The following is a 70,917-nucleotide window of genomic DNA, read 5'->3' as shown; positions in this document are numbered from 1 at the left end:
AAGTAAAAACAGACTAAAGAAGTGAAGTTAGAGCAGTCCAACGAAAGAGGCTTTTAGTTAAAACAAAAACCAACGATTTCTCATTGTAAATAAAACATAAATTATTAATCTGCAAACCAATAATTTTTGCGGCGTCCGGTATATCTCTTATGATTTCGGAGAATTGCCTGTTCAGCTAAAATGAAAATTTAATTTTCTTCTTAAATGCCCTCTATTTGTACATGTCGTATCTCCATTACATGCGCGCGATCTGATTTAACAGAGAACAAAACGAAATCGACCGATCGGTCGAGCCAAGTTGTTGGTCGGCACAGCTTCCCTAAGTACAATTACATTACACAAATCTGATTTGGATGCGATCAACAAATCGTTGAATCAAAACAATTGATAATAGCAATGTCTAATTGAAGTTTCGGGTTCTGTTTGACTCTGAAGGACCTATTTGCCGATCATAGGATATGAGAAACGGCGATGGCTGGTGAACCAATTTGGGGTCAAATTCTTTAGTACACTTGATCAACGTGGAATCTGTTATTTCTGTTATGATACTATCAAACTAGGCTTGCGGTCCGTGAGGGCAAACGGCAAGCTCACCCAGTGCACAAATTGTGATCAATTGTGAAAGACATTGCTGCTGATGCTGCTGTGACTGCGCTTCTGACTTACCACTAGCGGTGACTATCAATGATTATTTGATGAAAGGATTCACCAGTTGGGTGGTATCGTGGTGATGATATGGATTCCAGGTATTGGTAGTCGCCGGGGCGGACTGAGCCTGCTGTGCCGTTGGTTGCTGTTGTGGTTGGGACTGCTGTTGTTGCTGCTGCTGTGGCGCCTGTTGCTGCTGCTGCTGAGTAGTTGGAGGTTGAGGTTGTTGCTGCTGTTGGCCGGACAACTGTGACGTTGGTGGTTTCTGATCAACCATTTCTCCCTCACCTCCGCTGTTGGTGTTGATCGAGTGTATCGAAGCGTAATGCCTTTTCAGATAAAGTTCCGAGTTGAAGTGCTTCTGACAGATGGGACAGCAAACAGCGGTAGGATTGTGAATCAAGCGCATGTGCTGCCTCAAATTGGACACATTGGAGTAGAGCCTGGAGCAGACTGGACAGCAACGGGGCGTTAGACAGTTTGTTTTGTCATCGGTTGAACGATTCGAGCGGCTACTGCCGGATTTACCACCCTTATATTTCACATTCTGCTGATCCGAATTTACGGAAATGTTGTCCAACGATTTATCCATCCAACTACTATCCTCCTCGGATTTGTACTCATGTTGGACATGTTGTTGTTGTTGCTGCTGCTGCTGTTGCTGTTGCTGTGGATGACCAGAACTGCTCGGTTGTGTGGGGGTTTGCGCGAATCCAGCTGAAAAGCAGTTTCTCTAAAACCTACAAAGATAAAATCATTTTTGGCTTCCCACCTGCATTCAGTTGGTTCATGTGTGTCATATTGTTCCGCGAGCTGGTCTTCTCCGTAAAGTTGTCCATACTGCAATAAGTGGGTGACTGATGATTGGTTCCTTCGGCATCCAGGTATTCTACCATTTCCACCTTTGGCTCGACGTTGGATACTGAAAAAAAAGATCCCGGTAATGGTTTTGCTTGCTCAACGCAAGGACCATACATACCGTTGTTATCCTGTCCACCGACCGAGGGAATTTGAGTATCCACTGTTTTGACACGTTTTATATTGAGCCCCACCGTAGGCTGATTGAGATCAACTGGTTCCGAACGCTTGCGACAGAACTCATCCAGGAGATGTACATTCTCCGCCACCGAAGAGTGATCCTTGTCCTCTTTACGCATCGACATTTGACTGGATGGTGGCATCACAACGTCGCCCTGTGTGTTGGATAATGCCTAGTATCGATAAGAATGGAATATGTTCATTTAAGTTTTCGACATTGGAGAATTGACCATCTGTTAGTTACCACCATTACCGTCGTTAATAGCCGCTAAATGTAAAATCTAAACTACACTATCAAAACTGCTTTTAGATATATTATTTTTTGCCACATATCATCCCAAAAGCACTCACATTATTTTCCTTGCTCAGTCCACGGATTTGCAAACCTTCCGCTGTTTTGATGAAGTCCTTCAAATTCTCATTGGTAATATGCACCTCTCCCAGATACATGTATTCCAGAATCGCCTTCAACACCTCGTACTTTACATCGTTCATGAAGAACACCGGATGTGGCGATGGATTTTTCTACAACAAAAAAGCAAGCAACGAAATAAGCCACTCAGATACAGCCAAACGCAATCAGCATCAGCTACCTTCAACAACTCCTTAAAGAACGGACTGCATGCGAACAGTACCAGCTTATGGGCGGTCAGCTTCTTCCCCTCGCAGGCAAACGTGATATCAACAAGATCATCCTCCTCGCGCAGCTTCTCGAACTGGGTGCTCACGTTCTTCTGAAAGTTGTTCCATTTGAGATAGAACAGCTCATCGTTGCTGGCGAACGACTTATCCACCAAGCCAGTCGACATTATTTTTTTTTCTTTTTCACTTGACTCGGTTGTTTCTGTGCAACCGTGTTTTGGCGAGAAAAATTCGTTTCCGTCCCCTTTAGACGATTAGTTTACCCAGCGATTGGGCCAGCTACACTCACTGGTGCGAAATTTTCGGGACACCACAACCACAAACTTGACCGCGATCGATTTTTAGCACGAAAATTATGCTGGAGCCGCTGATAGAACGAACATTTTCCTCAAGGATTGCGGACCATTAAAAGTGTAATTATATATTTTTAGGGAAAAAATGACAATAACTATTATGGCCAGCTCTTGGTGAGGTAAGCATTGAACGTACTCTTAATGACGACAGTTGTCATTAGCAGTACGTTCACTGCCGGACTCTCGAATAGAAGACCGTTCAAATTCTCAGCTAGTGAGGGGTCGATGAATTGGTACATATTTTGTGCTTTATATATATACACTGAACCATTATGCGTAAAAAATTTTCGCAGTCGCGATCAAACACATAATACAGCGAGTTACATTTAATGCGACATTTAGCTAATTGGACGGATTTGTAATGCGACACGTTTAATTGAACATCTTTAACTCTAATTGGACATTTCTGTAAAGATCAACTTCAACAACTCACATCGCCAATGCCAATTACAGGTCTGAATCTAGGTAGTGCGGACCAAGATGCTGAAATGATAGGCGTTTCGTTCTTGACACTTTTATGACAAGACGTGAGACGAGTAGCGAGACGTAGCTTTCAGATTTATTTACTTTTTGTTCGGTTGTGTGGTTATGGTTTCATATCAACTCGCTGAGGAAAATAACTGAAGGAAAAAAGCAAATATATATTTGTAAAAAATAGTGCACTCTCTTAATAAACTTTATATCTCAAATATCAGCAGTATTGCCACGGTGTTTACAAAACAAAAAACACAAAATTCAAGGCTCAGGATTTCCCTTGATTACTTTCCTGTGGCTAATTAGCAACACAAAAGACAACTAATTTGAAGAGTAAACACGAACCTGTTGCAATCATTGTAAATCTCCTTTTGCTCTAGCCTTTATGCAAAACCAATTACTTGTAAGATCCCTTCCCGGATCTTCTGGATCTGGTAATCCCCTTCCCGGTATATGCACAGCATTCTCCTGCTCCTGAGCGAAAGTGCCACAATGGAGCCACAATCAACGTTATTTCTTGTCACCATCGCCGTAAGCAGATAGTACTATTTTCCCCGCCGATGGGAGCCAAACAGAAGTAAATATTGCTAGGAATAAAAGCATTAAGTGCGCGGCTAGAAGCGAAAAGATATACTAAAAACATCCTGTCACCAAAAGATACGATTTGTTTTGTAAACAGATTTGTTTTTCCACGAGCAATGACCGAACAGCAGTTTTGACATTGCGGTCCACCTATAGTACAACGACTTGGTGCGAACTGAATCAAAACGGCTGTCAATTGAAATGTCAAAAGAGATCCAACGATCAGGAGTGTTATTTTTCATATGATAATCAACACTATAAAAAGGGTATTGGGTATAAGGGCAAAAATAATTAAAATTATAAAATGTAAGAACCACATTTTTCCGTCAATTGTTTAATGGACCATTGCATCTCTGAAAAAGCATCTCAGCCTTTCACTGAGCAACGCATTTTTATGTACATTTCTTTGACATCACGTTTTTTCCGAACGGAATAAAAACAGACGAAGTCAGAGTCACGTAAATGTTCACTCCTGCGATTTGAAAATATTCTGTAAAAGTCTGTAAAAACATGTGAATGTTTGTTAAAAATGTGGAAAAGTCAGTAAAAGTGTGCAGATCTATAGAAATGTCTTTTAACGTTAATTTTCACATATTCATTAATACTTTGTACATCGCTATGCACGTAAGATTGTATTTTGTATATACATACAGTAATTTTGTTCTTTATCGCAAATATTAAGGCGCGTCCACATAATGCCGAATGATGCCGATCTGCCTGTTCCAGGCGGCATATTCGGTTCGTTATGTAATGTGGACGCCACATCGGGTGCACGAAGCCGAAGTCCCATCGGATGCACGAAGCCGTCACGAACACACAAAGCACTATGTCGTCAACGCTAATTTACTTCGTTTTGTTTTGGTTCGACTTTCTCGAACCGGACCCACCTGTTTCGGGTTGGGTTCGGTTTGATTCGAGTCGGTTTTCGGCACGTCGGCAAGCCCGTGCGGTACGTCCACATTTAGCCGGCTTTACCGGGCGGCCAAGGCCGATTGGCGTAATGTGGACGCGTCTTTAGACCCGTTTTTTTTTTCATTAGGGAGTCCATTTCCTTTTTAGGGTGGTCCAAAAAATCAAAAAAAAACATCATAAAGGTGTGCTCATACACTATTTGACCGAAATTTGAAAAAAAATATTTGACTTTAATTAAATATTTGATAAAATTTGATCAACGTGTACTGATCAAATATATTCGACACAAAATACGAAAATTTTCTTATCGGTAAAAAATAAATTTTGTATCTGAAAACCATTTCCATCTCAACGACTTAAGTGCGCTACACATACAACATCCCGTCACCGTCCCGTCAACTATTCTCTTGGACTTATTTTGCCGACGTCGAAGTTGCCGTTGCTGGTGTATGTGAATGTGACCGTACGATTTCCATGGGAGAATATTTGACTTTTCATTCGTTTATGTTGACTTCATGGTGACGGCACGTTATATGTGTAGCGCACTCTATCTGGCAGAGAATAATGGAAAGATGTCCTGCTTCCTTCGTCACTTCCAGTTCTGCTATTGACGAATTTACGTTGGATTTACAACCAGATGGCGCAGCGAGTAAAATGAGGATGTTTTTTTTTGGTATGAAATTCGTTCAAATTTTCTAGACAAATCAGAATTTATCTTCAAATTTCCCGGTTTCATTTATCCTTTCCATTTTACAATGTGCTATGGAATGGCTTATTATAAGTATTGTAACTTTATTTTTTTTCAACTAAGTAAACGATGAATAGGATGTTTTGCGATAAAAATACTGCAAATCCTTCTTGTATCGACCCCTACATAATCAATCATATCAGCCAATTTTATATGATATCGATTTCATCGCAATTATCCATAGTATCAATAACCGGTATGCATTATCAAACTTAAAATTTTCGAAGATTATCTATGACTTTGGTCAAATCGCGTGTTGAAACCATCGTAAATATACAAAACTCCAACTTTCTTACCATATACTGACGACATTCAATGGCTGAAATGAATCTAAATTGAAATAAAATGAATAATCACCACCGAATCTTGCTTTTCAGTGCGTAAAATAAACAAACACCCTCACTTTTGTGGTTCTTAGTTCTAATGTAGATGTCGCATGAGCTGATTCAGCTTTGCGTAAATTCGTCAATTGTTGCGGCATCGCGGGACGTTGTACCTCGACATTTTGTGAAGTAAACGAAATGGAATCACAATAAAAATGAGGAAAACCACATAAAGCCTTACTTTCTACGGAAATTCGAAACACTATCGTATCTGTCATCGGATAGGCTTCAAGGGTGGTTACTCTTCCTTAGTCTTTATAAAAGTAATAGCGCACAATATTTAAAAAAAAAACTTCACGGCGTCGAACAAATCGAAAATTTTTCAAAAATAATTTCTTTTTTAACACAGGCGATGTAATATACCTGTTATTTTATTTTCGTTGGTCATGGTTCGATTTTTGTTTACAAAACAGACCAACTTTTTAGTTTGTAGGTATGACGATACTCATACTTGCTATGAATGCCCACTCAGTATATGTATTTGTTTCCGCATTTCTGTGCATAGCACGTTTATGACAAGGTAATAGAGTTCTTGCTACACTTGACAAGGTAATAGAGTTCTTGCTTGCTGTTTGTTTACGTTCGTAGTTTTTATGCAGTAGAAGCGGATTTATTATCAATCGGCGTTCTTGTAGATGATTTAAATATAGTTGCGGTCTTTCTACTAGCACGAAATTTTTCATAGAACTAACATGAACTTTGTGAAACAGTTAGGCAAGTTATTTTATAAACAAGAATTTTTATGTGACGCATTTTTTTATTTACTAGCACCTATTTCGCAATGTTCATTGAGTGACTTTCCCACTAGATTTGAATTGAAAAATTGGCAGAAAAGGATTTTCAATAATTTCGCACATAGATCAACATCATAAAGGCTCGAGCTCCATTACAAATGCTTCCTTGTATTTTCCATGAATTGACAAATCGATGGATTTTCTTAGTTTTCGATCAATTTTCTTATAAACATATTTAACTTCTCCACAGAGCATTCAAGTACCCGGAAATCACATCTGAGGGTTGATTGATCTTTCTGGCTGAACATGTCCTTAATTTAATCATAATCAACTGCTTTTTTTGGTGGAACCAATCGCCAATTGAGGATATCTGCACACTAATGTTCATTATAGCCTACTTCTTCACGAGATAATGGGAACACACTTCACCTAAAACGGCTATACAATCGCAATGCGCAGTTTTCACTGCTTCTGTGAAACTTTCTGAATAATCATTCTGCTTCTATTGATATGGATCATCGCCATTACAGAAATTTCAAAATTTCTCCGTGTATATAGTGTTCATGGTATGGCTTTGACGCTGAAAGTGAATATTTTTATGTGAAGACACGTATGTTCGCATGTTCTTCATACAGAGTAGCGCATAATGTTTGTAACTATTTCGCTAAAATAATTATTTATACAAAGCTCAATCTTGTCGATCCACATAAATCCTATGCAGCGATCTCTTTTGCCTGATCAACAGATCACTAATACATATGCACGCTGCCCTATCTGGACTCGAAGTGTGTCCGACACGATTCACTTATACACTCTCAACTATGATATCTTAGCTTTGATGGAAAGCAGCGATCGCAAAGCAATTCATAACAAGTGTTTTGACGTAGGATTACGTCTTTCGGGAACATATTGGGGTACAAATTGAAAATCGAAAATCGAGCGCACCGTGAAAATTGTCCAATTTCAAATGCTTATTGCTCAGTCATTTTATGATGGATTGATGAGATTTTTGCGTCATTCAATTCCGGCACTCTATAACAATTTTTTACATTGACTAAAATAATATATGTCATGAAACTAACTATCGAACAATTAAAAAATCTCAACCCCCATCCTAACGGAAATACCCACTTCTGATAGGTCAAAATTGAAGACACATGCGGCGGGTCCCTAACAGAGACATCTAAACCAAGCTGCCTGGGGGAAATCGGCATTGCAGATACATAAAAGTAGGGGGAGCTTTTATTCTCACCGACATGTATTCCCTAACAGAGATTTCTAATCCAAGGTGTCTGGGGGAAATCAGCATGTAAATACCCTCGTGGTCGATAGTTTAACTAACGACGCGCACAAATGGATAGTGCTCATTGTAACTAGCGTGGGCATTGCTGATTGCATACGTGCTGGCGGATAAGTGACTTTCCCACTAGATTTGAATTGAAAAATTGGCAGAAAAGGATTTTCAATAATTTCGCACATAGATCAACATCATAAAGGCTCGAGCTCAAGTACAAATGCTTCCTTGTATTTTCCATGAATTGACAAATCAATGGATTTTCTTAGTTTTCGATCAATTTTCTTATAAACAGTGATGAAAGAGTTTTTTTTTTGTTATTTTCGTTCCAATAAGAATCTATCGATAGGTAGATTGAAGAATGATGTTTCAATGAGCTGAATAGAACTTATGCTAGATGGAATATAAATAAAATTAAAATTTGGAACTTTGATGTTGGTTGCTTCGTGAAATTTCATATCAATGACCGATCATGTATTTTGAAACTTTTAGCAGAACTGTAAGCGTAAAATTGTATATGGTAGCTATTGTGTTAAAATGACTTGAAATATGAAACAATTTTTTTTTCTCCCAACGAAAGTTCATGCGACAAGCAAAATTGGAAAAATTAAGGAGTATTCGAAAAAGTGATTCCACATATGCTCTATATATCGTATTGGGTGCTGTTCGCTCAATTGAAATTCGCCTTGAGGCATGTAGGATCGTGTTCCGTTGGATTTAAAGCGAAAAGGAAATGGGTTGAATAAACACTCAGAAAAAAAAATTATAAATGAAATTACCTTTTCCATTTCAAATATATTTTCTCTATACTAAAGTAACACTTTTTTTCTGGTGATAAAATTTGTGTTCGATGATGATTGATGAGCTTTTTTTCTTTATTTCATCCATACATTACACAGGAGCCATCTCGTCCAGGAATACAGAGGGCGGCTTTGGTACGTGATACGCACTATCTAATGACTAATCACCATCCTTCTATCATTACCACTCGGTTATGGACACTGGTGGAGTGAACAAACATTTCCTAACAACCAGACAAAATTGACCCAAACCATCGAACGTAGATTGAAGAATGATGTTTCAATGAGCTGAATAGAACTTATGCTAGATGGAATATAAGTAAAATCGAAGAGTTTTGCAATTTATCCAAAATCAGCATGCAGCAGATAGCCTAACGGAATCCTACGTCAACTATGCGGTCGTGTCTTGGATACAACCCTCCTGTGACTTTTTGTTTTTTTGTTGTGAATATTGCGTGTTTTGCTACTTTTTTTTGTAAATACGTCCATGATACGTGAAATAGAGGAGTAAGTGAACCATTAAAGTTAAAATAACGGAACTAGTACCCAGGATGTGTTGTTTCTGTGCTGCTTTTTGAAACTGGTCGGGCAGAACCTAAACAGCAATATTAAAAACATGTACATGTGCTCGCTTCACTTCACTCCAGATTGTTTCATGCATATCGATGGCTTGGATGTACAATATCGTCGAAAACTGATACGAAAAGGTAAATTGAAACAAATGCAGATCATACAATTAGTACACAAAATAGTATATTTTCAACTGTTCCACTGTCAGAAAGGCCAACGATTCTCATGCTTCGGGAATTCAAAACCGTAAGGCTCGCCGAAAGGTCTTGATTGACATAAAGCTAGAGTTGAATCCATTAGAAACATCCGTAACATCCGCAAAGTTGGTCCAGTTTTCTAATGGGAGGAAACATGACTATCCCGAGAGGGATATTCCGTCAAAGGAAATCGGACGCAGTACCATCAACATCTCTAATGAGCAGACTTCCTGTGCGCGCGTTTTATTTTCGATTTTCTCTTCCTCACAACCCTTCCATGTGCAAGCGATGAGACCGGGCTTTAGCACACGGGCTTGGGATTGGCTCTTTCTCTTTTTTTTTCGTAAAATATTGAGATGTGTTCAGACTTCCTGTGCGCGCGCGTCTAAATTTCGAGAGACGAGTATTGATTTTCTTCTCCCCATAACCCCTTCATGTGCAAGCGATGAGACCGGGCTCTAGCACACGAGCCTGGGTTCGGCTCCTTCTCTTCTCTTTCATAAAATATTCAGATACGCTCAAGAATACTTTGTTGCACCTCAACATGAGCGATACACACGGCTTACAGAGACAAGGCTAGCTACTCCGGATCAGTCATTTTTTAGTGACGTCATCTGAGTCGTTGAAGTAAACAATGTGTTCTTATTTTTTATTTTTCGTGCTTTGTAAGTTTGTGCGTTGATAATATAGTTGATTATATTTAACACCATGAATAATTTGATAAAACATTTATCCACAAAGAACATAATTCTCGGTTTTTCGGAAAGCGAAAGAATCTCTTTTTTGGCCCGATAATGTCATTTTCATAATTTATACACCCGCTCACAGCGCAATGAACCATTTTCGATTTTTCATTTCAGGAACATTTACGCGTAAGTCGGAAAACAAAATACAACTGGCGACTGTTTACACTGACAATTCGGATGACGTTATCAAAAAAAATGTTTACTCGCTAAAGAACTAGCCTTGTCTCTGTAAACCGTGAGCGATACACATGTGTTGGTGCTCGCGAGACTTTCTCGTGTATCTGCCTCAAAGTGACATTTGGTGCTGTCGGGGTTGTGCTTCTGGTGTTTTTTTTTTAATCTTCGTAAAATGGCACGTAGAACTATCAGTAACGAAGAACTGTTTCACATAAATATCGCGTGCTGTCGAGATCTCAGAAGGCCTACGTGCTGTGCGAGATCTCAGAAGGCCTAACCGAATGTCACTTTGGGGCAGTTAAGGTGGAGACAGAATGCCGCGTTGTGCGTTGCTTCTCATCAGTTGTCATTGCTTGCGTTTTGTACTAAAACATTTGCCCGACGCAGTCTGTTGATTTGCAGTCACAATCTAGCATTCGCGTCACCACTTTACATGTAAACAAAAACAAAATAAAATTCATATGAAAATCTTGTTCTTGTTGTGTCCACGAATCAGTTGAATGTTTTTAAAAACAACACATTGACATATCCGCGCTGGCGGCATTGAGCTTCGTTTACTAGTTTAGGGGAGCGTGAAAGAATAGCTGAGTTTCAGTCGGAATGAATACATTTTCAAAATTAAAATTATGAATGAAAATTAGCTTTTCCTTATCAAACCGGTATTCTATTTAAATGAAAAACATTTTTGTTTGCAGGTGGTGAAAAAGTCTCATAGGAAAATTGTTTATGAAGACAACTCTATATTATGATGAAAAAAATCAGCAACAATGTTGAAATTGTTTAGCCATATGGTTGAGTGAAAGTCAGAAATACGTGTTTCTAGTAATCAAATAACATGATGAAAATTTTCATTCAAATTTTAGAATTTAAAAACCGGCTTCGTGTCTTCTAATCTGATAGAGATTACACTAACGAGTTTGGGACCCAAATTATGGCCCTAATTTGAAGTTGCCACCAGACGTCGACACCATGCCACTTTCATCGCGAATTCGGCGCAAGCAGTTTAGAACAAATTTTAGCGTTTGGTACAACGATGTTAATGATGCAACGCATTATTGTGTTCGACTAAATGGAAACACACATATTTAAAATGAAGTGTCAAAGCACAATTGTCGCAACGCGACTCATAGCGCGGCATTCTGGTCCCACCTTTACACGAGAAAGTCTCGCGAGCACTAATGCACGAGCATCTCATCGTGTACACAACACATGTGCATCGTTCGCATCGAAACGCGTCGAGACATTACTGAAAGCATCACAAAATTTTACGTAAGGCTAAGGTTACTTTGGATAGGAATACGCACGAAAATTCGATTGTACGAAGAGAAACAAACAATTTTGTTCGATAGAAGCAGACGAATTCAAACGAAGCAAAGTAACCACACCAATACAACTCAATGTGGTTGTTTACTTTCACTATTCCATACAATTCGTACGACCACTTTTCTGCATCCAGTGTAACCGCCGCCTAAGAGAAGAGAAAGAGCCAACCCCAAGCTCGCGCGCTGAAGCCCGGTCTCATCGCTTGCACATGGAAGAGTTGTGAGGAAGAAAAAACTCGCCTCTCGAAATTTAAGCGCGCACAGAGGTCTACTCGCTGGGCTGCCACGCTCATTTGTTGCAGACAGCTCCCAATAACTTTGTGAGATGCGAGACTGGATAAAGCAAAGCACACTATCTCTTTTGCGTGCTGTGCGAGATCTCGGAAAGTCTACTAATGAGAAACATTGCGATTTGGCCGATTCTGATAGCTTAATTCAAGCACTGCGGCAAGAGGTATCGGAGAGCTACAGAAAGCTTCAGGAAGCGAAATCCGATAAACTGCCGATCCACAATTTCCCCTAGGTTTTGATTAGATAGAAAACCTAATTGTATTATGTTTACGCTGCAATGAATAAATATTTACATTAAGCTAAAATACAATAGAAATAAACTTAGACAACAAATTTATAATACCGTCCCATGATACTTGCAAAGCTAACACGTCACACTCTCACTACTATTGATGCACTATTCAGTCCAGACTACCTTGTCATAAAGGTACCCTGACTGTTATGGTTCTTTTTTGATGGCGCAAAACAAAGTACGTAGAATAGAAGGTAAGGGATATCTCCTGTGTATACACACGGAGAGCGCATGTGTTACACACACAACGAAGTTAGTAATAACAAATCCTCAATTAGTTCGAAGTACTGAAGTTTTTTCAATATTTCTCGATTTTAAAAGTTCCAAAAATCCTGAAAAGAGACAAAATCGCAAGTCGTGCCGACGGTAAACACGATAATATACCGCTTTTTCAGTGCAAGTAAGTTTTCATGTGGTTTTTTATCGATTTCATACTGAACAGGTTTTGTTTACTTCAGCGAAATGTTGAAGTACCCAGGGGTACGACTAAAACGTCAAATCCCTCATATTGCCAGTGTACCCAATATTGCTGCGGTTCACTGACATTTTGGTTCTATCAATTACTGTTGTTTACATCTCGGTCCGGTTATATAGTCGAATAGTGGCTAACTTTAAACTCCATGTTAAATGTGAACACCTCCATGTGAAACCGAAATATAAGAATCGCTCATGCAGTTAGAATAAAGCAGCGCATTTTTCGATTTCAATCCTCGTAAATGATATGTTGATAAACAAATGACGCCATATTGATTTTGATTTTGGGTAGCCTATATTCAATTGATGTCTAACCCCTGGAAGTACCACGTCCCGCGATGCCGGAACAGAATAATTTCGAATGAGATAAACTAATCGGAGATATTTTCAGCTATCCCATGCATTCGCTCCATGGATCGGGAACGGGAACGACACTGCTTCGATATAACCTCTCAACACATTTGTTTATCGGATTGCATTATTTTTATAGTACAGGTGCGATAATTTTACAGTTTTAAATTTTAAAATAATTAAGTAAACTGCTATTTCATCATTTCGAAACATTTTTGGAGACAGTTCTTGTATTATAATTTGAAAAATTAAAAAATGTTCAAATTTATTTGGATTCGATCGATGGTTTATTACTATTTCTTGCTTTTTTCCTTTGCCTACCACACTTGAACAAAGCAGGGAGTAGACTACCTTCTTATTCCACGTACTTTGGGCGCAAAATAAAAAAATAAAACAACAATGACTTCATAGTGATATGAGCAGCCAAATAATACAACGATATGTCCATACATGTACACTTGCCGAACTTACATTTGAGAGCATTGGAGACTGCAGAAATATAGAGTGTGAATGTTTTTAAACGCGATCGAATAGTAGTTATAAAATGAAAGGTATTAAAAAAATATTCTGGGCTATATGGTTTCATTATCATCGCACGTTATAGGATACTTATTTTTGATCGTGGCATCGATTCTTACCGCATACCCTTTACGAGCAACCGCGGTCAGCGATGACGAAATAATCGATCCAAGTTGGGAGAAACCAGATGCTTGGTCTCAATATGAACGCCAGCAACGATTACAGCTAGCTGCGAAAGCAGAAGAATGCAACTGTCCGCCGATAGTGAAGTGCGAACCGGTGAAGCCATGTCCCGTTCAACCTAAAGCGGAGCTCTCCCCTACCGACGAGAATAACAGGCTAGGAGCTGTATTCTATAAGAAATTTGTTACCCGTCTTTTCGCTAGAAACCAGCTTGAGAATGACAAGGAATCCGGTTTCCTGCTGAGAAACGTGCAGTTTAAAATCACTCCCCTGCAGATGAATCAACTGACTCAGGCAAGCTCAGCCCATGAGATAGATGGCATAGTTTCAAGCATAATGGAGCAATCGCATCATGGCATTTATCAAACAACCGCCGAAAACGTTTTTTGGGGTTTGAGGGCGATGTATTCAAGTATACGCAACAGTGTTTTTTTTTTTTTCCTTTTTGTTCCAACGGTGGGATTATTAACGGGTTTCTTTGTTGTGAAGATTATGTCCCGAGTTATGCACGTACATCCGCTGCTTGTAGTATTCCTAATGTTCATCGGCGTAAGCTATGCAATATCTTTAAATGATTGTAACCAGAAGTTGGAGATGGAATCGCTAGCGAAAATGATGAACCCTTGTCAGCAGCGACATGCATCGGGAGGTGGATTTCTAGGATGGATGCAACGGTTTTTCGGCGAAGACACCGAAGCAAAGTGTCGCGAACATTTACGAGAAACAATGGGAGCATCGACGAGAACCTGTGATCCGTCGGAAGTGTTTGTTGAAATGGTAGCGAAGCTGCACTTAAAATATCTGGAAACGTTTGTGTACAAAATGATTAGTATTTTCAATGAAGCTAGTGCCACTTCCGGAATGTTCGGAAAAATTCTTATCGGATTGTTTTTGCTTGTTTTGGTGTACATTCTAATAACACATGGGCTGAAATATGGAATCTACGGGTTTTCTAGTTTTCTTGCTACTTACATAACTGCTCCCGGGAGAACACCAGCGGTTGGTTTAGGTGGACAACAAGCATATGCTGCACTCCCAGTTGGCGAACAACAACAGCTGTCGGCGTCTACATCCCAGCCACCATCGGTCAATTTCCATATTAATGTAGGCCGAAAGTCTAAAAAATTTCCTCGCTTGGAACCCAGTAGAATAGAGGATATCGCCAACGGCAACGATCAACCGATGGCTGCGCTGAAAATTACTGGTGAAGGCGCACCAAAAAAAGTCGAAAATGGCTCTGGAGACGGCCAAAAGGAGCAAACCGACAGTGAGCATACGAGTGAACTCGAGTCGGGCGACGAAACCGTTGAATTTAAATGTAAAATTGCAACGATTGGAGGACCACCGATAGAGTCACATTTATAGAACCCCAGCAGATCGCTAGCAACCAATGATACATTAATGTCCTTATCGATCAAAACGACAATTTTTTAAACGTACAGTATTTGTTGTTGGATGAAAATAAAGGCATTTAATTTTATGTATTTCCTTTGCGTTTTAAAGTAATTTGAATTTAATCAAGAATTCGTCGGCAGTTGTAGTTCATTGAAAAATCTCAAAAAGAGTTTATCTAATCTTATCGATACTGTTCGATGTACATTGCATAGCATTTTAGGAGGCACCACTTGAAAACGAAAAGCAACAATCGCGCTGGAAATATAACACTTGAAACTGACGTTTCAGGGTTTCGGCAGTATATCAGACTTAGCCGAGAAGCATTTAAAAATATTTCGGATACAACCGTGTTCCAAACAACTTTCAGAAACACAGCTGCTCCTGCAGCTTTGAAATTAGCGGCCGTTTTGAATCTTCTGGCTTCTAGTCGTACCAATTCAATGTAATGAAGGAGAAAACTCTTTATTTAGTATGACTCAACCAACAGTATCATCAGTGTTCAGTGAAATGATGCGACTTCTGGAAAGAAGCTTATGCGATTATGCGAAATGGATCGAAATGGATACAACATCGTTTAATGGAAATGAAAGCAATATTTTATCGACAAATTCAAGATACCCGGTGTATTGATGGTACTCATATACCCATCTTAGGCCTACGAAAAATGAACAAATGTACTGCAAATGTAACACTTATTGTATTTCTTTGTGATTCCATAGTGCTGAAATAAAAGTATTGTATTTATGCTTACATACTTGTACAAATAGACGTCAAAACCAAAGGAAATGCAATTGAAATTTTCTTTGATGTAAGGTTTAGTATTAAAATCAACGTTTCACTAGCATTTTCCCATACGACGATCTACCATTTCTTGTCGAGACATTTGTTCTCGTTTCGAGTTAGAAAATGCCCGAACACAATGTTACGTAATGTCAAACTTTGCTCGAAACTCTACTACTGTCTTATTAATTTCGCTCTTCTCGAGCTCGCTTCGAGATTCATAATGGCAAAAGTGGTCGAAACGAACAAAAATCATTCGTTTCGAAATGCCCCTTATGTAATCTCGAAAAAAAAAAATTTTCGCCGACCTTCTGAGCCTGCATTTAAAGAATCTTGAAAGATTTTCGAGAATCAAAAAATCTAAATTTGAGCGCCTTGAGGCACTCCTAAATCATTTCCGATTGAGCTAAAACTTTGCACAGGTATTTTTTTTGGGGTCAATAACCAAAATGTACATGGTCGGTTTTTGAAATTTTACATGACCATTTTCGCTGCACCCTAATACACACACACACACACACTCCATTCTCATAAATTAAAGCTGTTTGATTTTCTATGTGTTGGTTGACAAAAAATTGTGTTAGTCTACAAAAAGTTTGGTTCATTACAACACTCCGATGTATGAAAGTGGAAGCTTTAAAATGATGTGTATGCCATCTTCGTGCATTGATTTTTTCACGAAGATACAGCATTTAAAAAACGCCTACTAATTTCGACTTCGCACTCTGTTTTTTTTTTTTTTTTTGTCGAGTGTAGTTTTTTTTAATTTAATTTCAGTTGGTCGCAACCAAGATGGTGGAGTTAACAGGTGGCTCGTAATTTACACTATTTAGAAAAGACGTATGAGGAATGGCAAGACGAAAAGTTTGGATTTGTTTATGTTATTACTTACGTTGGTATGGTTACACTTGATTTCGTCGAAGGTATTTGAAGCAGTATAATAAATAAACAGTTGTCGTTGAAAATAGTAACCTAGTAACCTTTATGCATATGCTTCCGCCAGCTGGCTCGGCTAATGTGATTCAGGGAGTGCTTTGATCGTGGAACCGCCACTGGCGCATAATTTGCAGCTTTGTTTTTTGTGCTGGTTCATAACGACAATCAACCGTGCCGGCGAAACTGTAGTCAATGTTTAGTGTTGTTTGGATACCATCTATGTAAATAAGTTCAAACTTACGGGATACGTCCGAACGGCAATTCTGACATTACGTTTTACCTTCCACTTCACTTTCCTTGGTCGCAACGTACGCCGGATACAGCAAACCGTTCATGAACTGTTCAAATAACTAGTTCACCAAAAAAGAGTGAACGAACGGTCGTTCTTTTTCACTGGGCAACAGTTCACATGAATTGCTTACCCAATTCAGTTCAGAACAAACTGTGTACGATGACCGCTGGCGGAACTGTGTATACAGTTCAGAACGAATTGACCGCTGGCTGAACTGCGCATACACTGACCCAAAAAATTGGTATATATGACGATTTTTTTGGTAAATATTACCAATGATTAGTAATTTTTTGCAATACGAACTATTCGTACATATTACACAAAAACAATGGTAAACAAATGACAAATCTGCCAGTATGACCCACTATAAGCGGTCGGTTCAACGTTGGTTTAACATATACCCTAAACACATATGTAATTTGTTCAACACGGGGTCATTTGTCAGTCCAAAGTCGGTTCAATTGTATTTTGATCGGGTATAGAATCGTAATATCTTCTTTTCAATTGTAGTGAAAACAAATATTTTTTTAAAATTTATTGTAATCAATAAAAATTATAAATAATTATTTCTATATTGTTTAAAAAAATGGAACTCGAGGAAGAATCGGTCGATTTGATCCGTCAGGTCAGCTGGTGTGTTTGCATCACCAACTGCTCGTATCAACACTGTACCCCCGATTTTCAGCAGCCACTGTTCCGTTACTACTATTGCTACCGGCATTATTATACACCCTAACCAAGAGCGCTTGTACCACAGATGCCGGGGCTGTGATCGCAGGTTTTTTGAAGTAGCCTATGCTGCTGGTAAAACAGTGGATGAACCGGGTATTTGTTGCTTCTGTAACACAACCGTACATCGGGAGATTTTCCGTGGTGGTACCGCAGGAGCAGACAGAAGTTCTGGTAGTTTTTTTGTTCCAGTCCAGCTTATAGAGCAGGAGTTCCATTATTCGCAAGTTGTTTTCCATGTTATACACGACTTGACTGGAAAAAATAAACAAACGCCTTAACATGTGTCAGTCAGGCAATGCTGGCACGTATGCTTACTTAATTTTAATTTTAATTTTTTTAATTTTCTCTCAAGGAGGACGCATTGGAATATGGCACCACACTTGTATCAGTATTATCGGCTCCTCTTTCAGTCCCGCTGATACTGCATTTGGAATATTCGTATCAGATGGATCATGATGTACTTGAGCGTCATGTTGTGGTAAATTGGCGAATCCTGGAAATGCAAAGCCACTGCTACCGCATCATCGGTAATTTCTGTGTGGACAGATACATGGATAGTTAGTAAAAAGTTATATAAAACAAGTAACGAATATCCTACTTGAGGCTACGACGAGTTTGTCGTAAAACATAACTGGAATGATCGGATCGAGCAGCTCCCGTAAGAACTTCTTTAGCACCGTGGCTACACACTCCGGTGAGTAGCAGCTCATATCGGTGTTGATTAGTTTTTCGTTGAGTGAGTCACGCAGTTCGGTCGTACGCTCGTCGTAGTTCGGCGGCGTCGTTCGATACAGCTTGTACAGATCCAGGTTCAAGTAACACATCGCTTTCTGTTCGATCTCGTTGCAAAGTATTATGACAATCTGCGGCGCCGGCAACATGGCCACGTTAAACTGCTGGCGAAGACCAAGCCCAAAGACCTGCTAACTACGGTTGGTCAACTTTACCGTCCGACTGATGTATCAGCCCCCGTAAGTACTGCTAACACTTATCACATTTAACCAGCTTGGAAAAAGAATAGTCCACTAAATCATGCGGGTGTTCATCGACCAAGTTATCACCATCTTCGCCGGTTAATCATAGCACGATACTTCCACCCCCACTAGTGGTTCGCAAAGTACCACCACTGTGAATTGGTTTCTCTGCGCTATGCGCGATTAGGTGGACCATATGTGAAAACCTACAATACAGCAACGAAATAAAATAACAAACGTTGATATGCAATGTTTAAAAATTATTCAAAAGAACTTACCTTTATTGTTGTTATCAGAACGGAAAAATTGAATTGATGACAGGTAGTTTTTCGCGGTTGCCAGGGATCACAATTGTCAAAGCTACCTATAACGCACAGTAAAATATACCAATCGTTGGTAGGGATGTGTATTGCATCTGACATTTATTTTACTAACGGTCGGTAATATTTACAGAAAATTTGTACATTCTACTAATGTTTGGCTTACCAAAGATTTGGTAGCTTATTTTAGTAATCTGTTTTCTGGGTGTACAGTTCAGAACGAACTGTGTATGGTGATCGGTGTATAGGAGGAAGGCGAGCGAACGAGTGATAGATTAATGCTACTGCAAGGTAAATAGTCCTCAAATTAACGAATGGAAACAAACAAAAATAAGATGTTGATATTTTCGTCGTCTTAAATTGGATTGTTCGATTATTTAACAAACAAAGTTTCAATTTCATATTTTTAAGTTGAGGGTAAATATTTCAAGATTTAAAAAAGTTAAAAGCGAAACGATTCAGTCTTTTTCTACTGCAAATCAAAATTTGTGTCGCTGATATGAAATGTTCTTATATTATATCATATTGTGCTCGATAATTTCTAGAAAGTCGTTCGCGTTTTGGTACAGTTTTGCTATAGCAGTCATTGCAAAACATCGTAAGAAAAGCAGCGCAACGCTAGTTTGTGCTGAAAAGAATGAATCACGGCTCAAACTAAATCAAAATTCCAAAATCATAATGTGAGGTATTGTGACATACCTGGTAATATGTACACACCTTGGTCCACTCGTGTTGTTATGACAGTAGTATTCGGACCTATGTCTATTCGCTATTTTTGTTGATCGAGTGTTCAGCTTGTGTTCGTGTTTTGTCACGGTTGCACGCAGTGATCCCCGATTTTTGAAATTAATCGTTCATCCACTAATCGAATACTTTTCAGCAGTTTGTTATTCGATACGATTAATCGCCCCAAATAATCGATTAATCGTCATACTGAGAGAAATAATTAGTTAGACTAATATCTCTCTTTTGTTAGAAAGCCATCTGGAAACAAAAAAAGTGTTCATTTCGCCTGAAAATCAATTATTATCTTTTACGTTCCCCTAAACTCGTAAAGGAAGCTCAATTCGCGTTGACGGCAATGAGCTTCGTTTACGAGTTTAGGGGAGCGCCAATGACAATGATTGATTTTCAGGATAAAATTGCAGTGATCGTACTTTTTTTTGCTCTGGGCTTGGATCGATTAATCGACGTAAATTGTTCGTTCGCTTCGATTATTGGTTGTTCAGTATTCATTCGATTAATAATCGATTTCTGTAGGAAGTATTCAATTAATCGATTAATCGAACGATTATCGGAGATCACTAGTTGCACTCTCTCTTCTTTCTCAAGACATCCTACAGTTTCCTCCACAAAACATGCTTCACCTAGTTTGATTTTCTATTCTGCTAAGATATTTTTAACAAAATTTGGACATATAATTATTTGTTAACAGCATTTTATGAATGAACAGAACAGTCCTACATAACATCTCACACTTTTTTATACTTGCTTTGGCATATCACTCTAATGTACGAAAGAGTGAGTGATCTGCTCAAAAGAACTAGTTCACTTAAGTGAACGGTTCATTCAAGTGAACGGTTTTGCCCATCTCTAGTTCAAAATAATCGTGTTTTTTGGTAAACAAACTTTCGACTGTTGTTTGTGTTTGTGTGAGTGACAGAAGAACTGGGCTGACATACCCACACCGACACAGATTGTGCAAATCACAAACAATTACCGGTCTCCCTTCAGCTGCTAGCAATAATTGAGTGACACTTCCGTCCTCGGGAGTGCAAATTGTCAGACCATAAGTGATTTATACTTTGATTCTTTTTTTTCGACACAATTCAACGGTTCCCTCGTCTGGGCGTCAATCTTTCTGGCACGGTCCTGATTGTCTAGATTTCAACAATTCGGTTACGGTTTCATAAATTACGAAATAGTGTAGAAAAATGCCTCCGATGGTGGCGAAAGTGGCGCCCGAGGCGAACAAGCATCTGAGCGATATCACGGCTATTGTGTACTGCCAGGATCATATTTTCACTTCCGGCGGTGATGGCAAGATTAAGGTGAGTTAAATGGATATCATTTCTCAACATTCCAATAGCAGAAAACATCAGCGAAGTGGATTGGTTTTATTTGCAGTCAAAGCCGTTACATATTTGGGTATAAATTCGTCACTGAAATAGATGTGTAAATATTTTGATGGCGATTCATTTACTTTTTCGAGAGGTGCGCATGCGTTCAAGTACGAACATTATATAGCGTCCGATATTTACCCTCGAGAATTTTCCGATCGGATATTGTACCATTGTGTTTTGGGATTTATATATCCCACGAGCAGGATGAGCCATTGGTACAACCGCATTCCAACGTTCGCATTTATGTTCAATGAACAATATGAATAGAACTCGCAACTCTAAGTAGTAAGTAGGCGTGATGACGGAATGCTGACGACTAATTTACAGGAGAGCGGGATCAAATATTACAGGCTTACGTAAAGTTTCCAATGCAATGTATTTCTCCTCTGAAATATCAACAAATTTAAGGAACCCGTAAAATACTTTAAACATTTTAACTATCGACCATACCAAGAAGGCTTTCTTTCCTTTTCGAAACAAGTGAAACCAACATTACTTACCTCATCTAAGATAATGTTTTCTTGCGCTTTTTGAGACACTCTCTGTTGATGCGATTCATTTTATCGTCAAAGTATTCTGGTTTCTTCATTTTCACCCCTCGACATTTGCTCAGACAGAGATCCTGTGAAGAAAAGCCTCATCAGTTCCCAAATCTTTAATACAAGGCCAACAAAAAACCCACCTCCAAGTAGCGGCAATTTTCAACAAAACAATAAACCGCCCGATCAGTCAGGGCGCCGTTTTTGAACAAGTTCAATATTTCCATCTCTTTAAGCATTGTTGCTACTATTCTCGCTGATTCGTCGTCAAAGTGACGACACTGGGATGCATTCAACCAGGTCAGATTCGGACACTTACTACACAGCAGCTCCCAACCCACGTTTGTGATTTTGTTGCACATCGAAACACTGATACTCTTCAATGCGGGATTATCGAAGCTGGTCAGGGCAAGATCGGTGAGACCGTCGCATTTCTCCAGCACGAGGTCTTTTAGTTTTTTAAGATTGCTGATATGCGTAGTTCCAAGAAAAGCCCGCTCGGTGACCTGTTTGCATTTGCTCAGATCCAAACTTTCCAATGCGGGTAGCGACAGGAATATCAACTGAACCGTCGCATCGGTAACACCCCTCTCGCACTCACTGAGGTTCAGCGCCATGAGATTAGGAAAACTCACTGGGATTTGCTGAACTGCTGCCAGCGGCAGTTCCTTGTAGTAAATCCCGAGCGATTTGAGGTTGGGTATGTAGATATGGTTGAAGCAATGCTGGGTGAGACCCATCGTGTTTCTATTTTTTGTAAGTACTAGATTTTTCAACTTGCCCAGCTTTTGCAAGTGTTCTAGTCCGCTATCCGAATTGCGTGACATATCGTAATAAAATTGCTCCAACAGTTGCAGTTTCTCGCAGATAATTTTCAGGTATTGATCGTTGTTTGCTTCTAGCGATGCCTCGATTGCTATTTCGAGCTTCTTAATCTTTGTTTGCTGCGCTAGGAAGTCGTAAAATACTTGATCGTTTTTATGTAGTTTCAATTCACCGATCACGACCTTTTCCAGCTGCAGTTCGTTATCATCGAATACAAGTTTCTTCAATGTGGGATCATTGAAACTGTCTACCTTGAAGGATTTCATCGTCTTCTTGTGCTGTTGCACAAGTTTAGCTACAGCGCTCACCTGATCCCATAAATCACTGTCCGTGTCTCCGTACATTTCGTTTACAAACAGTTGTATCTTGAGCTTGCCCAAGCAGCATTTGTTGTTCGACAGGCTGCTGTAAATGTTGCCGGATTCGAAGCGTTGTATTTCGTCTTCTGGATATTTGAAGTTGAATTGTTTCAGCTTTGGTAATTGTAACATGAAATCGGTGTCTTCGCCAGCAAAAGTACACTCTTCAACTTCCAGTAGCCTCAGGTCCGGTAGCATTTGCACAAACTCGAAAAATCTTCGTCGCTCTAGCTGACACTTGCAGAAGGAAATCATTTGGATTGAGCCCCTGAGCATTACCAGCAACCGGCGTAGAAGGTTGATGAAGCGCTCATCCTCGTGTATGATATCCTTCCGACAGAGACTTCGTTTCGATTTAGCAACATCATAGAACGGTATCGATGTGAATCGGAGGTTTTGATATATACATTGACTGTTTATGAACAGCTGCATTGTTTTGTAAGAGAGCTCTTTTTTGAAGTGAAGCACCATTTTGGACATGAATGCCGACCGCTGATAGACATGGTACCAGAGACGACAAACTACGGACGCCTGCTTCAAGTCACTGTAGCGAAGATTTTTGAAGATTTTCTCCAGGATCTGTGAAATTCATCGAATCAAAGTTAAAACCACTAGAGAATTATATTCTTCATTGTTCAATTTACCTCAACGGGTAACGATTCCATATTGTCTGATTTCAGGTTTGGACCAAAGATTTAACTCTGAAGAAAGAGATAGATGTGCACGAGGCCTGGATTTACGCCATGGCGGCTGACTCGCGGGGCCGGATATATACCAGCAGCTGTGATGGGACGATTCGTTGTCTGGAAAATCCTCTGCAGTCAGACGCAGTGAAAGAACTGCTGAAGTGTAGTGATGAAATTGAATCTCTGTTTGTAGATAGCAGGGATAATCTTTATAGTGGAGACGATAAGGGGATTATCACTATGTGGGTGGAGCACAGGATCAAGTTCAAATTCAACCTAGTAGAGCAGGTGCGATCGATGGCCATCCAGAATAACTTCATCTATTCGATTCGGGACAATGATCTCACTATAACGGAATTACTCGAAGGTTCTTCCACCGGTAGGTATATAACGAAAGCGAGCATCCCAGGAAAATGTCCCGTTGTGTTATGTGGAACCCGTTCAAACGGGGCCTACAGCAATGTAGCTATTGTAACGCGAGATGGTTTAGGTGTCACGTTTATCAAAAACAATAACAAAGAACAATTTCCAGTGCTGTGGACCAAAGAGGTAACTTGTTGAATAAACTACTTTTGCTTGCAACGATTGAACAGCATTATCCCACAGAATGCTCACAACATGATCATCAATTGCTTGCTGGGAGCGGATGAGCTGTTGTATACCGCAGGTTACGATGACTCCGTGAAACAGTGGACCAGTTTGGAGAAAGAACCAAAAATCGTCGCTCAAGTGAACGCTGGTAGTGGGTGCATCAATGCTATCTGTCTGGGACCGGATAAGTCGACCGTCTACGTCGGCGGAAGCGATGGTATTTTGAAGGTGGTCAAATTTTCCTAATATCCGATCTACGCTAGCAGCGACAGCAGAAGGCTGGAGAGCAGCTGGAAGTTTCGTCAAAAAGTGCCATCAATCAAAGATTAACCAAAGGTGGAGAATTTAGCGTGAAGTTTTTTAATCACTGGCAAGCTACCTGATACTTGTCGATGAATTTGTTTGTGTTGTTGACTCGATTGAGATTATGATTGGGAATAAAATCAGTTTTTCACCCGGTATTGTAAGTAGTTGACTCTAGATGAATTGAAAGAGTAATAAAAATGCCGGAGTTCGCACTTTTATCGAATATTTTTGTGTGACAGGAAAGAAGCAATTTGAATGAGTGTCATCCAGAGCTGTTTAGATTATTAGAACAAAGTTATGCATAAAGTTATTCCGACGGGAGATTAAGGCGCATAATTGGCCGTCGTTTCTCTTTACCCAGAACTAAAACGAGACTGGAGCTTTCTTTTTCATTGAACCAAATTGAAGTCGGTGACCACCCGTTTTAAATTTGATATTCTCACATACTCCGTAACTAGGGATACGATCCGTACTCTTTTTAGAGTACATGTACTCTTTTCCAATAAAAAAATGAGTACTCTTCTTTTTGCAAAATAAGCCCAAATGTACTCTTTTTGACTGTCAAGTTTCAAAACTAAACAAAAATTGTTATAAACGAATTGTTTTTGAATTGAACTGTACATATACATTTTGCAGTAGTACATTTCATTCCAAAACAAACATTCACTTGCCCTTCCCCCCGAACGTGTAATAAAAACCATTCTCGCACCCACAGTCTGACAGTTCATGATTGCGCTTCTTCGGAATGTTGTTTTAATGTTTATTGGTTTTTAACTATCGTTCGCCTGCCTGCTTTCTTTTTCGCTGAATACCGAAGTGAAATAATTGAAATTTATCCGAAACTATCTCCTTGCACTATTGTTGTACAATCGTTTAATCGGTAAGTATTCTGTAGGATCATATTCGTTGTGAAACCAAATTTCATTGCCTATTTTAACTTCATCATGTCCCGCCGGAAGAATGCGGACGAATCTGATGTCTTTTGTGAGGTCTGCCAGAAGAAAATTTCCATCGCAAACAAAGGACGAACTGATCTAACTCAGCATTTAGCATCAAAAAAGCACCAGTTAAATATCAGAGCAGCAGGTTCGTCTCGAAAACTTTCGCAACTACTGGTGGTACAAAAGTCCCCGCTCGAGTTAAAAATATTGGCAGCTGAAGCCACAATGGCATTCCATGCCGTTCAGCACAACTATAGCTACCTGAGCTGTGATTGCGGAAGTAAGCTGTTCAAGAAAGTGTTTCCTGATTCAGAGATTGCCGGCAAATTTGCATGTGCAAGAACTAAGACTGAGGCTATAATCAATGACGTTCTGGGACCACAATCAATCAAACTACGTTTGGAGGAGATGCGAAGGCTGGCCGTTCCTTTCATCGGAGTAAGTACGGATGGAAGCAATCATGGGGCGATCAAAATGTTCCCCGTTCTCGTTCAGTATTTTCATCGTGAGAAGGGGATCCAACATGTGCTGTTGTCGTTTGAGTCATTGGAAAACGAAACCTCGATCCGTATCTCCGAGCTATTAATAGAAAATCTGGTGAAACATGAACTGCTTCGAAAGTGTGTTGCATTTGGTGGTGATAGCTGTAATACTAATTTCGGTGGGGTTGGTCGCCGAGAACATAATGTGTTTCACCATATGAAACAAGCCACTCAACGTGAACTTGTGGGGTGGGTTGCCCTGCACATTTGCTGCATAACACCGCTCGTCATGGATTCGATCGTTTGGATGTGGATATTGAGGCTCTGGTTTTGAAAATTTATGGATATTTTTCCGTATATACAATTCATACGGAAGAGCTGAAGAAGTTCTGTTCATTTGTGGGCACCGAGTATAAAAAGGTGTTGAAGCATTCGAAAACACGATGGCTTTCCCTTATGCCCACCGTTGAGCGTATACTTCATTTGTACGCAGCTCTAAAAAGTTATTTCAAATCAATTGACAGTCCTCCGAAGCTCCTGGAGATTTTTTTTGAAGATGACATAAATGAAGCGTATCTATGGTTTGTCCATTCATTAATGTCAATGTTTTATAATAACATAAAGAATATTGAAGCGGCAGACAACAGCTTAATCGAAACAGTTTGTACAGTCGACAGCGTGCGCAAACAACTTTCGGATAGGTACACTCAGCAGTTCATTCCTCTTCAAGTAAAGAAAATTTTTCGAGACGGTCTTGATTCGAAGCGTTCAGATAGAATCAAAAAGTCGTAACTGTCTAAATTATTTAGACAAATGAATTGGTCACTTCGATGAAGTAAAAGTCTTTCGCTGGATGCTGTTAGATAAAGTACCTAAATGGGACATTGTTGAAGATAGCTTGGAATACCTATATGAAAAAGGGATCGAAATTGATGAAAGTGCCTTGTTCGATCAGGTGTCGAATCTTTCTTCATTTTTTGAATCCAATGCTGAGGATGAGAAATTCAAAGATTTACATGTCGTTCATAAATGGACCACTTATTTTCAAACCATCGTTCCAAGTTCGAGCACAGAACTGTTAAAAATCGCTCAGTTCTTGTTTGCCATTCCCAGTCATAATGCCACAGTCGAGCGCTTATTCAGTTTTATGAATAGCTTCTGGTCTGATGATAGAAATCGTTTGCTCCCCAAATGTGTCGAAGCATTAATAATGGTAAAATTTAATTACCAAATTGACTGTGTCCATTTCTATGAAATGATTGAAACTGACTCATTGTTGTTAGGTTGTGTGAGGAGTTCAAATAAGTATAAGCAGTAATGCTTTGTTTTTTTTCTTTAAGAAAAGAAAAAGGTGTTTAACTTGACAGAATAAAGATATATGTTGTATCCAAAAACACGTGTTTTTTTGTTGAGAAAAAAATGTACTCTTTTGTACTCTATTTCAGAAATACAAGTATGTACTCTTTTGTGGTATGTAGCATATGGTAACCCTATCCGTAACGCTCATGACTCGGTAATTGTACCATTGCACAGAGTATCATCATTAGGCACCTTTCTCTGGTTGAAACCAGAGTATCCATAGGCACTTCTTCAACTTAACTTCATCGTTTTCTATTTTTAGTCTCTAACCGTGCAATCGGTGGAACACAGACGGCTGATTCTTCTACGGTTTACTTCCTTACAGATACTGACAGGATCAGAACTGGCGACAGCTACTAAGAGGCGCGATGTACTTTAATCAGTGGCTCATATGATCACTGAACGAGATGGTTACATCAGATCCAGTCGAAAGGTTGTTTTCTAGAACTGGCGCTAAAACCAACAATCGGTTTCGACTAAATGACAGTCGGTTGGCTTGCATGAGTTCGCTGAGTTGCTGAGTTGAATTTCTACTCATGTTTTCTCAATTAATTTATTTAATTCAATGATTCTATGACAGCATAAGGTGAATGCCCTGGAAAATGCTTTTTTTCTGAATTTTAAAGTTTGTTTGATCATAATGGTGAGGAACAATACAAAGTGCTTTTGATGTTCGAATAGAAATACGAAATTATTATTCCGTTTAACCTTTCTATACTCATGCATAGGTCTGACCGAGGGTAAATGGGGTGGCTGAATTAAATGACTATTAAAACTAGATTATGTTGAAGAAAAAATATTTTCTGTAGTTTTTTCATTTAAATATATCTTTTTCTTTAAAAAAATACAAATAACACCTAAAAATACACAACAACAACATCACAGGGGCACACAGTCTGTGAGTATATGAATTACGATTTTGCGCGCGAGTATAGGAGTTAAAGAGAAGTCTACTTAGTATAGAATAAATAGATAAACGGGAAAAGGCCTTGTAATTTTTGATCCTTACGCAGTTTAGAAAATCGATTCATCAAGATTGATATTTTTATAAAGATCGCCCAAACAAAATGTTTCGACATGATTTCACATATTGATCAAAAAGTTTCGTCATACATTTGCGACGTTTGGCCCTAAAAAAAATTCGCACAAGACTGGTATCGGTAGGAGGTCCGTAATAAAAGATCCTTTCTTCCTTTAACGCAAATCCTCCATTGCTTTAAAAAAGTTATACTTGGAAGTGCCACTCAGGAATACAATCGAGTAACGTATATGACGCAGCCAATAGTCTCTTGTGATGGCAAAATTTTCCTTTGGAACGTAACGAACTGTTTTGTTTGTACACAAAAAATAAGATTCGCGTTTCTGGTATACAACGAAGTGATTCTCCCATGTATTGCAGAATTGGAATTGTCAGCACACCAAGATTATAACATCTAGTCATATTACCTGTTCGTTGCCATTTAAAAATTTTATCAGATCAAAAAATGAATACATTGCTTTGAACCTCAGTAAAGGACGAACGAAACGTGCACAGTCAACATTGAAATTATTTTTATGTTTGCATACACCCGTCATCAACGTATTTAGAGGGCTACTAGGTATGCTATAACAGTTCTCGCATCAGTTCAGTAAATAGCGTGCAAAATTGTGTGAATTGTAAAAAAAATTAAATTTTCGTCCTGTATGGTTTTGTGCTGTCCACATACCACGTGGGGGGCTGTCCACATACCACGTGGACAGAAAAAGCACGGTTTTAGACTCCCCCTCCCCCTCCGTGGACAAGCGTGGACATTTTCATACCCCTACCCCCTTTGTCCACGTGGACATTTTTCCTTTTTAAATTAAAATAATTAAGGAAATAACTGATTTGCGCCTAAATTCCATTTTAATTCCATTTAAGTTGTTTTTATTTCAAATTTTACTTGCTGTACCCTGTACCTGCTTTGTTGTGGTTCTTGTACGGTAGAGAAATGTGTGGCATAACAAAGCACATGCTTTTTTGAGTTTAATTTTGAAACACTTGTGAGTATAAAACATTTTTGGTTTTTCCATTATCAGCGAAGACATAAGGCGGCGGTGACATTGGATGCAGAAAAGTGGTCGTACGAATTGTATGCAATAGTGAAAGTAAACAACCACATTGAGTTGTATTGGTGTGGTTACATTGCTTTCTCCTTGCTTCGTTCGAATTCGTCTGCTTCTATAGAACAAAATTGTTTGTTTCTATTGGCGATCTAACGTACAAATATACACCTAGGCGGCGCTGCGGTGAAAGTGATGATGGTTTTAAATTTTGCCATGTGAGCTTATGGAAGGTTTGTAGTTCTTTCCATAAATTACAATGTTATAATCATAAAAGATTATTTGATTGCGATGAGTTTGTAAGAAATTTAATTCTGCGCAATTTTATATATAACATGTTATTTATTTACCTCTTTCAGTAGTGAAAACTATAAAAAATGTTGACAATGGTTGAATTAAAGAAGGAAATTCGAGAGCACAATCAAACACAAGTAGAAAATTGCACAATTCCTGCATGTGAGAACTACCTTGAAAAGCCCGGAAGTAAAATATACGTGTTTTAATTTTGAGTTTTAGGTTACATTAGCATCATTTTCTTAGTTCAAAAACAAAATCCAGATGTCTCACCGATCGTTTACGTTTTGCGTTAGATCGCCAATTCGTACAATCATATTTTCGTGCGTACTCCTAGGCAATGTCACCTTACCCTAAAGGTTATCTGGTTTGCTAACACGGAAACACGCAATGTACAGTTAACCAGGTGAGGAACAATCCGCATCTGAATATAAACTACACAACTTCAAAGATTGATCTTGAGCTTTGCTAATTGAGATTGCAAGATCCAAACGAATAGAAATAAATGGATTCAAAATCATTTTCAAATACATTTTTAGTTCATGATTTTCTAAACACTTGCAAAAAGAATGTGTTGATATCACATAGACGCCAGTAATAATCCAGTCAGCTTGATTATTTCGCTTTCATTTGATTCATATGGAATTCCAGTAGAACATTTTACTACAGGATATTCTCGATCGAATGAAAAGTTATCCTTTCATTTTTGATTATGAATATTTAATGACATAACGATCGCACAACAAATCGAAGGGCAATTGTGGAAACTTGAAAATGTTCTATACAAGATCCAGTTATTGCTTTGACAAATGCATTGTTTTATTTGTCAATTGCATTGTTACGGTGTTACAGTGTTACTCAAAATTTTAGACGAAACAAATCTTTGCCCACTCCGGAATATGATCGATCACAGTGAATGCCGATTCATTTTCACTCTGGATTTCCGATTCACCTTTTGGTCGGTAGCGCAAGCAAAACCTTTTCCGCCATAGTTCGGAAAATTTTCAGAGGGTATTGAAGGTGTTTTAAAATATTTTATTATTTTTCAAATCCTTATGGTCCATTCTGCATTGAGCGTCTAGATGACTTTCAAAGTGCTTGCGGGGAAAAATGACATCAGACAACTTACGATACATTGATTCCCAACTATGGAATTGAGCTCAAATCTCAACTGTGAAAGTTGAATTTTTCTTGAAAATAATTTTTTGCAAAAAAATAGAATACTAGGTCAACTGATTCAAGTTTGACGACTAGTGGTGCATGGATCATTTCACAGCAAATCTAAATATTAATTCCTAGAAATTGACGGAATTCCAATACTTTGAAAAATTCTACCTTTTCGAAAAGAGTAATGCGAGAAAATAATTTTGCACAACATTCTGCATGAAAAATTATAGACATTGTTATCCTAACTGTTCTCGAGATAGAACAAAATCTATAGAAAATTATATTTGATGAAAAAACCATATGTGTAATATCATGAAAACTTAACCATTATGGAATCGTTTATTCTTTATAGGTTTGAGCTATGAACGTCTATACACAGCCCGCAACTATAAAATAATAGGATCATACAAAATAACTCTGTCGCTCACAGTTTACATGAGTTATTTTCAGAATATAGATTTCAGTGAAGAAGTTCAATGATATTAGTAAAAATATATGAAGCACTCTCAGGCAGCTCAATCTGTTTATTGATAAATAATACTCAGTAATACTCAGGATGGGCGGAAAGTTTCAAAATTCTTGAATATTGATCAGTTTTTATTTAATTTAGAATGTATCGGTGATTGTATTTGAAAAAAAAATTATTTTTCGTGTCCACGTGGACATAGTCTATATCCCCTCCCCCCTCTCCGTGGACAAGTGTGGACATTTTCATATCACCTACCCCCCTAAAATTGTCCACGTGGTATGTGGACAGCCCCTTACTGCGATAGTTTCAGAATTGCAGTGGATTTTGTAAATCAGTATAAAAATTATGTTTTTGGTACTTTTTTGAAATCGATGCATAAAATTAAATAATTTTTTTCGTCAAAGTAACAAGTTATCCTTAGAATTTATTGGACTTTTCAAAACTTCCTTTCGATTTGCGGTGAGATGACTGTTTATTGAATAATTTATCATCAAAGATGAAGAGGTAGTTTTATATTCAAACTGGAATATCTGCGCAGTTTGGCAAGGTCATACAGGAACGTTCTAGGAACCAAATGAAAGCTGGTTGATGATGTTAATTGGATTTGCCATTGAATTGGTTCACAAAAAAAATTGTGTCAGTCCAGAAAATCTTTGAAAAAACAGGAAAAATCGATTTTTCATTTCTTCCCAATATTGTTGCCCGCTACACACACCAAGATAGAAATATGAAATATGCCCCGTTTTGATTGGCCCGATTCACGGTTTCCCCAACACAGCCATCAAAACTAAGGTACCTGGGGAAATTGGCTTGGGTAGTTGGTAAGTTGAGGGAACTTTTGCTCCTACCGACATGTGTTCCCTAACACAGGTAGTGATCCCCAATTTTTGAAATTAATCGTTCATCAGCTAATCGAATACTTTTCAGCAGTTTATTATTCGATACGATTAAGTGCGATTCACATACAACATACACGTCACGTTCACGTCCCATCACGTCACGATACGTCAATGATTCTACCATGCAATTCCCATGAAAACATTCACATACACCAGCAACGTAACGACCCGTCAGCATACGTTCAACGAAAACGACCGGCAGGATTTGTAGAAAAGAATAATTGACGGAGACGGACGGCTCGTTTGGTTTTTGTCTGGGCTTTGTGTCTCGGCTTTTGTTTTGATTTGGTTGTACAGTAATTTACATCTAAATCGACATTAAGCTAATTTAACCGATCTGTGATGCAACACGTTTAATTAGACATTTTTACCTCTAATTGGACATTTTTGTAAATATTGATTTCGGGGCCCAAATTATGGCCCCACATTGAAAGTCGCCACCAGTCGCGAAAGTCCAATTACTGGTCAAAATCGACTCCAATGCGACACTGAGTGGTGCCTCAGCATATCGTATTATAAGTAACTTACTGTACTTTTTATGCCAACATATCTCTCAGCTCCAAATTTCGGAGTGAAAATCATTCGCGACTAGTTGAGAGAATTATTCTATTTATTATTATTGTTGAATAAGGGTCGGACTACGGGGTTTAAGCATTTAAATAATGGAATTCAATGATTCTCATTGAATTTTAGAAAATTCGAAACTGATTTTAGGCATGCTGATTTGAATGAGTGCATTGCAATTCAAAATTGTTGTAGGTGGCGACACCATGAATAAAATTAATTGAATCATTCGTTTGGCATTTGACATGACGGTGCTGGTGGAATCATTGACTGCATGTGTGAATTGGTGGAGACGTTGACGGAACGTAGACGTTCTTCTCCGTAACGTGCTATGTGAATCGCACATTAATCGCCCCAAATAATCGATTGATCGATTAATCGTTACACTGAGAGAAATAGTTAGACTGATATTTGTCATTTGCTAGAAAGCCATCTGGAATCAAAAAAGGGTTCATTCGGCCTGAAAATCCATTATTATCTTTTACGCTCCCCAAAACTCGTAAACGAAGCTCAATTCGCGTTAATGGCATTGAGCTTCGTCTACGAGTTTAGAGGAGAGTCAAGATAAAGATTGGTCAGGATAAAATTGCAGCGGCCATACCTTTTTTTCTCCGGGTTTGGATCGATTAATCGACGTAAATTATTTGTTCGCTTCGATTATTGGTTGCGCATTATTCGTTCGCTTAATAATCGATTTCGGGTAGGAAGTATTCGATTAACGATTATCGGGGATCACTAAACACAGCTATCAAAACCAAGGTGCCTTTAGCGCGATTCACATACAACATCCACGTCACGTTCACGTTCCGTCACGTCACGTTGCATCAATTATTCTACCATGAAATTCCTATTGGAGCATTCACATATCCCAGCAACGACAAGTCGAAGTTGCCGTTGCCGGTGTATGTGAATGTTTGCATAAGAACTACTTGGAAGTATAATTGACGCAACGTGACGGGACGGAACGTGAACGTGGCGTGGATGTTGTATGTGAATCGCGCTTTACATTACATAGCGTATCTTCAAATTCTTTACTTACACAGCAAATATGTTGAGTTCAATTGAATTCTAAAATTGTTTTGTGCCTATTCCTCTACTTTGTTAATGCGCACTTCCATATCACAGATGAAAGCATCAGTAGGGACTGATAAGCTTGAATCGTGCGTGTAACTTTATGCTAATTATTTTTTAGGAGGAGCATCTATTTGTTCGGCATTTTTGATGAGGAAAATTAACGCGGTTTCTGAATTAAAATACGGTAATAGTTATTACTTTTTAGTTAATTTTTTCCCCGAATTCACTTTTATGAAAAAAAAAAACAGACGGAAAAATGGGTTTGAATCAGTGTAATTTAAAAATTTGGTAGATTTAAGTGCACTACACATACAACGTCCCGTCACCGTTTTGCCGACATCAATGGCGATTGATGGTGTATGTGAGTGCTATCATGCGATTTCCATGGGAGAATATTTGACATTTCATTCGTTTACGTTGAATTTAAGGTGACGGGACGTTGTATGTGTAGCGCACTTTAATGAGCAAAATGCCGTGATTCTGCACGTTATTATATCTGTTGAGTAATTTTCATGAACGATACAAAAAATATTGCTCACCTGTAGTATATGACAAATCACGTTGAACAGTAATTAGCACCAAGATGGTGGAGTTAACAGGTGGCTCGTAATTTACACTATTTAGAAAAGACGTATGAGGAATGGCAAGACGAAAAGTTTGGATTTGTTTATGTTATTACTTACGTTGGTATGGTTACATTTGATTTCGTCGAAGGTATTTGAAGCAGTATAATAAATAAACAGTTGTCGTTGAAAATAGTAACCTAGCAACCTTTATGCATATGCTTCCGCCAGCTGGCTCGGCTAATGTGATTCAGGGAATGCTTTGATCGTGGTACCGCCACTAGCGCATAATTTGCAGCTTTGTTTTTTGTGCTGGTTCATAACGGCAATCAACCGTGCCGGCGAAACTGTAGTCATTACGTTTTACCTTCCACTTCACTTTCCTTGATTAGCACTGTGCCCTGTGGTTTTACCACTAGCTGATGGCGAAAATAGAAAATGCTAAACCCTCGTTCAAACTCGGTTGCTGTCGTGTAGTTTGACAACAGAACACTAGCTACCCCTCTTCTTCCAACAGCCAACCCACAAACGAATCATTTTGGTCCAAATCATTAGTTTTTTCAGCTTGCGGCTTTTATCTTTTTCATCGGTCGAATTAAATTCTTCAATAAAGTACGCCACTTACGTTACGCGTGACGAATCCCACCGTTTGGCGCATAAGAATGTGGACCCGCCGGGGTAAGGAAAGTGGCTGGATTTCGCTGGTTCTGTGGCTGTGCAGTCTAGTGATAGTGGTACTAACGGAACTGCCCCGACCGCGGGGTGTTTCCATCTCGCGTGCTAGTCTGTACCCAGCCAACGCTGGAGGAAAATTTGTGTGCCTCGATGGCAAGAAAACGATTCAGTGGGAGCAGGTTAATGACGATTACTGTGATTGTGAGGATGGGAGCGATGAACCGGGTACCGCTGCCTGCCCGGATGGTGTATTCCACTGCACAAATGCGGGCTATAAACCACTGAACTTACCAAGCAGCCGGGTAAATGATGGAATATGTGACTGCTGCGATGCCTCCGATGAGTACGCGTCGAAAGCCACTTGCGTCAATGTCTGCAGTGAGCTCGGCAAAGAGGATCGTCTACGGGAAAAGCAACGCGCCGAAATGGCCAAGATGGGTCACCAGTTACGGACAGAGATGAGCCAGAGGGGGAAGGCTATGAAGGTAAAATGTCTTTGTTGTGAAAAGTGCGAATACACAATGTATACATGCAAATACCTCTCGCAGGAAGAACAACGTCTGCGTCTCACGGAGTTGGAGAAAGCTAAGGTCGAGGCGGAAGCCCTTCGCAACGAGAAGTCCACCATCCGAGACGAAGCCGAAGCGCTGGAAAATGCGGCTCTCAAGGTATGTATCATTGAACAGTATCGTGCCTCTGAAAGATCTATTCCTAAGAATAACCATTTGCAGGTCTACCGAGATCGTGAGGAGGATGCCCGCAAGGCGAAACTGGATACGGAAGCGATGAACAATCGTGAGGAGGCGGAAAATACTTTCCGCAAGTACGACTCGAATCAGAACCAGCTGCTGGAAGTCGTTGAACTGCAAACGCGAATCGTTTTCGACAAAAATCGGGACGGAGAGGTCACCGTCGATGAGGCTAGATTCTTCCTGGACGAACACGACCAGGTCGACTTCGAGACATTTGTTACGCTGTGCTGGCCCAAAATCAAGCCATTTCTGATGCTGGATTCGGGACTATTCAAACCTCCCAGTGACTTGGACGAGTTAGAGAAGGAAGAACATGAGCCGGAACAGTACGAACCAGCGGAGGAAACTAAACTGCTCGGGGAGCAAGAGCAAGGCTACAGTTTGGAGGGTAGTGAGCCAAATCTGCACTACCAGACAGAAGAGGAAAATGGTGAGCTTGAGCAGGAAGAAGAAGAAGATGAAGAGGAATTGGACGATCAAGAGCAAGAAGTCGGTAATGGTCAGGTTGAGAAGGTAGAGGAACCAAAGGTAGAATACGATCCGGAAACTCAAGAGCTGATACGAAAAGCAAACGATGCTAGGAACCAATACTCGGAAGCCGATCGTCATGTTCGCGAAATTGAGGCAGAAATGAAGAATATCGAAGAATTACTGAACAAGGATTACGGAAATGACGAGGAGTTCGCTCCGCTGAATGGGGAGTGCCTCAGTTATGAGGATCGCGAGTATGTCTACAAACTGTGTCCTTTCGATAAGGCTACTCAACAACCGAAACATGGTGGGGCAGAAACTAGGTAATGCGCATTTTTCTAGCGATTATTTTCATGCATTTGGTAAAATATTGCTTCTTCATCTAACATACACACAGATTGGGTACTTGGGAGAAATGGGACAACAGCGAGTATACTGCCATGAAATACGCCAACGGCGCCACCTGCTGGAACGGTCCGGCCCGTTCTGTTCTCGTTCATCTAGAGTGTGGTTTGGATTCAAGAATTACGTCTGTAGCGGAGCCCAATCGATGCGAGTACGAGTACCGCGTCCAAACACCAGCCGCTTGTCTATTCAAGGAGAATGGCAACAAGGACCATCAGCATGATGAGCTTTAAGCGATTAGAATAGAAAACAATTTCTCGCAAAAAAAACCGAAAATTGATTTATTTCATCAACAAAATTGAAACAGCGAATAAATCACAGAGCAGGTGGTAGTTGAGGATCGATGTATAATTCATTAGTATTCTTTTTTTTTCATTTCACGAGCATAGTGAGGAGCCTACATTGTGCATAGGTGTATTAATTGGTTGATTAAATTTTAGCAGAAATATTTGAAGTACTGATAGCAACAGCAATTCGTCTCAGGAAGGTGGAAAAGCGTGCAAAGATGTAATTTTAGTTCACCATAATTTTGGATACACATTCCTTCGTATTATCTGGTTTAGTGGTAAATGGAGCCGGAGGTGTCCATCACTGCTGTGAGTAAAAGGATTGGAAAAATGAGAATGGTTTGGCTTCTCGCGCTATCGTCTACTTTCTGGTGTGATTTTTATATCCGAAATGTTGAACTGAATGCGAATAGAATAAAATACAATCGTACAATACCCTTGGTTTCATTGAATACCTACTAATATTGGGCCGATTTTAGTTCAGAGTATCCGGCCTCGTACTTAACAGAATAATATTCACCACCCTCTCCATCATGCTTTCCGTGTAAATAGAATATCATATATATCTATATATATCATATAGATCAAAACAGGCAAAATCCTCTTGCTGCAGATATGAATTATAGAACGCGCATATGAAGCATATGTTAAGGCATCAATGCGGTCCTGAGGCTTTTTGCAGTTATTCAACCGAAAAATTTGATTCAGGCGGATGAACAACAACTGGAACAATTTGCTCGAAAGTTGTCTTCATTCCACGAAATTCGATCGAGTCAAAAATAAAATTGACAACAACAGTCGTGACATTCGGAGACGCACAGTCAACGGAAGTCGTGCATTGACTTCGCAAATCCATAAGGTCCAACAAACTCCGACCCCGTATGATGTGTACCATGTACAAATCCCTGATACGATCGGTTGTTTTCTATGGACACGAAGCATGGACGATGCTCGAAGAGGACTCACAAGCACTTGGTATTTTCGAACGCCGAGTTCTCAGAACAATATACGATAGTGTACAACAAAACGGAGTATGGAAAAGGAGGATGAACCACGAACTGAAGCAACTCTACGGTGAACCCAGCATCCAGCAAGTCGCCAAGACTGGACGAGTGCGATGGGTAGAACATGTTGCGAGATTGCTGAACAGCAGCCCTGCAAATATGGTGTTCGCATCGAATCAACGGGATAACAATTCCGAAGGGGGAGAGATGCAACTAGACACTTCCGCACCGGGTGCGAGAACTCCACTCGACGCCACTGAAGCAGTATGAGGTGGACTTCCTATTCAGGCTGGACTTGGCAAGCTGTCGATACTCAAATTTCACCAATCAGTGTCATAGTGGAAATGGCGTTAGAGTGGTTCCCAAGGAGATGAAACTAGGCCCAATTAATGCTGGTCAATTTTGAAGCACATAGTGAAGAAAAAGGGTGGATCCACAATTGAACTAAAGTATTTCAAATGGAAATGGAACACGGCAGCCAAACAAGTGGGCACAGAGCTCATGCAAAATATGATGGACCCTGTAGAAGAAAAGTTCGAGCATGTCCTCTGTTACATTGGACTATGGAGAAGAAACGAATTTTGAAACCCCAACAATATTTTGGTAGCCAGATTTTTACGTGTTCAATCTTCATTCAATGTCAAGATGTCAAACTACACGGAACAATCGTGTTGCTTCAGGAAAAGACAGCAAACTTTTTTCAGGCGTTCACGTAAAATTCTCGGTTGACAATTCCGGTTGTAATGAAAATGTCTCTTTTCAAGCATTAGGTACAGAAAGACTGCCAAACCAGATATTTCATAGCGAGTTTCGACAATTCTTTTTAAATGCTTGAAATTGTTCACCACCATTCAATTTTTGTTTTATTGTTACCAGATAGATGAACAAATAATGATATAATGTATAGTAAAAATATGCTGTTTTATTTTTACGGAGCTCGGAAAAACTTCCGATATTCGTGTCTCTATACTTGAATACCCCTTTGAGCCTTCACCTTCAGTGGCCCTATGATAAACATGTGTGTTTGGGCAATTTGGAATTGAAAAAAATAAATACCAATTTCAAATTAACTGTGATATTATCACCCGTACGAACCCAAAGCAAAACTACAGTTTAGTTATTTTATTAATTATCACTGTCAGAACCACTCAAACAGGAGTGTGATTGAGCGTTAAAATTCTAACTAAACAAAAAAAAAAAAACAACAAAGGACAAAAACAAAAATACTCTTGGTGTTGGGTTTCCATCCTTACAAACTAAACTCCTAACAGATATCAGTATAAATTGTTTCGGTTAATCGTTTTCCCTTGTGTCTCCGCGGTTGATAGAGGTCATGCACGGATCCCCAGCAGATTTTGTTTCGATACACTTTTTCATATATTCTAGGAAAATAGTTGCACAATTATTACGTTGGAATGTTTTCCCTGTCAGTACGGTAGGACCTACTGGTAAAATAATAATCAGTAATTGGAAAAAAACGGAAACAATATTTAAAATTTACGAACATCGCGATTTATAATTTTCTTTCCACCGAGAACAATATTTTCCGAGTAACGCCGAGCGCAAAAAAGCCTATAACAATAAATAATTGCCTTACGATGCTAGCATATGTTATACATTTTTTCCCTTCATCATTTTCTGAAAATGACATTAGCGGTGCTAATAATGTAACGTTTCCTTGTTGGTTTGTTTTTCTTAGTTCTTCAATATTGTGAGAGTAAAAATAGTCAAGATGCCTAGATGAGCAGATAATGTAATAATGATTGAGTGCTGTGGTGAGCAGAATAAATATCAATAAACGTACGGTTTTTGTGTGATATCCACATTACACTCGTACAAAAAGGCGAACCCCACACAAAAGGACGAGGACTCATTCGAATAAATCCCCCATCTCTCACTCATAATGTAATCTTTCAAAAGATTAAACTTATCGATCCTAAGCTGCATCCGGTATATATTAGTCATCTGTCCCCGTACTTACCCCCCCCCCCCCCCCTCTATTGTTATATAATAATATAAATATGAATTTGCTGAATTCGTGTAGTTAAAGGGTGTTTCGTCGAAAAAAATATCCCCCTTTGGGAATACTTGTAAAAATACTCACTCGCACGCACACCTACAAATCGGGTGGGACCGAAGTAAATCAGACTTGAAAATAGTCACCGACGCCGGTAGCCTCCAGCTCACAGACGGAGGGTGTTTTCGCTGAGACCGGACACTCTGCCGGTGGTGTATCGGATCCGGTATCATCCGGATGGTCGTTAATGCCCGGTGTAGCCGAACCGGATGATTTTGAAAGTGAATCGTTCGACGATGGCTCTGCAGTGGAAGGCGTTTGCCCAACTTCGTTATGCAATCGCTCGTAAGGGTTTTCCTTCACGTTGAGATATTTAACCGACTCATAGTTCGGATCGGATTCGCTTCCGGTCAGTGATTCGTAGTTGGAAGAAACTCGACTGTTGCTGTTGTTGGTAGCGGTGTTGTGATGTTTGGCATATCCGATTAAATTATCCGGCGAACTGGTGCTGTCGGTGGATGGAGTTGTTCGGGTTTCCGAGATGCTCGAATAACCGGGCGATGATGTTAAGTTTGTTGGGTCCGGAATAGTCGAGTAGTTGACATTTCCACCGGCGGATGCTACAATGGCATTCCCCTCAATCGGAACATTTGTTATGCTGGAATAAATGTCCGATTCCTCTCCCAGATCAATATTGTTATTGTTAATGTTTCGTTTTTTGTGTTTTGCCTCTTCCGTGATACTTGCGTAGTCATGACCCGTGATGACCTTTGTCTTCTCGGATATCACGCTGTAGCCGGGGTCATACTGTGCCTTTTCTTTTATGCTGCTGTACCCTGGAGCACTATCGCTATCGTCATCCTTGCCAAAATCTAACCGATTCTTTGCCGTTCTCTTATCTCTTATACTGCTATAACCATCGTTGTCCCTTGCTGGTCGTAAAATTTCATAGTTCGGATCCGAATCCGACTCGGCACGATTTCTATTCAATGTTTCATAACCAGGGTCGTTGCTTCCAGGTAAACTTTCATAGCCCGGCTCTCCTTCGACCGATTTGTCAACTCCGTGGAAAATCTCCAATGAGTTTCTCGAGACGCTCTGTATACCCTGTGCCACAGCTGCGGGGCCCCTTTTTTGGATCTGCGCATAATCGGACGATTTTGTCAGATCTGCTCCGTTTCCACCGGGGATCGTTTCATAGCCTGGATCCTGTTGCTGTTGCTTTTTCTTTTCCAGCGTTTCATAATCGTTCCCGGCGTTTATCACCGGGAGTGGCTTTTTGCTGGGGGAACCATGTAGCGAACCGGTGCCATTCAGCTGTGCCAGCTCCGGATCGGATAAAAACTGTTCACCGTCGGCGAGAAGAGCAGTCCGCTCTTTACGCAACGGATCGGGACTCGAATTCTGCGAGGGCGCTTTCGAGAGTTTGTTCTTCTTCATCACCTACGACAGAATATAGAGAGAAATATGTGGTGATAGCGTACGGGGATAAAAAAAAAACCAACACTAACCTTTGCGTACATTCCCTCCAGATCCTTCGAGGGGCTCTTTTTTGGTTTTATTACCGACCCATTGGGCATCTGTTGTTGTTGGTGCATCGTTTCATCCAACTTGCCGGCGATGTTCTCCCGCGAGGTCTTGTACTCAATCACCGACGCAACCGAATTACGGCCCGACTGTCCTGTCTGGGTCGATGTGTTTGAGCTGATCGAGGTGAGATTGGAGTTACTGAAGAAACTGTTGGTCGCTTGGTGATTGAGTGTCTTTGGTGTCGGTGGGAGGGGTGAGTTGGCTTGGCGCTTTTCCGGCTTGGGTGAGCCAAGGTTTCCAACCGAGCTAGTGCAGCTCGAGCTGGAGGCTTGCCGTGAATGTGCGTACGATGTATGGGTTTGATGCGCTCGCAAGCTATCGATTGGAGGGGGCGGTGGCTGCCCGGAGGAATCATCTAGCGTGACACCGATCACGCTGTTGCTGCTGAGACGGTTATGAAGCGGTAGCGGCACACCACTTGTGGTAGCAAGCTCGAGCGTCTCGTCCGGGAGATTCGATAGCGGACGACTTGAGGCTCCGGTATTGATCTCTACCGAAACCGTCACCATGTTTGGCGGTTGTATTTGAGCGTAGGTTTCTGAACCACTTGTGTACAGATCTCCCTGGTTGTTAGGGTCGTCGATAGCTGCGTACATTTCATCTAGTGGGAATAGGACGCATTATTTATACTGACAAGTATCATTCTACGGGTAAAATGTACCGGAATCATCCGAAACTGTGGCATAGTGCGAGTCGCCCATCATCTGGCGTCTCTGTGCGGTGGTTTGATTCTGCGTTTGAGGTAATAAATTCGCCAACGGTTCCCGGACGCTAATACTGGTGTAACCCTCTGGGAAAATATACTCATTGTATAGGTAGAATCACTATGTGATGGAGCGAAATACATACTTGAGGAGTCTTGTGAGTCTCCACTAAAGTGCTGCTGAGGAGGTTGTACGATTGGAGGAGTCATATAAGGTAGATCCTGGCTTGCGGAAACGCGGCCAGCGATAGCCGAAGCTGCGGGGATATCCTGGAAGCAAGTATAATTTTGAAAATCAAAATCAACGGAAGCTTACAGAGTTCGGGAAACTAGTTTACCGCAACGGAGGGATCACGATCATCCAGCAAGCTTTGGTTGGAATCACTTCCACCGACACCACCTCCCACTCCAACACCGCTCGCTCCTTGTCCGCCGCGGCGCGAAATAGGACTAAGCAACTCATCATCCACGGCTACGGCGACCTGCGCCCCTCCGCTTGTGCCTGGCTGTACCACCTGTGCGTAGGGATGCTCTGCTCGGCGCAGTTTATCGTAGGCATGGGGAGGCGATCGAACTCTTGCATACGGAGAACTTATATCATCTGCTTGACTGATGGAGCTATGCTGGGACACACTGGCTTGCTTCTTGAGGCTTGATGTTGCTGCGGGTGATAAACAAAGTGTTTATGAATATACTTCTGCGCCAAGCTCAAATCACTTACGACTTCTACCTTGAGGTAAATCCTGAACCTTATCTCCAACAGTTGCATAGAGCTCGGAGTTGTTGTCTCCTGTCGGTTCCACCGAGGGAATATCCGGTAAACTACGATGCGGAGCATTAGAAGCCCTGTAGACATGGAAAAATGAAGCATGTTAAATTTGCACACCAAACACACATACACACATCTACGCTACGAATGTTATGCATCCCAACACCAACTATGAAATAAAAACAATCAAAAAACCTTTTGCTAATGCTCTCCGGTTCGCTGCAGTCGGTTTGATCCGGGGCTGGTCCGGCTGGTCCGGATCCACCTAGCGTACCAGTAATGGTTCCTTGGCTGGTCATTGTGTCCTCCGGGTTGGTCAACTTTACCATGCCTTCCAAACCGAGCAGATCGTTTCTATACACGCAGACAACATCGCACAGGTTGGTCGAACCAGACAGAATAAACGTGTACGCGCGGAAAACAGTCACATACAAACCACATCAAACAGACAAAATGCAAACGCGCGTGTGAAATGCACGAGATTGGTGGAAAACGAGAAAATGGAAATTAGTGGAATGTGTGAATAATACAGGTGTAGGAAGTATCATTGTTAAAATTTAATTATTAAGAAAAAATGATTCGATGAATGCATGCAAATTGAGTGTTGTTGGATGCGGATATGTGAAAACGACAATCAGAAAATTGTTTGTGGATTGAGATGAGTGAATTGTAACGTTTGTAACGTTTTTCGTTTGCTCTCGTTTTTCGTTTGTTCAGCGTATTTAGTGATACGGTGGGTGGTTTCGTTGTTTATCGATGCTCGAAAATTTTGTTTTACAATTTCGAGTCTGTTCGGGGTAACACCGACACCTACCGACGGCCTACCTACAAGGCTCCTGCCTAAGCCCCCTCTTGTACAGTTTTTACGTCAATGATATGGATGATTGTCTAACTAGAGACTGCACGCTGAGACAACTTGCAGACGGTGGTGTTATTTCCATTACGGATACTAATTCCGTCGTTCAGCAAAAGTCGTTGCAAGATACCCTGAACAATCTGTTCACGTGGGCCCTCAAGCTGGGTATCGAATTCTCTACGGAGAAAACTGAAATGGTCGTTTTTTCTAGGAAGCACGAACCCGCCCAATTCCAGCTTCACCTATCCGGCAAAACGATCCAACACTCTATGTTTTTCAAATACCTGGGTGTATATTTTGATTCTAAGTGTACCTGGGGGAGACACATTGCGTATTTGAAACAGAAATGCCAGCAAAGAATCAATTTTCTCCAAACAATTACCGGAACATGGTGGGGTGCCCATCCAGGAGACCTCATTCAGTTGTACAAAACAACGATATTATCAGTGTTAGAATATGGCAGTTTTTGCTTCCGATCAGCTGCCAGGATTCATATTCTCAAGCTGGAGAGAATACAATATCGTTGCTTGCGTATAGCCATGGGGTGTTTGCATTCGACACATACGATGAGTCTCGAAGTTTTGGCAGGAGTATTCCAAAAATAATTAGACTACTTTTTAAAAAGGGCCAAAGTTTTTTTTTAATTTTTTTTTTCAAAAATTTATATCTTAAAAACTATAAGACTTACAATATTTTGGTCAAAGAAGAAATTATAGGAAATCGTTAAAAAAAAATATTTAAAAATTTATTGTTTTTAATTTACACTAAAATTTTTTTTTTTCCAAAAACTTAAATTCAATATTCTCAAAAACGTATTTTTTTAAAATTCTCAAAAAATTGTGTGAATAGCCCGTACAATTATCAACAAGTCGTCCATACATCCGAAGATGGGCACTTTTACAGAAAAAAGTTTTTCTCACAACAACTTTTCCATGTTTTTTTTGAAAAAAAAACAACGAATCCTAATTTTGTTTGAACTCACGATATCGATGTAGTGTGTTCGACAAAGTTTTAGATAATATTAAATTATGAACTTTTGTCGAAGACTTTAACTTTCTATCATTAATAATTTCTTGAATATATGGCATTTTTCCCTGAGGACTCCTGAAAAAATATTATTTTTTTAAAATTTTTTGATAGCACCGCATATTTTTTATAATTGGGGGTGACTGTAACACCGTGCATGCACACTTCATCCAAGTAGCTGCTGACGACGATAATATTTCATGTGCTAGTATTGTGCACTATTCAACCTAGTGAAGATAGCTAGATACTGGTTCCTCACAGCTCTGTCGAAATGAATAAGTTTAATACGCTCTATTGTCGTGCTGGTATTTCGAATTCAAAGTGTAATAGAAACAAGCTACGTTTCTTAACGCCGGAATTGATTAAAAAATATATTCTATGGAATATAATCACCATCTGGATGAAAATATTCGGATTTGTGAATCATGTCGTGCCGTTGTGGTTCACAATAGATGTCCACCGAGAGAATCACAGCAGTTGGAAATTAACAAAAGAATATTCTCATTCGCCGACCCTACGCAGCCTTCAACAAGTGGAAAACTAGTGGTTCAAGATATAGAAGGTAAAAACAATATCAAGTTGAACAGTGTGATGCAAGCACATTTCATTTTTGTTTATGAATTGGGGATGTTCGCATAGGTAGCAAATTTAAAAATTCAAACGTCAATGATAAGATATATGTACAGGTATTATTTGTAAATTATTTGTATTCATTCTTTTTTGTCTTATTTTTCTTTCAATAAATTTGAATAATTTACAGTACCGTCAACTGCATCATTGGCATCAGTTTCTTCTGTGGATGACTTGCAGGTGACGTATAAAGTGGAAGCATTTAACAGCATCGTTCAAATGTTGAAAATTTCACAAATTTCAATGAGAAATATGAGGAGCTTCTTCTTCTTTTTCTTCAATGGCACTAACGTTCCTAGAAGAACTTCGCCGTCTCAACGTAGTATTACTTGCGTCATTTTTATAAGTACTTAGTTGAGATTTCTATGCCAAATAACACGCCTTGAATGCATTCTGAGTGGCAAGCTCTAGAATACGCGTGATCACAGTGCAAGTCGGAGGAAATTTCTTTGACGAAAAATTCCCCCGACCAGAACGGGAATCGAACCCGAACACCCGGCATGTTAGTTATGACGCTAACCACTCGGCCACGGGAGCACATATGAGGAGCTTAGACTACCGTATTAAAAAATCAGAAGAAATTGCGCAAGCAGTGCGGCAACATCTGTTCGCACTGGATCCAGTGGACAAAAACAAATCAGATGATTTTGACGAGATGGTTATGCAATTGAAAGAAAAGTTTAAATCATCTGCTAACGACAGAAGCGAGCAGATAAAAATATTATCAGTATTACCCAAATCTTGGCCTATAACCAAGATCGTAGGAGAGTTTGATGCACCGGAATACATGGTTAAACAAATGAAAAAATTAGTTTATGAGCAGGGAATCCTTTGTACCACCAAGACCAGAAGTGGCCATGGAATCAGCGAACCCGAAAAAGCCTTTGTAACAAATTTCTACGACAGTGATGATATAAGCAGACCTATGCCAGGAATGAATGAACGTAGTCCGAACTCAGAATGGCCAAAAAGAAAGTGTTCAAAAGCGTCTTTTGAACTTTTTATTCCTTTGAAAAGCTACTACTAAGGTTTCACTTTACATTTCCATTAGCTAGAAACATTAGTTTTTCAATAGTCATCAGGCAACAATGCCGTATATTCAAGAAGTTATAAAAGATAGAAAGTTGAAGTCTTCGACAAAAGTTCATATTTTAAAATTATCTAAAACTTTGTCGAACACACTATATCGATTATCGACAAAATTAGGATTCGTTGTTTTTTTTTAAACATGAAAAAGTTGTTGTTAGAAAAACTTTTTTCCTGTAAAAGTGCCCATTTTTGGATGTATGGACGACTTGTTGATAAATGTACGGGCTATTAACACAATTTTTTTGAGAATTTTAAAAAAATACGTTTTTGAGAAAATTGAATTAGAGTTTATGAAAAAAAAAATTGGTGTAAATTGAAAACAATAAATTTTTAAATATTTTTTTATGAAAACAAACAATTTTATGAACAATTTCCTACAATTTCTTCTTTGATCCAAATTTTGTAAGTCTTATAGTTTTTGAGATAGAAATTTTTGAAAAAAAATTTTAAAAAAACTTTGGCCCTTTTCAAAAAGTGGTCCAATTTTTTTTGGAATATTTCAAGTATGCAAAGTTGCTTAAATGACCAATATCTTCACATCCAAAATGTTTCACTGCAATCTGATATGAAACCGTCGAAATCCGTATTCACCTGAAAACATCAATTTTTATATTGTATCAAAATTCGAGTTCTACTCAAAAAATGATAATCAGATACTGTAGAATGGTTCGTGCGTAGTTGAAGAGAAGTTCTGTAACCATTTGAAGTCGAAGAAACATGGGATGTCTTTGAAATATATGGAAGGGTGTCGGTTAAACCCTGATTTCCCCTACTAATAAAAATGACGCTAGTAATGCTACGTTGAGACGGCGAAGTTCCCCTAGGAACGTTAGTGCCATTGAGGAAGAAGAAGAAGAATGTGTGTTGTTAAAAGTTTGTCGCAAACTCGATGGAGTGCTCATTATAATGCCGTGAAACCAATTTATGGGCTGGTCACAGCCACTGGAGTACGCAAATACTAGATCATGTGCACAGTCCCTCCTACCAGAATTTTATGATCTAATACTTATGTGTTATCTGTATTTCTGATGCTTTGTACTGTTTGAAGTAGATCTAGCGCAGAATATTTGCAATCCAAAGAACCATCTCTGAGTAACGTTGTGATCAGACTCAATGCACTGGTAATTTTATTCGCTGTTGAAACGAACAGTCTAGTTAGAACGGCCATGAAGAAGGTTTTATTAAAACCCAACGGTTAAAAATTTGCTACTAAAAGGAGAATTCCTCATAAGATGAGCAAACCAGGCGAAAGGCCTTCCGGAGCCGGTCCAACGATGGAAAAGGAAATGTTGGAGTGCATGGGCAATTTTCGTCGGGAATTACAAGAACGGTCAAAATCGTCCAAAAGAGAAGCCGAAAATTTTAAAGCAATTCAAGTTCGACACATGTTATGAGTACCTGATAGACGAACTGAGAAAGTCGATTTGACAAACTGGCAACTACGAAGTTCCGAAAAAGTAGCTTTTGCTAGAGATACCAAGACTCCGTAGAAATTTAAAGGCCGCTGAAATTAATTCTAATGATGTCATTAATCAGATTGCATTGGATGTGTTACAGATCATCATGAAGTGGGACTTCCAAGAATCGTGAATTTAAAGCTGTTTCTAACCGTGTACGTATCGGTGGCATCTTGTGAAGAGGTTTATCAGAGTTGAAATTAATTAAAAATTTGCGGTCAACCAACGCGTGAAGGCTTTGTGATTTCTTGTTCGTCCTATCTAATATTATAATAAATACATTTCTTGTTTACATGAGTTTAATTTTCATTCGAAAACAGAAACTATGTAATATGGGAGGTGACACCCTAGTAACTCGCCCTGGGTGTCACCCGGTCACGCTACGCCACTGCTCTCGCGTCAGCTTCAATGACTAATCGAAATCTAACAACAGAGTGTTAATAAATTGTCACCTGACGGTTATGGTGATAGAAGCGTAACTTTTCCAACCGCGGATAATGTGTGGTGTGCTGGAATGAATTGGAAACGTTGGTTTCCTTCTGATAGCGCAATATGAGTGAGTGTATGAGTGTACTTAGCACTTTATCAAATTTCCTTGCTTATTATTGCATTCAATATTCATTCTGAGTGATCTCGGAAATCGAAAATATGACACTAGCTACTACTTTTTCCCATCTTTATGGCAAAGTTTGAATACCGTAATAGTAGAGGTTATTAACGAAACCATTATTTGATGTCTTCATATGAACGAAAATGCTGATCACCCAGATAATGTGACATTGAACGGAACAGGTGATAATCGTACGGGGCAATATTTGGGCAATACGGCGGGTTCCCTTTTGTGTTTTTGTGGGTTTTTCCTAGTTCGTGATGGATTTGTTTGGTGCCATCAGCTCTTTATAAATAACGCCGAACTGGTCACATAAAATACACAACTTTACTGACTTTATTTTATGTGGGTTGCTGTAATGAATCCATTTTGATGTAGGACTACGTCTCACATCTACTTTATTCGTTAAATTGTTCACTTATTTTACTATCTGCATTGTTTGAGTTTGAGCCAAAAAGTTGAAAAAAATTCCTATTGGTATCTAGTATAACATATATCGCAATGATGATTTTACGTAATACAAATTTGAAACCTCTAATAATCGTTACCAAATTGAAAATAAGGCATGTAATCATTATTAGGGGTTTAAATGCATATCAGGCAAAATCATCATTGCGATATACAGGGTTTTCCAACTTTAAATTCCGAAAGTAAATTGAAATAAAACACACTTAGAATTCGAATTTCGATGAAACTTTTATTTCAAATTAAAGTTTGGTTTATGCCATTATGTGTGAAATACAACATCATTCAAATGTCCACCTAGGGCTTCCTCGCACACCTTGATCCGGAACAGGTAATTTTCGATCACTTTTCGGCACATATGGGGCGGTATCTCGGTCATAACTTCACGAATGTTGTCTTTCAAATGTTCAAGATTTTGCGGAGAGTTGGCATAGACACGGTCTTTCGCATAACCCCACAGAAAAAAGTCTAGCGGGTTCAAATCGCATGATCTGGACGGCCAATTGGCATCACCAAAACGCGAAATTATGCGTCCCTCAAATTTCGTTCGCAATATGGCCATGTTCGGTCGTGTTGTGTGGCACGTGGCGCCGTCCTGCTGAAACCACATGTCATTCGTATCCATATATTCAATTTGTGACAAAAAAATCGGTTCACATGCGGCCATAGCGCTCACCATTCACAGTTACCGTGCATGGACGTAGTACCGTCTTTTTCAAAGAAATACGGCCCGATGACTCCACCAGACCATAATGCGCACCAAATAGTGACTTTTGGCGGATACAATGGCCTCTCAACAATCACGTGTGGATTTTCTGAGCCCCATATACGGAAATTTTGGGTGTTCACATAGCCACCGAGCTCGAAATGTGCCTCATCGCTGAAGAAAATTTGATGCGAAAATTCAGCATTTTGCTGCTGTTGTTCGTTCACCCAATCGACGTATGCCCGACGCATTCCATGGTCACCACGCTCTAATTTTTGTACCAGTTGGACTTTATATGGATGTAGGTGCAAGTCCAAATGCAAAATTCGCCACAATGATGTGTTTGACAAGCCCAATTGTTGAGCACGCCGTGGAATCGAAACATTCGGGTCATCCTCCACACTGGCAGCAACAGCAGCAATATTTTCGGCCGAACGCACATTACAATGACGCACAGGTTTCACAATATCCGCTACGGATCCAGTTTGTTCGAATTTACGCACTACTTTAGCGATTGTGTGCTCTGTAGGCCGTCCATGACGACCAAAATCTGTCCGTAATGCTCGAAAAATATTAGCCGGTTTTTCATCATTTTTATAGTATAATTTAACAAAATTAACACGTTGTGCGATGCTAAAACGATCCATATTGTAAAATGGTAGACATTCAACTAACGATATGACGCTTTGCTTTGGAATGCATATGGAAGAAACAAAACAATGTTGAAAGTTCTCACGGTTACATGATAATTTGAGCGAAAATTCTCATGAAATCATTCAACTGTTTGTTTTTTTACAGATGACAATTGTATCGTGGCTTATTACGATTATTTGTGTGGTAAAAAGGTCCATAGAACAATCGTATGCTTAGTTCTTGAAACCAGTAACATTTTCGGTGAAATTTTGATTAATTGGTGATTATTCTCTCACAACATACTGAGAGCTTTCGAGACATACACTTCATAACGTTAAAATAATGAAACTTCGTTTGTTTCTGTGAACGTGGGGGAGTGAAAATGACACATGAAAATATCACTTTTATCCGTCTTTTTCGACGTGATTTCACAAATATACACTGCACACTATCACATTAGCCTCATATTCAGCGGGAACTCCAAAAAAAAAGTACGTTTTTAATTAATAAATTACTTCCTGAAAATAGCATTTTCACATGGATGCGGTGGGCAATCAAAGATAAACACAACGACTGACGTCACTATTTGAGAAATAGTGATGGCAGCGCATACTATGTCGCTCAAAACTCTACCATCTTCATTACCTTTTTCCTAGGACATTGGATTATAGATATATTTGCTATGATGTCACCATCCAAGTTGTTGCTGCTTTGAATCTATACATCCACATCATACAAAGTAATGTTGTTCCTCAAACTTAATATCGTTATTATTTCTTAAATTCGTCAGATATTCTGGTTTCATGAAATTATCTAACACTGTTTTGAAAAACCTCGAAACATTTGTGCGTATTGAAAATAATTCAAATTGGAAAAGCATATTCCGCATGTTGTTAAAAAAATAGGTAAAAAACTTTGTATCAGTGAAATTTAATGTAATGTAAGCATTGTGCTCGCGGGCGACAATGCGAGCGAAGAGCAAGTATTGCTTAAAGTAGTTTAATTTCCGAAGCCACACCCTTCTCATCGAAACGCAGTGTGTGGTGTCTGACACCAACACAAGCAGCATATCCCGAACATATACCAGCGTATAGCATAGAGCTATCAATTTCCCATCAATGGTCAGAGCCACCACATTGTACATGTGCGGACTCGATAGCTATTATGACGGTTCTCATTTCCAAACAGGTAAACTTTGAATAGGTAAACTCAGAATATTTCTTACGGATAATTTTCTTTCTGATAAAGTAAAAAGTACAAATAACAAAATAATAAACAAATACTGATAAAGTAAAAAGTAGAGGGGTTTCGTGGCCTAATTGGTTGTGTGTCCGCTACTAAGCGAGCGATCGTGAGCTCATAACTCAGGGCCCTCAACTGACCATGTGTTATTCTAGCTACTACGTCCATGCATCAATCATCATGTGATGGTGATTCCAGCCTCCTACTCCACATACGATCGATCTGCTGCATCGGTAATTGGTGCTATTTATAAACACAACAATGGATGCCTCATAACAACAGTCCCGCTGTGTCAAACGATGAACATTCGAACAATGGGAATATTCTTACGTCGAAAAAAGCCGACATGTGTTGTGTATCGATAGAATAGGAATGAATACTCTTACGCCTAAATGGCTAATGTGTAATAGACATAAAGTAGAGGCTTTAAAAGCCTCTCAAAAACAAAGTATAGAATAGATATAAAAATGTGTATCGATGAAAAAGGAATACTTTTACGCCTATATATTTATACACAGGTCGGACTCGATTATATATAATCGCAATCTCACTTTCAACGTTAATTTTTGAATCCAATACATGATCGAATCACAAAAAAGCTATTTTTCTATTAATGTTTGACATTCATACATTAATGAAAAAATTGTTTTCTTGAGATTCGATTATGTATAGGATTTGAAAATAATTATTGAAAAAAAATGGTCGACTAAATATAATCGAGTCTGACCTGAATACTGTGTAAAATACAACATGAGATAAAATGTACACGATAAATCCGGCTCTGTTACAGCTGAAGTGCTAGATGAGCCTAGTAATAAAAATAAACAGACGGGATAAAAAAAGAATAAAAAGTACAAAAATCTGGATCATTTCGAAAAAGTCATGCAGAATTGAGTGTTTGTCAGGATATCAGGGAACGTACAGAAAAAAGTCTGAGAAATCCTGAAAAATCAGGAAGGTTGGCATCTCTGTCCAATGTATAGGGTTGGGGAAAAAGAAATGTCGTATTTCTGATAGAAATTTGACGCTTTATTTAACATACTTAAAATTCCAATTCAAGTCAAATATGCACCGTTTTGTTCGCAAACTTGTTGCCATTTAGAAGGCAGCAGTGCATCACAGGCGTTGATTCGGTCTAAAAGATTTTTGCATCAACTCGTGTGGCACCCATACATCCAGTTTTTTTGGAATCCAATCTTCTGCAAATGGTTCCAAACGGTTTTTCTGGTCTATACCCAGTTCCTGGCCAATCGAGCGAGTGCTCACATGCCGGTCCACTTGGATGATTTCAACGATTTTATCGGTTTGCACGACGATTGGCCTACCAGTACGGGGTGCATCTTCGACAGCCACTACACTAGAACGAAATCGATCAAACCAACGCTGTGCTGTGCGAATCGTTACAGTATCGGGTCCATAAACTACACGAATTTTTTCGGCCGCCTTCGTTGCAGTTTCACCTCGCAGGTATCAAAAACGTAAACAATGGCGAATTTCTTGCTTGGTGGACTCCATCTTTGACGCGCTATAACTTGAGACTAAGGACAATCACAATACTGTCAAAACGACACTCGTAGCACAGATTGTCGTCTTTAAATAGCCGTATAGCAGGGGATAGTAACTTCAAGCAAAAAAGTGGGACCGATTCGAGATTGCTTTTATGTAAACAGTGAACTTTTTTTACACTCTAAAAATTGCACCGACTTGCACTGACAACTGCATGATATTGTCAATTTCTGCGAGATGCTTCAAAACAGCTGGGAATAAATATTGTTTATATACAGTAAGTTACATTTAATTCGACGTTTAGATCTGTAATGTGACACGTTTAATTGGACATTTTTATAAACATTGAGTTCGGGGCCCAAATTATGGCGCCACATTAAAGTTGCGTAGACGTAGACACTGTACCACTCACATCGCCAATGTTCAATTACAAGCCAAAAGTCGCCTCCAAAGCGACCCTGTGTGGTGCCTCGGCATGTCGTATTAAATTTAAATTACTATATTATATTTTTATTTATGTTCGCATCATGAGCAACGACCACACATTTATTTTCCACTTGCAACAGTATTCACGATGATTGCCCAGCAAACATTAAATCGTATAATTTTGCACGTGCCAAGTCTTACAAGAAATCCGAATAAATCATAATCGCATATAATATCAATCAAAGTATGTATCGTGTATATTTGAAATCGCATAAACTATAAAAACTCGTTTTTATATACCATCATCAAATTAATACGCAATTCGGTATAATAAACATCAATTTTATGATGTACATTGTCGTAAAATATATTGTATCCGCATATATTACGCTGATGTAGTTTGTGTGTCGTATAAGCGTATAATTTAAATCGATTCAGTACTGTAGTAAATCGTGTTGCATGCTGAAGAAAATCATGATACAGTAAATCATATTAGATCAATGAAATACTGATGCACTCGAAAGTTTTAACTGCTGTTGAATTAAATTTCAGATAGCCGCGCGAGATAGCTGGTGGATGATAATCCAGACGACCGGAGTTCGAACCCACATCGCAGCAGTTTTCAGCAAACATCAGTCTGTGCCATTTTAAACATTCATATTCCAGTCCCAACACAAGTCAATTAAATAATTATTATTTCTACAAACATAAATACTCATATATAAAAATGGCGATTCGTGAGGCTATAATAAACATTTCACGAAAATATTTTGCGCCATTTGTTTTTTTTTCTATGTCTGTAATAAATCGTATATGAGTATGGCAAAAGTCGTATTTGGTGCTTTGACAATTAATGAATATATTCATATTAGATCGCAATTCAATTCAACATAATCGCTATTTCAGCCGATCAAAGTTGCATATTCATCCAAACAAATTCGGTAAGCATTTGCCATGTATGTTATATGGCCTCCACTTTTGCATGCATATGCCAGTTAGGCGCATTATATGCCAACCAAATTTTAGGGCATATGATGTTACATATACGCTTGTTATGCGATTTAATGTTTGCTGGGTGGATGAATGAATATACGAATTAAAAATGCATGTAGTATGACTATTGTCATGCGTATATATGATTTACTACAGACAACCAAAAAACGAATGGCGGAAAACGTTCTTGATAATTATAACAATTATTATAGATTTTTGTACATACATGTATGTTTGAAATATTACGTTAAAAAATATTTTTAAGTCCGAATATTTCCGGTTTCAAGAAAAGTGAAAGTTAAAGTTGCTTTTTTTATTTTTAACTTTTGAGAACGAAAGATTATCTTTTTCGTTCTGATAAACATAGTGACAAAAATAAATTAGTTCAACTTCGTCATTCAATTGCACTTAACTCAAAACTGTAAACATGAGATTATGAACTCGACAAACCAAGCTTGTATGCCAACCCAGCAAACATTAAATCGTATAACTATCGTATATAGAGCATCGAATATCTGATATTTTGCCCAAATAGCATATACAGTAAGTTACCTCTAATCCTCGACATACCGAGGCACTACTCAGTGTCGCATTAGAGTTGATTGGCCTGTAATTGAACATTCACGATGATAGTGGTACAATGTCGACATCTGGTGGCGACTTTCAGTCTGGGGCCATACTTTGGGTACCAAACTTGATGTTTAAAAAATATCCAATTAAAGATGAAAATGTCCAATTATTTGTATCCCATTACAGGTCCGTTCAATTAACTGAATGTCTTACATATGATACGAAAGAGTTTCAATCGGTTACGTCATTCCTGATTGTTTATTGTGCTTTAGTGGAAATATCGCAAAATTTATTTAAAAATGGTAAAAAAAGTTCAGTACTACATGTTTCGAGTAATCAAATAACATGAATTAAAAAATTTCATTCATATTTTAACAATTTAAAACTGCCTTCGGGCCTGCCCAGCAAACATTAAATCGTAAAAAATTCGAGGGGTTGTATCCGAGACACGACCGTTTAGAACGTAAGACTACGCAATCTTTTTTCTTTTGAAATTTGATGGTTTATCATTTCGAATATTATTTGCGAATACGTCGAAGTTTAATAAATAACTCTTTAGTAAAAAGTTCCGGGGACCCTGAAAAGGTTTAATGGCTTGCGTAGTTTTGTAGAATCATTTCGAGAAGCAACGATCATTTTTTGCCTTTGCGAGAACAATACACTAATTGGTCATATGTCGCAATTTATTTCTTTATATCAATGCACACATTGAACTGAATATTACGAGAGGCATCTTCCGTGTATCGCCATCAAAGACGAATGAACTGTCTGAGTTTCAAGTGTCTATAATTCAAAAGAAAAAGAAGAAGTGCATCGTCATTCAACAAGCATCAAACACGCGTCTAACAGATGCACACAGTTGCAGTGCTAAAATGAAACATCGCGAGAATGACCGTTTATGAAAAATCGTTTCTCCGTCAACAAAGTTTCTCTAAGTTTCTATGTTTCGCGCAACGAAAACAAGCAACACACAAAAAACCAAACATCGATGTTTAGAAGCGACCTATAATCATTTGCACTCTTCTCCTTTTTCGCCTTCTTTGCCATGACTCGACCTTTGTTGTTTCGGGCACAGAAATATTCTGAAAATTTTACTCAGAGGAGATGCAATACTTATACACTGAGAGAAATAATTAGTAAATATAACGAATTTTTTGGTAAATACTACCAATCTATAGTCATTTTCGACCGTACTAATAAACACATATGTCAAGCAGAACCATGATTCGGAAGCCCAATATCGGCTACATTTTCTCGCCGAAAATGCACGTATCAGAATTATATCCTTATTATACCTCCGTATTGCCTTATGGGAACAATGAAAATGGTTAATACGCGCTTTTCTCACCAATTTTCAGATATGACAATATCCAAGCTTACTAATGTTATCGAGTAAAATATACTAATCTCTGGTAGGGATGCGTGTTTGTTGACAATATGTACAAAAAATTTGTACATTCTACTAATTTTGCATTATCAAATGTATTTAGTAGTTTTCGACCGAGGATTTTTCTAAGGGTACGCTAGCGACAGCTTACTTGTTATGCAAGGGTGGAGTTTACTTCACAAATTTTCTCTTTCCGCTATCCCCCTTCGTTGTTTCTGTTCTAGCGGCTGCATAAGATAGCTCTGTTCGGGAAAGCACACAAATGGACAGAACAAATGTATGGGAAAATGAGGATGCTTCCAATTTGCATCAATATAAACCATATACAGACTATGGGATTGTAATGTATAGCATATCAAACAAAAAAATCTTGGAATATTTCCAATTTGATTGGTATGCAAATCGTTTAAATCCGTTCGTAGAAAAAATATGTATATCGCCACCACGTTTGCATGTATGGGCTGGCAGGCGCATCATATACATGCAATTTATATTAATCATACTTGTATGTTTGTGATTATAATCCTCAAGATAAAATCATTTCACTAAACCTTCGTGTCAAACAACTTATACAGTAACCAAATCACGCAATAAACATCAAGAATTGCTGGGAAATTTTATATTATTGTTCAAATTTAAAAAGGTGCTTAACTCCAGTTTTGTTGACATCTTTTATGCATTCAATTAAATCGTACTATAAATCATATATAAACATAAACATTCCCACCTTTCATCCTTCATTAAACATCTCGTAGTAAAAATCTGTCAATATGCATACACTCTCCTACGAAACATAGTGGAAAAAAATATATTCGTCGATGTAGACAAGCGGTGAAAAAAGAGACAATTTTCGACGAGTGATTTGTATGAAGTTCCACTGCCGTGCGTATAGTATGAACCGATGCGATAAGTACAACACAAGATATGTTTAAGTGTTACCATATATTGACAATATACGACATTGATTTTTTCATTCCGGATAATCGAATATTTACAGCTCATGGACCAAAATATTATTCAAATGGTCGAGTCCAACTACAAGCAAAAGCTCATGCGCGAGCTTCTTGGACGTCAAGGAGAGTATGGTGACATGGTTAAGGGAATCAACGTTAAGGATGCTTTGTTTTGGGTAACCGAGAATTGGGAAAAGATACCATTGTGACGTCACGGAAAATGCCTATAACCCGGTGTCGGTTGTAAGAGAACGCATATTCTCGATTCAGCAGAAATTGATGGACCAAGACAATACCGTGCACGTCGAAGACGTGGAGTTTAAGGCTCTGAACCACGATGAAACATATTTCATTACGTAGAAACATTTTAGAGAAAATAATTCACAAAATGTTTGCTTCCAATTTTTGCTGTGTTGCATATTATGCACATTATGCGGTGGTGACACTGGATGCGGAAAAGTGGTCGTACGAATTGTATGCAATAATGAAAATAAACAACCACATTGAGTTGTATTGGTGTGGTTACATTACTTCCCCCTTGCTCCGTTCGAATTCGCCAGCTTCTTTCGAACAAAATTGTATGTTTCTCTTCGTCAGTTATCGCACAATCAAATTTTCGTGCGTACTCCGAACCAATGTCACCTTAGCCTTAGAGTGCCAATGAGTGTATGGGAAAAATGTGACTTTCGAATTTTTCAAAGGAATTTCCGGCAAAATGTTGACACCCGCGAAAAAATTTCCTATGCAAAATTTCAGCTCAATCTAACTAAATTTCTAGTATCGCCAAGACGTCAAGCCTGACGTTGAGCTATTTAAAAACCGTAAATTCACCCAAGGCATTGTTAGAGACGAATGAACTCTCAGAGTTTAAAGTCTCTCTAATTCATTACCTGTTACCTGTTACCAAGGCATATTATCAAAAATCGGCTCTCTGGGACTGAGATGACAGATAAAATAATTACGAGATAACAGTAGATCTCGACGTTTCATGCAATTAGAAGACATTTAACATCAAACATTTTTTTTTCAAAAAACTCCGATTTTACGGTTTTCAAAAAATCAAACTTTGACGACCTTGCGACACTAGTAAATAAAGTCCGATTGAGCTGAAAAATTGTTTACTTTATTTTTTCGTAGGAAACAACATTCTCCAGGAAGTCCCTTTCGTTATTTTGAGATGGCCATTTTCATTGCCACTCTAATGCACATCGTTACTCATGAGTTTGTTTTTAAACTGAAATAAATAATAATTTGCCAAACTTTTTTTTTTAAATTACAGCTGCGATAATATCGTAACATATGAAGTTTATGGTGAAAATGAATGTATGGGAAAAAATCGACCCCAAAATTTCAAAATGTTACCCCATGCAAAATGTTCACCACCTCGAAAAAACACCCTATGCAAAATTTCAGCTAAATTGGACATAAGGGAGAGTGGCGCAAAGCGGTCAAAGTTTGAGTTTTTTGAAAATCGGAAAATCACCCAAGGGGGGAAATTATCCCTGCAATGACTATCACAACCTTAGTGAGTCGATAGAACGAAAGTTTCGACGATGGACATGATTCAATTCATAGCGGTGTAGTGCACGTGTATCTATGAACTTGCCACTCAAGCACAGGAATTTCTACTTTGAAAGCACAACCAATCCAAGAAGCTCAAGTATATTGTATGACATTACAAGGCGTTAAATATCACATAATGATCAAAGACAGAATTAGACAGACAAACATTCTGTCACTCGTAAAGCATGATCAAGTCAAACATTGAAAACAATTTCAATTTTTATCAACATCCAAACATGGAAATGAGTCTTGAAGTTTTTGGCAGGAGTACCCCCGCTTACTCTTCGGTTCACAGATTTATCCTACAGATTTCTCATCCGTTGCAAGATCACGAATCCATTGGTGATTGATAACTTCGAAAATCTACTCCAACTGATACCTCAGTCAAATTTTATGTCTTTATATCATGAGTACCTTACCCACGACGTGCACCCTTTACCAGGCATCTCCAACCAAGTTTGCTTCCCATACTTTTGCAATTCCTCTGTCTTTTTTGATCTGTCCATGCGACAAAAAATCCATGGAATCGCAGATCATCTACGCTCAGATTCTATTCCGCCGATATTTTCGGCAGAATATGGGGGCATAGTTAGATCTGATAAAATGTTCTTTACTGACGGTTCATTCATAAACGGGACCACTGGCTTCGGCATCTTCAATGAAAATTCCAGTGCCTCTATCAAACTCAAAGATCCTTGTTCTGTGTATGTCGCTGAACTGGGTGCGATATACTACGCACTGGGGATCATTAAAACATTGCCCATCGACCACTATTTTATTTTTTCAGACAGTCTCAGCTCAATAGAGGCAATCCGCTCAATGAAGGTTGATAAACGCTCATCTTATTTCCTAACGAGAATAAGACAACTATTGAGTGTTTTGGTCGAAAACTTATTCAAGATTACCTTAGCATGGGTTCCCTCTCATTGCTCGATTCCGGGGAATAAGAAAGCGGACTCGCTAGCTAAGATGGGTGCTTTAGAAGGCACTCTTTTTAAAAGGCAAATTGCTTATAATGAATTTTTTCACATTCCTCGTCAGTACACGCTCGTAAGTTGGCAGCGCATGTGGAGTGGAGATGAGTTCGGTCGTTGCAAACAATCTTTGTGATAGTGGCGATGGTTATGCAGTCCACTGATCATTCAACAAGAGCCAAAGGTTGTATCGCTCATGACAACTCTACACGAACTGATGAATGCGCCGGCTAGTGACCATTCTATCCTGGATTCCTCGAGTCGAGAAAGACGCACCACGCTAGATATGGGGTACAGACTAGGGGGGCGTTGCTGATTAATGGTCAGCTGCATCCCAATAGGAAGTATCCCGTGTCGGGCACACGTACAGAGCATTGGAGACAGCAACATCCGAATTACGAAAACACTTGTAATACTAACCTCGAGCCAACCGCGAGTAATCGGTTACATATTACTAACATAGATAATAAGAAAAATTGTCAAAGTATTGAACTCCCGGCCCCGTGAGGCTAACGCCATATGAAAACATCCAAACATCCAAACATCGATAGAATAACAAGTATGTATCTAAACGAAGCTCAAAACACAACCGCTGAACCAAGTAATAATTTAGCAATTTACATTGGGTGGAAGGTCCGCATGCAACTAGATGATGATGGAAGAAGCCACTCACTGTACCGAGACGAAGGGAGAGAATTGAAAGACGCGCGCTTACTTGTGAGATTTTACAGTCGCACAAACTGCTGGACAGTACGTCATACGGACAGGTGAGAGACAATGAATTGCAAGAAGTTTTCCGTTGGGAAATTAGATCACCACCTCTAATACACGCTCTGCATGCATTCAACGACAGTAACAAAAAAAAAACATGACATAAAAACAACACTACGAACGAGAATATAACAGTACTGCGCCATCAACTTACTTGATCTCCTGCTTTCGACAGCACAAGCACGAGGCCAGGGTCGTCACTAGGGTTACCATGATGATCACCGACAGGGCACAGTAGATCCAGAAGCTGTCCACAGCGAATTCCGCCAGCTGCAGCATTCTTCCGTCCCCGACTGGGCACGTTTGGATTATCGCAAAAAAAAAACAGAGAGTAGGGGGTATCGCTTTATGTTGGTTCTCCTATTTCTTTGCGTTCTTCTCGCTCTCATGCGAATCACGCCTTACATTCCGGTCGAGCCCGGATTGCTACATTCGGTTGCAGATTCTTCCGGACTGGTGCGCTACTGCTGCTGCTGCTCATCTGAGTCGCCGAGGATAACATTGGTATGGACGAAGTAACACAGATAATTGCATTAGCACGAGCGACGTTTAGTGACGATTGACAGCTGACAGTGATGATGAACGCCTTCTGATTCACCGATCAACAGTGCAAAATGCTCTGTAGGCCCGGGAAATGCAGCGAGAAGGACAGACATAAATTCCTGTTGAATTGAGACAAAGTTAATGTGAGATTTACGACTAGATGTGTTCTACTCGATGCACTATTGTGTTTGAGCATTGGATGGTGTAATTTACTTGGTGCAAAAGAGGAAGCGTTACTACAACGGTAGCCAATATAAAGGCTCGAAAAACAATATGATCAATTTTCTGATCCTCATTTATCACAACACGCGTTTTGATAACAAATGTGTCAGGTTTTTTTTTAATTTGATAGCGCAGATGCTTCGAATTATTAAGGAACGTTCAAATATGTGTATTTCAATCTACATCATGAGCAGATACTCTGAGCTCGTCGTTGAATCTCTAAATCCCTCATCTCAATTATCCTGAAAAATTTGCAAATTCTGAAAAACAGAGCCATGCACAATATTCTTTAGACCAAAAACACAGATTTCATTGTGGCAACCCTGACTGACGTGTCTATTTGAAGAGGGAACTTTCATTCACTTATCTACTACAGCTTTTGCAAATCTGGAATAATTCCATGTTACTTAGTCAGATTGTTCATTGCTTCAACGTCTTCATATTGGAAAATATGAATATAAAATATACTCACATACTTTGCGTGTCTCTTTAATATTGCTATTTTGTATTTTCAGGCTTGATTGGTATTTATTTAAAGGGAAAGCTATAACTGAATGAAAAAAACGCCAGAAAATATTTTGTCTTTAACTACATTCAGTTTCAATAGTCATTAAATTCGGCCACCTCATTGATTCTCGGTCTATCAGACCGTATACGCGAGTATAGGAGGTTTAAACATCCTGCACATACCTGACGCGGCCCTCTTGGTGTCTTGGTACTCGTGCTACTAATGACATCCAACCGAGTGTTTTTGTAACATCGGAGTAACCGAAATTAATCCAGCAATATAACGAACCAACCAAGGTTATCCAAAACCCGCGATGGAACCAGAAGAAAAAAAAACAAATTCGATAATTGCCTCCATTAGGCTACCGTTTCAGCAACACCATGATCTTCGAGCTAACAATTTTATTGTGTTAAAGTTGGATGACTGCATCGCGATCGGAATGAATAAGAATACCACGAGTGGTAAGTTTGTTTCACTGCATTCAGAGTTTTTTCAACCTCAATGTCATCTGGTCCTTGGTTTCAATTTTCATCACCACTTGGCGGATCAAAGTGTTAATAAACTAATCATTGCATTTCAGCGAAACGCGAGTGCATCCAGCTGAGCTTTCACGTTATTTTGCATGGCTCGAACGAACATCGCTTTGTTTACATAAACTCTACCGCAAATTGTGTGTCATTAGCGCCCACACAGGTGTATCTGAGGTTACGTCAGATCTGTGTGCTAAACCAATTCCCCAAAACCGGTTATCGATACATTTGAGATTTGGTATTTTATTCCGCAAATCGCTGCCGGATGCTCTGCAAATCTGCACACCTAATTTCTCTTCATCGAATAGCTTCGACCAATACTTGAACCCTCTCTAACCTTTCCCACTGCACAGTTAGAGAACACCATAACAAAACAAACAAAATCTTACACGCATCAAAACACCTCTGTGTTTTGTAATCGGCTCAAAGCCTAAATCTGTGGGTCGCCGAGTTTACAGAGGAAGAGAAAGGCCATCCGTCCAGGAAGCGCGATCGTAGAGTGGTTGTGAACCAACGGGAGAAAGAGCAAGCACACAAATCTAGCACAACTATGTTTCTTCGCTTCACCACGATCACAATCAACACACCCGTCCCCGACGGACAGTTGTATTTTTCGCTCCTCTATGCCGTTTGTTGAAAGCACGGCGTCTTGAATGTTGATACACACATCGCCTTTGATTTTTTTTTCGTTTGTGTCTCCTTCCAACCTGAAAACTCTCTCCTTATATTTTCCCTTGTCAAGGTATGCACTATTTGAACCGGGATTTGAGTGAATTTTTCTCGGCCATCCCACAACTGGACTTCCTCGAATCACTTTGTTTTCACTGGGAACTGTAGTGGTCGAATCACAGAACACATTTTAGTTGAGCCGAAAGTTATTTGTTCCGAGAATCTGTCGCACAAAACTCACATAGCTGGATAAGTGAAACGCGACCGTGGGAAATCGAAAAAAACATTAGATGAAGTTTTGATTTTCTGCATCGACGGGGGAGAAAACGTTGAATGCACACAAAAGTGACAGCTCATATTTAGTACAGCGGTGTGCGATGTTACACGAAACATCGAATTTAGATAAAAACCAAAGAAGTCCATACACAAATTACGTAATGCAAAAAAAAACGGAATCCTCAAACAAAAAATTAAAATTATGATCCTAAAATCAAATTTTAATGTAAGCACTAACATGAAACGTGAAATGCGCCCTATACTGTGAACTTTGGAATTTATAGACAGATTTCATGCACCCCGTAGTTCTATAGGCCATCCCGGATGTTTTCGATGAGTGGTAGGCTCTTGCTCTTTTGTTTCCATCATGGCTTTCACATTATACAATCACTGATGTACACGACATAATTTTCATGCGAGAGACGATCTGGCGTAAGGCTAGACGCAAATTGGGAAGCGTATAGCGCTCGTAAGCGAACACGAGACTACCAACACGACTCATACGTGCCACAAACGTAGCGTGGTAGAGCGCATATTCACCTCTATTCCGGTACACGATCGGGTTTGAAATTAGCAAAATGATGCATTTTGTAACCCGTTCGACTTCGAATAAGCACTTTTATCAATTCGTTCGACTTCGAATTATTTTGAAATTTATTTTTCATGAATTCAAGGATGCCAAATTCGTAGACTTGTTCGCAATTTTACTGATATTTAAATTTCGTCGCAAACTCTATTCTGTTGCAGACTGCAGGGATATGGTATTTCTCTTCTTTATGGTTTGGTTCAGTTTCCTGCGCTAACAACCTCTTTTTTTAGGCATCACTTTGCGATTCTAACGGTTAAAAAGGTAGCTGACGGATATTTATACACAACAAAATTTTCGTAGCAGACTTAAAAAAAATCATCTGGCATCTCTGGAGGCGATGACGTTTACTCTGGCAAAAACCAAAACGAAAACATATTTCTCAATGGTTTTCATCAAGACGCCTAGGCGGGTTTACATTAGGGAGATCTATAGCTATAGATGGATTTATTCACGTGAATATAGGTGTAAACGGGTGAGAATAAATATGATACACTTATTCGAGGTATATATAACTTGAATAAATTCAGCATATGTAAACGCTTGTGAATTTCTCACTGGTGAGAAATCACTAAAGTTGGATGCAGTTCTACTTCAGGTGAATAAATTCACCGAAAATATGAATATATTCATTATAGAAATTCACGCTAGTGTAAACAGTTGATGCGATTTCTATAAATCTCATCATATTTCTTCACATGAATTATCACTAGTCTAAACCCACCCTAAGGTGAGGCCATTTCGTCACTAAGTTGGTTTGGGGGGCGGTATATGAAAACAGTACGGAAGAAAGCAGAGGGGGAATTATTTGCTTGTAGCATGAAAGAGACAGACTGATCACGAGCGAGCTTCGGCACTAGCGTATTGTGTTTTGTTTACAAACAAAACACAGTAGACTTCCAAGATGGCTGAAAAGTGGTTTTAGCAAGTTGGCCCACCTTAGGATATACTTCTAGGCGCCTTGGTTTTCATTAACCGATAAGCAGCCGGATGACGTCTTTAGAGAACCCCCATTGAACTGACAGGAGCCAACATATCGGGTATCCCACTGACATTTTCCCTTTGTTTTCATATGAATTGGGTATCCCACTGACAGTTCTGCTTGAGATTTTGCTAACGATCCTAGCATCAATCATAGCACCCGGCTGCCGATAAGGCTGATTTAGACCAAGGTGTTTATATAAATGTATAACAGGTGAAGCAACATCATCACTTCAATAAGAAGGGGATTACGGTTTGTGGAGCGGGGGATGTTTGTTTTGTTATTGCTAGGATACGCCATTTTTGCATTTTCACATGCGATAGTATTGGATGAACTGGATGAGAATGAAATTGTACAAAATCATCCCTTCTTTCTCACATAAATTCGCGAAAGCCGAATATAGTAGGCATCGTTTGAATAAACGTCGTAGCAGTTTGTATAGAGCCGCCGGCAGCTGTTTGTAAACAATACCGACAGCAATTCCAATATGGCTAAACTGCATTTCATATGATTGTTTCACCTGGTATATATAGAGGCGCCTTGATTTAGACGATGCCAGTCAGCGCTCTAGTTGAAGTATCCAGTGAACAGAGAACAGACACTCTGTTCAAGTTACTTTTACCAGTATCGAACAAGTAATTGGCCTCTAACTTGAACAGAGTGTCTGTTCTGAAAGTGATGATGGTTTTAAATTTTGCCATGTGAGCTTATGGAAGGTTTGTAGTTCTTTCCACAAATTACAATGTTATAATCATAAAAGAATATTTGATTGCGATGAGTTTGTAAGAAATTTAATTCTGCGCAATTTTATATATAACATGTTATTTATTTACCTCTTTCAGTAGTGAAAACTATAAAAATGTTGACAATGGTTGAATTAAAGAAGGAAATTCGAGAGCACAATCAAACACAAGTAGAAAAATGCACGATACCTGCATGTGAGAACTACCTTGGAAAGCCCGGAAGTAAAATATACGTGATTTGTTTTTTGAGTTTTAAGTTACATTAGCATCATTTTCTTAGTTCAAAAACAAAATCCAGATGTCTCACCGATCGTTTACGTTTTGCGTTAGATCGCCAATAGTTCTAGACGATCTAGACTTCTGCAGTGTAGACTTTTCCAGAGCGTATTTTTGAAACGCTCAACTTTTACAGTAAAACTTTTGAATATTTTACAAAAAGATCAAAAGGACTCGAAGGTATGTATATTTCCTATTCTCAATATCGATTATTTGCGAAGTGAAATACGAATTTTTTTTACATTTGGAAATGTAAAGCATTGCGTAATTTCGGTTGATTTTGTTATATAGTTTTACTATCATTTTTCAGATGCCAGAACCAATCGCAGATGTGGAAACCTTTGCGTTAAGGCTGAGATCTCTCATCTGATCTCGCTTAACATCAACACGTTCTACCCGAACAAAGAAATATTCTTGCGTGAATTGATCACCAACTCTTTGTACGTTCTCGACAAAATTCGTTATAAATCGCTCATTGAACCCCCAAAATTGGACAGCGACAAGGAGCTGTTTATCAAACTCATTTTTAGAATTAAGAAAGCTGGGACTCTTACTAACATCGGTTCTTGTATCGGAATGATCAAAACCGATCTGTTAATGGGAGCTTTGCAAGCCGGAGCCAACATATGGAAGATTGCTTGCAACTGTTTCCATTTACAGGATGCAATCTTTAAAGATTATTATAATAAAATTGACTATTTGATAGATGTAAGCGTTAATATTTCTTATTTTCTTTATTGTTTCTTCGCTTTTTTACTCTTCGGCTCATCTTAATGGACAGATATTGCCTTAGGTTGCATTTTAGAGTAGACTGGAACAATCCAATAAGGATTTTCTTCTACATCCTTAGCATATTCGAGAAGTGCCTCACGAGGATCCTGATCATCTTCCACTCTCTTGTTCAGACCAAGATTTCTAATTACATATGACGTCAAGGTGCCTCCGGAACTGCCAACACGCCCCCTTTGCTCACTGGGCTCCGACCACTTCCGCTTCTTTTCCGGCGATAGGTACGATCCACGCAAAGCTTGGCTCCTCTCATACTTCGCTTCTCATCGCACAATCCGCAGATAATTCCATTTCCACACTATGAAAAATTTGGATCAACCTCGGATGCCAATGAGTTCGAATTACATGTGAATCAGTAAATGGAATAATCGTTCCGAAGGTGGCTTGCGGGAAAAACTTTTGTTTTTGTTTTGATTTCACAGTTGTTTTAGAGCTGCGATGAAAGTTCGAAATTCACCGCCCTTTAGGATTTGAGGCGAACGGGCAGAATGCAAAATATTCGAACTCGTTCGGATTATGAAATCCAATCAACCCAATCGCAACCCCATAACTGGCACGACCAGCACGAGAAACTGTGATTCAGCCACAGCGTCACGCGAATCGTGTCTCACGAGCGCTCTTTCACCTCGCGTCATCTGGCTAATTTGCGCCATCATATCTATTTTCATTAGCCACAAAAACAGACGCTAGATCGCGCCTAGATGCTCGCGCTATACGCGTCTCACGCTAAAGGTCACGTGTTCAATTCTCACTCCCGAAATTCTTCCGAAATGGAAGTAAAGTGTGAACCAGCCAAAAAGTGTTGAAAGTCACTATTATACTAACTATTTACTATGATCACTTTAATACTACAATACTAAATATATAACTATTTTGTTCATCCAAAGCAGGCGATTTGGAACGAAGCGAGGCGAAGCAATGTAACCGTACCAATACAAGTATGCAGCCATTCCATGCCAAATCGATATAGTGGTTCTCAGTTTTTGGTTAAAATTGGTAGTTTTGTTACTTATCGCACATTATTAGACCGTATTTAAAAAAAAACTATTTTAAGGTGGTCCAAAAAATCATTTGTTTCCCTTTTTTTTACAAAACATCACTTTCCAAAAATTCAAAACGTTTGAACTTTTGGACTGATTCAGATGATAGACATGTCAAATAAAAGCCAACTAGCTATTTCTTTTAACATTACACTTGCAAACAAATTCGATTTTGTTTTTGTTCATTGATTGTATTTGTTTTTTATAATAAACATGATTTAGAGATAGATGGAGCAATATTTTTATGCATTTCTTGAAGGCTTAGGTTTTTTGCATAACAAATCCAAAAATCAGAGATGTGATTTTTATCGTTCTTGAGTTATGATTTTTCAAAGTTACCATGTTCTAAAATTTGTATGAAATTTTTTTCTTGGCCTACTAGAAGTACGTTGTTCTGACCCTAATTTGAACTAATTTCTATGAATTTTTGGATATTCTCATCAATACATTATAATATAAAATTGTCTTCAGACACAATTTTTGTATGATATTTTTTCACTATTCGCAAGCAAAAATGATTTTCATTCAAATAGAGTACTAATTTGATTTGGGAAAACTAGCGTGTTCATTTCTTGTGCAAACCCATATTGTCATGCCTACTCCCCCATTTCGTAATACGAAGCTCAATGCCGTCAATGCGAATATGAGCTGTAGTACTTTCAATAAAAGTACCTCCAGGAATACCAGACAAGTAGATTTTTCTGTTATAGTGCAAATTGTATTTCAAAGGTTGTTTTTCTATTCCATTGTACAGTATTAAAAAGTTGCACATAAATTCAATTCGATGCCATTTGCAAAACTAAGTTATATTTTTTTCTTTTTTCCGTTACATGTAGATTTTTCAAACCCAAATTTGCTCTTTATATGATTTTTTTCGACAGTCAATTAAATGGCATCTCTGCCAGCGATGAGACAGTTTATGGTGACTGATGAAAACTTAACGATTTCATCACGTGTGAGTTGCCTCAATGTGCATTGTGAGTTGGAGATCCGATTGACATCACCAACATAGATCGGGTTGCGGTTGCCTAATGTGTAGACGGCCTAACAATGATGCCTCCTGTTTTTACATTTGTCCCGAGTTCAGCATATTTTCCGGTGTTTCTTTTCCTCCGAACGGGGTTGTTCCACTCAAGATAAGTGAAGTGGAAGGTAAAACGTAATGTCAGAATTGCCGTTCGGACGTATCCCGTAAGTTTGAACTTATTTACATTGATGGTATCCAATCAACACTAAACATTGACTACAGTTTCGCCGGCACGGTTGATTGCCGTTATGAACCAGCACAAAACACAAAGCTGCAAATTATACGCCAGTGGCGGTACCACGATCAAAGCATTCCTTGAATCACATTAGCCGAGCCAGCTGGCGGAAGCATATGCATAAAGGTTACTAGGTAACAATTTTCAACGACAACTGTTTATTTATTATACTGCTTCAAATACCTTCGACGAAATCAAATGTAACCATATCAACGTAAGTAATAACATAAACAAATCCAAACTCTTCGTCTTGCCATTCCTCATACGTCTTTTCTAAATAGTGTAAATTACGAGCCACCTGTTAACTCCACCATCTTGGTTCCACTTCGTAACCTGCAGATGGTCCAACAAAAATGATGCCAAGTTTACTCACTTGACTAACCGCAAAGTTTTTGAATTGGTAAGTGTTTTGTATGAATAAAATAAAGATATTTTTTTTAAAGAAATTTGACTATAGCGGTTGATGGTATCACTTCATTTTGGAAAAGGTGTCTCTTGTCTAAGCTGACCAAAAGTACCGTTTTTTAGACCATTTTTTATTGTCCCGTCTTTTTATTAATTTGTGCCGTATTTTGTGTATAAAGAGAACAATTTATGTGTTTTTGTAGTACGCAACTGCAACAGAAACGACCGCTCAGAAAAAGTGTAGTAAGCTAGAAATATTGTGGCGCGGGAAAAACATGATGGGTATAAATGCCTCACAGAAAAAAGCGTAATTTCTTTTTAATATTGAACTAAATTTTTGAGTAAAATTTTATAACGTTGTATTTAAAAAGTTATTTTTACTAAATAGTTCATTGATTTCTCAACAATTTCGAGTAATGATTTTTTCCGCCAAAAATAGTCACGACTCATTGTTGAAACCATGAAAGTTATGGTAATTGACAAACAGAACTTCGATCTGGAATGTGACAAATTATATGATAAAACTTGCAAAACTCATAATTTTCTTCACAACGTGGCTTCATCATTTAAATATTCTTTCGTTGTAGAGAACAAAGCAGGTACGTCTAAAAATGTTTAATTATTTTATTTTATACTCGATTTTATTGACTCAATAAAATTTTTCGAAAAATATCAAAAGATATTTTTGGGCTTACCTGTCCCGTTTTCATACCTGAACTATTTGGTCAGCCTACTCTTGTCCAAAATAGTTTGAGAATCTCTGGTTTAGAAGGATACGGCCGGTTACTCTCGACTAACTCGAGGTTAGCAATGGTGTTATTTTGAGGAACTGGTCAAGTTAGAAATATTGAAATGGACTTCCGTTGTCTTTCGTTGTGCTCGACTAGCTGTTGAAGGTGAGCGACGGTGAGACGAATAGAAAAGACAAACGAAATAATAAAAAAAAGAAGAACGCAAAGGAATTAAACTTTTAGAGCCCCCGAAAACTGCAGAGTGACTCCAATAGAATAGTTGTAATATGCGCATATGCATATCTCTCCATACTGATTAAGAATCCGACCGAACTATCGACCA

General features: G+C 39.0%; 7 protein-coding genes across 14 annotated transcripts in view; 3 read left to right on the top strand and 4 right to left on the bottom strand.

The window, feature by feature from the left end:
* The window catches only part of LOC129775394 (GATA zinc finger domain-containing protein 10-like), a 5,269-nt gene extending 281 nt beyond the window's left edge, over positions 1–4,988 (bottom strand). Inside the window, exons 1-5 of one of the 2 annotated variants that reach the window (XM_055780111.1) lie at positions 2,280–4,988; positions 2,038–2,211; positions 1,628–1,841; positions 1,421–1,570; positions 1–1,365 (exon numbers count right to left, since the gene is read on the bottom strand). The exon at positions 1–1,365 is cut by the window's left edge and continues 281 nt beyond it. In XM_055780111.1, the coding sequence (XP_055636086.1) occupies positions 689–1,365; positions 1,421–1,570; positions 1,628–1,841; positions 2,038–2,211; positions 2,280–2,495 (1,431 nt within the window). In that variant the 5' untranslated portion in view covers positions 2,496–4,988 and the 3' untranslated portion in view covers positions 1–688. Of the gene's footprint in view, positions 1,366–1,420; positions 1,571–1,627; positions 1,860–2,037; positions 2,212–2,279 lie in introns of both variants that reach the window. The other variant, XM_055780102.1, reaches the window with a different exon arrangement.
* Positions 4,989–13,415: 8,427 nt separating this feature from the next.
* On the top strand, positions 13,416–15,869 carry LOC129775389 (uncharacterized). The gene is made up of 2 exons (XM_055780088.1): positions 13,416–13,579; positions 13,633–15,869. The coding sequence occupies exons 1-2, from the start codon at positions 13,573–13,575 to the stop codon at positions 15,093–15,095; spliced, it is 1,470 nt and encodes a 489-aa protein (XP_055636063.1). The 5' UTR covers positions 13,416–13,572; the 3' UTR covers positions 15,096–15,869.
* A 1,784-nt stretch (positions 15,870–17,653) lies between these two features.
* Positions 17,654–19,190, bottom strand: LOC129762021 (uncharacterized). Its single transcript, XM_055759970.1, has 4 exons — positions 19,118–19,190; positions 18,464–19,045; positions 18,181–18,399; positions 17,654–18,117 (listed from the first exon to the last, which is right to left on the bottom strand). The coding sequence occupies exons 2-3, from the start codon at positions 18,744–18,746 to the stop codon at positions 18,272–18,274; spliced, it is 411 nt and encodes a 136-aa protein (XP_055615945.1). The 5' UTR covers positions 18,747–19,045; positions 19,118–19,190; the 3' UTR covers positions 17,654–18,117; positions 18,181–18,271.
* A 1,688-nt stretch (positions 19,191–20,878) lies between these two features.
* Positions 20,879–24,806, top strand: LOC129761790 (uncharacterized). Its single transcript, XM_055759563.1, has 3 exons — positions 20,879–21,210; positions 23,686–24,240; positions 24,298–24,806. The coding sequence occupies exons 1-3, from the start codon at positions 21,094–21,096 to the stop codon at positions 24,526–24,528; spliced, it is 903 nt and encodes a 300-aa protein (XP_055615538.1). The 5' UTR covers positions 20,879–21,093; the 3' UTR covers positions 24,529–24,806.
* On the bottom strand, positions 21,258–28,952 carry LOC129761789 (uncharacterized). Of its 3 annotated transcripts, none has more exons than XM_055759562.1 (5): positions 28,817–28,952; positions 23,650–23,847; positions 21,965–23,584; positions 21,783–21,904; positions 21,258–21,668 (listed from the first exon to the last, which is right to left on the bottom strand). In XM_055759562.1, the coding sequence occupies exons 2-4, from the start codon at positions 23,668–23,670 to the stop codon at positions 21,788–21,790; spliced, it is 1,758 nt and encodes a 585-aa protein (XP_055615537.1). In that variant the 5' UTR covers positions 23,671–23,847; positions 28,817–28,952; the 3' UTR covers positions 21,258–21,668; positions 21,783–21,787. The 3 variants fall into 3 exon arrangements, with proteins under 3 accessions (XP_055615537.1, XP_055615534.1, XP_055615536.1); XM_055759559.1 differs by having other exon boundaries at positions 23,650–23,874; positions 28,817–28,940; XM_055759561.1 differs by lacking the exon at positions 28,817–28,952 and having other exon boundaries at positions 23,650–28,786.
* Positions 28,953–34,968: 6,016 nt separating this feature from the next.
* On the top strand, positions 34,969–37,505 carry LOC129769084 (glucosidase 2 subunit beta). Its single transcript, XM_055771107.1, has 4 exons — positions 34,969–35,642; positions 35,706–35,825; positions 35,889–36,703; positions 36,778–37,505. Exons 1-4 carry the CDS (start codon positions 35,145–35,147, stop codon positions 37,016–37,018), a joined length of 1,674 nt encoding a protein of 557 aa, XP_055627082.1. The 5' UTR covers positions 34,969–35,144; the 3' UTR covers positions 37,019–37,505.
* Positions 37,506–39,221: 1,716 nt separating this feature from the next.
* LOC129775896 (uncharacterized) lies at positions 39,222–63,809 on the bottom strand. 5 transcript variants are annotated; one of them, XM_055781120.1, is made up of 9 exons: positions 63,205–63,809; positions 61,167–61,674; positions 43,351–43,509; positions 43,108–43,232; positions 42,725–43,047; positions 42,533–42,656; positions 42,345–42,473; positions 41,605–42,284; positions 39,222–41,536 (listed from the first exon to the last, which is right to left on the bottom strand). In XM_055781120.1, the coding sequence occupies exons 2-9, from the start codon at positions 61,289–61,291 to the stop codon at positions 40,220–40,222; spliced, it is 2,982 nt and encodes a 993-aa protein (XP_055637095.1). In that variant the 5' UTR covers positions 61,292–61,674; positions 63,205–63,809; the 3' UTR covers positions 39,222–40,219. The 5 variants fall into 5 exon arrangements, with proteins under 5 accessions (XP_055637095.1, XP_055637110.1, XP_055637101.1 ...); XM_055781135.1 differs by having other exon boundaries at positions 43,117–43,232; XM_055781126.1 differs by lacking the exon at positions 63,205–63,809 and adding an exon at positions 62,468–63,164.
* Between the last annotated feature and the right edge of the window lie 7,108 nt (positions 63,810–70,917).

Source organism: Toxorhynchites rutilus, chromosome 1 (genome assembly GCF_029784135.1).
Source record: "Toxorhynchites rutilus septentrionalis strain SRP chromosome 1, ASM2978413v1, whole genome shotgun sequence".
Classification (NCBI taxonomy): domain Eukaryota; kingdom Metazoa; phylum Arthropoda; class Insecta; order Diptera; family Culicidae; genus Toxorhynchites; species Toxorhynchites rutilus.
The sequence above is the reverse complement of the archived record's forward strand: the minus strand, read 5'-3'. Positions and strand labels throughout refer to the sequence as shown.

Excerpts from the sequence above, each read along its gene's own strand:
- LOC129769084 (XM_055771107.1), top strand. The coding sequence starts at position 35,145 with ATGTGGACCCGCCGGGGTAAGGAAAGTGGCTGGATTTCGCTGGTTCTG. Across the intron at positions 35,826-35,888 it reads TGGAAAATGCGGCTCTCAAG|GTCTACCGAGATCGTGAGGA; the intron begins GTATGTATCATT and ends AACCATTTGCAG. Across the intron at positions 36,704-36,777 it reads CATGGTGGGGCAGAAACTAG|ATTGGGTACTTGGGAGAAAT; the intron begins GTAATGCGCATT and ends ACATACACACAG.
- LOC129761790 (XM_055759563.1), top strand. The coding sequence starts at position 21,094 with ATGCCTCCGATGGTGGCGAAAGTGGCGCCCGAGGCGAACAAGCATCTG. Across the intron at positions 21,211-23,685 it reads GCGGTGATGGCAAGATTAAG|GTTTGGACCAAAGATTTAAC; the intron begins GTGAGTTAAATG and ends GTCTGATTTCAG. Across the intron at positions 24,241-24,297 it reads CAGTGCTGTGGACCAAAGAG|AATGCTCACAACATGATCAT; the intron begins GTAACTTGTTGA and ends ATTATCCCACAG.
- LOC129762021 (XM_055759970.1), bottom strand. The coding sequence starts at position 18,746 with ATGTTGCCGGCGCCGCAGATTGTCATAATACTTTGCAACGAGATCGAA. Across the intron at positions 18,400-18,463 it reads CAAACTCGTCGTAGCCTCAA|AAATTACCGATGATGCGGTA; the intron begins GTAGGATATTCG and ends CTGTCCACACAG.
- LOC129775896 (XM_055781120.1), bottom strand. The coding sequence starts at position 61,291 with ATGCTGCAGCTGGCGGAATTCGCTGTGGACAGCTTCTGGATCTACTGT. Across the intron at positions 43,233-43,350 it reads CCGGAGAGCATTAGCAAAAG|GGCTTCTAATGCTCCGCATC; the intron begins GTTTTTTGATTG and ends CCATGTCTACAG. Across the intron at positions 42,474-42,532 it reads AGACTCACAAGACTCCTCAA|AGGGTTACACCAGTATTAGC; the intron begins GTATGTATTTCG and ends ATATTTTCCCAG.
- LOC129761789 (XM_055759562.1), bottom strand. The coding sequence starts at position 23,670 with ATGGAATCGTTACCCGTTGAG. Across the intron at positions 23,585-23,649 it reads TGGAATCGTTACCCGTTGAG|ATCCTGGAGAAAATCTTCAA; the intron begins GTAAATTGAACA and ends TGAATTTCACAG. Across the intron at positions 21,905-21,964 it reads AAAATTGCCGCTACTTGGAG|GATCTCTGTCTGAGCAAATG; the intron begins GTGGGTTTTTTG and ends TTTTCTTCACAG.